Raw genomic sequence first — 72,089 nt, 5'->3', positions numbered from 1 at the left:
TGAGCTTTGTTACTGTACTACATCAGATGAGCTTTGTTACTGTACTACATCAGGTGAGTTTAGTTACTGTACTACATCAGGTGAGTTTAGTTACTGTACTACATCAGATGAGCTTTGTTACTGTACTACATTAGATGAGCTTTGTTACTGTACTACATCAGGTGAGTTTAGTTACTGTACTACATCAGATGAGCTTAGTTACTGTACTACATCAGATGAGCTTTGTTACTGTACTACATCAGGTGAGTTTAGTTACTGTACTACATCAGATGAGTTTAGTTACTGTACTACATCAGATGAGCTTTGTTACTGTACTTCATCAGATGAGCTTTGTTACTGTACTACATCAGATGAGCTTTGTTACTGTACTACATCAGGTGAGTTTAGTTACTGTACTACATCAGATGAGCTAAGTTACTGTACTACATCAGATGAGCTTTGTTACTGTACTACATCAGATGAGCTCAGTTACTGTACTACATCAGATGAGCTTTGTTACTGTACTACATCAGGTGAGTTTAGTTACTGTACTACATCAGATGAACTTTGTTACTGTACTACATGAGATGAGCTTAGTTACTGTACTACATCAGATGAGCTCAGTTACTGTACTACATCAGATGAACTTTGTTACTGTACTACATCAGGTGAGTTTAGTTACTGTACTACATCAGATGAGCTTTGTTACTGTACTACATTAGATGAGCTTAGTTACTGTACCACATCAGATGAGCTCAGTTACTGTACTACATCAGATGAGCTTAGTTACTATACAACATCAGATGAGCTTTGTTACTGTACTTCATCAGATGAGCTCAGTTACTGTACTACATCAGATGAGCTTAGTTACTGTACAACATCAGATGAGCTTAGTTACTGTACTACATCAGATGAGCTTTGTTACTGTACTTCATCAGATGAGCTCAGTTACTGTACTACATCAGATGAGCTTTGTTACTGTACTACATCAGGTGAGTTTAGTTACTGTACTACATCATATGAGCTTGGTTACTGAACTACATCATATGAGCTTGGTTACTGTACTACATCAGATGAGCTCAGTTACTGTACTACATCAGGTGAGCTCAGTTACTGTACTACATCAGATGAGCTCAGTTACTGTACTACATCAGGTGAGCTCAGTTACTGTACTACATCAGATGAGCTCAGTTACTGTACTACATCAGATGAGCTTTGTTACTGTACTACATCAGGTGAGCTCAGTTACGGTACTACATTAGATGAGCTCAGTTACTGTAATACATCAGATGAGCTCAGTTACTGTACTACATCAGATGAGCTTAGTTACTGTACTACATCAGGTGAGCTCAGTTACTGTACTACATCAGATGAGCTCAGTTACTGTACTACATCATACGAGCTTGGTTACTGTACTACATCAGATGAGCTTAGTTACTGTACAACATCAGATGAACTTAGTTACTGTACTACATCAGATGAGCTTAGTTACTGTACAACATCAGATGAACTCAGTTACTGTACTACATCAGATGAGTTTAGTTACTGTACTACATCAGATGAGCTTTGTTACTGTACTACATCAGGTGAGTTTAGTTACTGTACTACATCAGATGAGCTTAGTTACTGTACTACATCAGATGAGCTCAGTTACTGTACTACATCAGATGAGCTCAGTTACTGTACTACATCAGATGAGCTTTGTTACTGTACTACATTAGATGAGCTTTGTTAGCTGAGAGTTTAGTTACTGTACTACATCAGATGAGCTTAGTTACTGTACAACATCAGATGAGCTTTGTTACTGTACTACATCAGATGAGCTTAGTTACTGTACTACATCAGATGAGCTCAGTTACTGTACTACATCAGATGAGCTTAGTTACTGTACTACATCAGATGAGCTTTGTTACTGTACTTCATCAGATGAGCTTTGTTACTGTACTTCATCAGATGAGCTTTGTTACTGTACTACATCAGATGAACTCAGTTACTGTACTACATCAGGTGAGTTTAGTTACATTATATCTATGATTTGGTGAAGTATAAGGTCTGTGTCAATATCTTCACTTACTCTTATGTGTTTATTATGCATGACCACAGTATGATGTATACCAGTAAGTTATATTTATAGATATATCATTGTGGAAAACCCCATTACACGAAAACAGAAACACACACATATATATACATAACATACTTACACTTGATCACACATCTGAGCCAAAGAAACAGCTGATATTAATACCATATATATACATACCTAGTAATGGTTGAACAGGTAATGACAGTATTTCCATAAACCTGTGTTTGTACAGGCACTGATGATGTAATTTTCTGATGTTACATCAATATCATTCTTCAGTGATCTCCAAAGTTACAAAATTCTTCAACTATTTAATTCTCTTTTGTATTACACATTTAATCCAATACTTTGTTATTAGGTTAGATCTGTGATAAAAGGCCACAGTGAATAACTAAACTGGAGTCCTTTCTGGTGTGAGGTAATACACAGTGTGACAGTATACCTATAGATATCGTCCACATGTTAGGACGTCACAAGCTTTAGGCATTTTTTTTAAAAATACATACAAATAAGCATAAAATATTTTCTCTGATTTTGTTTATCATTAGGAAAAATTCTATATCTACAATATTACTGGTAAGATATACTTGCCTGAAACTTACAACATAGAAATAAGGAACAAAAGCATTAGATTTTGATTATCTGACATGCCCTGTAAAATCAAACATTTGAGAATTATCTTCAAAACGAAAGGTGTATATATACATGTAATGTTTATAAATTTGAGAGAATAAGAAAGAATGAACTAGATACTGTACCTTGTAATGAAAATCCTTAGCAAACTGCACAATATAAAATACTAGAATGTTTCAGTCATGTTAATGGTAAGCTTACAACACTTTAAGTAAATGTTGGCAGTCTTTGTTTAAATCTAGATCCTTTACTCCTAACCTCTGCTGTATGCTGTGACAGAAGAGTGGCAGTGTGCCGACTGACAATCAGTGTCACTGTCTCGCAAACAGAACCCACTCAACAGTGGCAAACTATTTACTGCTGGCTTAGCAATACTAGTGAGTAGATAGCGGTGTCGTGGTACCAACTCAGCGATCCATTGGCCTTGGTAGATGCATATCCAGTAGGTAAATGTATGTTTGTCACCTATAGGCTCAGTGGGTAGATGTATCCCTATCAACCAAAGACCACAAGGGTAGATTTCTCCCTATGGCCTAGTGGCCTGGGTAGATGTATGCTAACACAGAGTGGTGCATATGCAGATTTTACTGACGATGTCCACAAACTCTGCCAATGTGGATGTACAACTGTACTACAGAATAATACATACTGAAACACTAATACCACAAATACAAAGGCACTATCATAAAACTGACAATATTTCTATACAGCCACCAAAACACTGTCATAAAGTTGGCACAGCCACCAAAACACTGTCATAAAGGTGGCATCATTTATGTACAGGCACCCAACACTATCATAAAGCTGGCATCATTTATGTACAAGAACCCAACACTATCACAAAGCTAGCATCATTTAAGTATAGGCACCCAACACTATAATAAAGCTGGCATCGTTTGTATACAGGTACCCAAATGTTATCTACAATGCATCACCATATTAACCAAGTACCATAAAACCCTGTTTCTATACAGGTTCCCATCAGACAAGAAGCTATCCGAGACTCTTTCAATAATGACTTTTCATCATTCGCATTGAAGAATGCTCACATGTACACATGCATCATAACTAACGATCCATGAGCTGTATTTTTGTGTTCATTAGGCCCAGGCTAGCTTCCCAGTGACCCTCATTTGTGTCTGCCATATATATTTCATGATAATGAGTGTCATGGCGTTTTTTTGAGCTGATGAGGAGAGTCAATTGTAAAGTCAAATATATCAGACAAGTATTTGTCCAGACTTGTTCAAACAAGGAGTGTGTAAGTAATAGGAACACATTAAGAAAAGGATTAATGCTTCCACTGGGGATAACACCAATGACCCTAGACTTTAGTCTATAATCAAGATAAAGGGGCATTCCCTCTCACTCTATACTATATATGGTCACTTTGATATTATATAAAATTTTCAGCCAATCTGATCCTTTAATTTTAAGTGAAGAACATTTTCTCAAGTAATTCTAACCAATAAGTTTTCATATTACAAAAATTAACATCATAAGTGTACAATGTACATGTCTTTATGTAATGCCACTATCAAAATTAATTCCAGGAGCTGACAGTTAGTTTCTCTAAGGAAGACAACTCAGGACATTTTTACACAAATTGTTGACTTTGCGATCAATGAAAAAAAAATCGTTATAAAAGAACATTAAATTCTTCAAATGATTGCTATAAATGGCAATCTATCAGAAATACTGCTGTAAGTTAAAGTCCATTACTGGTGATAATTTTTTCTGGATCAAGATTTTATTACCTGTGTATAATATCTATTAAAACATTAATTACACATCTTAACATTAACAATAAATATACTTATGTGTCATCTAATGTACAAGTATTTCCAAAATTATTGATGAGAAGTGATTTCACTAAATTAACTTTCTTTCAAACAAGTTTGTGATGAGCTGAATAACCTTGGTACAGGTATGTGCAGTAAAAAATCTCTCATGCACACTTTATACATACCTCCTATTCAAGGTTAATTTGGTACTTATCATTATAACACTGATGACATCAGTGTTCATCCTTAGACCATACAGTCTGACTACAACATCTGTATGGTATTTGTTAGCTATGTAACCTGACTTTATTTTAAGAATATACCAACCATCAAAAACAAATGAATGTTTGGCTGTGCTAATGAAAGCAAACTGTAATGCCAAGGAAGTCTGAATCAATTTTAAACCTAGCAAATCAGATGAAACCAGGGGCCTTAGAATGAAAATAAATATTCAACTGGAGGTAGGCCCTCACAGCAATAGCTAGTCTGCATGTACTTGTAGTGCATTAAGTGTTTAAGAGTTGCTATACAAAGGACATTTTCTTATGAATAAAACAAGTTGATTCAAAAAGTTCTGCTGATTTTTTTTTTTTTGACTAGACATAAGTGCATTAAGGTATAGATTTCTTCCTTTAATCTGGAAATCTGCACCTCTATAACACATGCAGCTGATAACATCATGATATATGCACATAGATTGGTATATATATGTAGCAAACTATACTGTGTCAACTTTATCTGTACAACATCAAATATACCTAGGTTTAAATATGTATCCCACTGCCATCCAAGGTCTTGTTTTTGGACACAATAAAACAAATTTTTAAAGTGTCAAATATCCTGCTGGTAAAATGTGATAACTCAATATCTTCATAACCCCCACTTTAACATTTTTGAGGGAAAAAAACTATTTATTTTACAATGATTATAAAACAGAAAAAATTGATATTGTCTCTCTTCATACATGCCTACTGGGATCTTTCTAAGGAACCTGTGAGGAACTAGACCAAGTACCTTGAAAAATCACACAGTTGGAAATGACCTATACCCTTTCAACTCCGAGGAATTGAACCCGCAGGTTGCCATGGTGAAAGACTGGTTTGGACTGATGTTTGGAAGCTAGGTTTATCATCATTTCATCTGATCTGTTGACCCATTAATTAAAACTTAATAATATAGCTGGGATATTCCAGTGATAAAATGAGGTACTAATATCATACATAATTTAACAATTTCTATTGAACAAGACAATAATATATGAACTGTGTATAAACATTACCCAGTAAATTATGAAAGTATTGATTAATTCAAAATTCAAACCGTTATGGGAGTATGTTCAGCATATTGTATGTCAATATAAGTCAAATTCACTCAACGTCCTGTAGGATTTGACATCTATCAGCTATAGGGCGTATTCAGGTCAAACAACACAAATTAATTAGGTAATGGAACGTCAGAGGGATAATCATTCAACAGTCTTCATTACAAAACATGTATAACATTAATTGACAAGGGAAATCAAAGGGGCCTGCATGTTCACATCATTATCATTAGCTTAATTACAAGTTGAATATTGGTATTGTTTTATCTGTCAACAAAAGAAGAAGTGTTAATAACTTTGATATTTTTTTAACTTACATTATTAAAATAACAGATAATTTGTAAGTCCGTGTAATTGAAAGCATGAGTGAATTTTCAATATTTGAAATGTTCATGGTGCAATTACCTTGAGAATATAACTATAGTTTAGATAACATACAAACATACCATAACATTCAGATGCTCAAATTTGAATTTTTTATCTATTTAAAGTCTGTGTACATATATATATATGTACTGTATTATCATTTCATTTATTATTTTAGAAAATAAAATGAAAATGTTACCGCAACTAATTCTCAAAGTCCCATGATACAATTTATTGTAAAACAACTGTTTGTTATATGTCCCTGTTTGGTTGCATATGATAGTGATAAGAGCTGATCAGCTGCCTTGCATTTTATCTAGATAAAAAAAGAAACTTGCTCTGACAACCCCAATGAAGAGACAGACTACATTTCGTAAAAGTGTTAAGAATGAAAATATACTCAATCATAAGGCTATCTTAAGCTTGATCATAAAATATTTTCCAAATAATTATGTAACAATCCAGAGTTTTTTCAAAATGTGTAGTACAGTTAATTAAATGAGATTTTGTATGTTTATAGATCACTACATACCATTACTACTGACAGCATGGAGAGAGACGCCTGTATGTAGACACTGACAGTTAAGTAAAGTCTCAGCATTTTTTTTAATATATAAATGATAATTAGGTTACAAAATTGACTTTCATCTCTCTGAATAACTTCTAGGGACAGACAAAGAATGTCAATGATACCTTTCATATTATCCAATAGCTACACAAGTCAACCAGCCCGCCAGGTATGGGGACTTTTTACCTACAGGTAAAAGGTGTGTCACTGAGGACATCTCAACCAGAAAGTACATTTAGATAATAAAGTAATCATTCACACATCTATCACAATTACATTTTTCTATTGTTTAAGTTGCCTTCAACTTGTTTGATGAGTCAGCCAAGTACTTCCATGAAAAACATTGAATTTTTTTCTTGTTTTTTTTTTGCTAGGATTTAAATGACAATAGCAAAGAGGTATTTTATACTAACGTATATTGTGACACTGTGATTATAAAAAGAAAAAAAGGATATTAAAAAAAAGTTTGATTGAAGTTTCCTGTTATTTCACTATAGCATCATTCTCACTTTCTTCATCATCACCAGTACCTCTATATCATAAGCCCATTGAGCCATTAAAAAGTCTTACTCAAAGTAAGGGAGTACTTCTGCTGGATTTATTGTAAAACAATAAGATAGCAATTGTTTGTTATCCTTCAAAACATCAACTAATAAGGGTGGACTTATTTCCAGGCATGGAGCTCAATAGAACAATAATTTCTTAGCTACACAGCTTAAAATCAAGTCTTATGTTAGTCATATAGCCAGGAAATTGATTTCAATCTTACTGGCAGACAGACTAATAGAACTGTAATGAAAACAAAATCACCTCCCTCCTCATCATTTCAACAAGATACACCTGTGTCTATTAATCTATAGATTTATTGCTGTTTACGACACACACAATATCCGGTCATATCCGGTTATGTCATATCTGGCAGCTTAGGACCTGGTGGCTATAACAATCAATATTTGGACAAAAATTGTGTGACAAGGGAAAACAATCGTAATATTTCTGCGTACATTTTATGTTTTAGGGCACAAATATTATACCTGTTATGTGCAGGGTAGAGGAACCACATATACCTGAATAATGCCACCCAATTATATAATACACTTTTTGACGAAACATTAAATTTTAGGTGATGGGAGCAAAGGTACGTATGTTTCTCAATCCATGTTGATTCCAAAACTTACCTTTGCAGAGATCTCTGTTAGCTATAGTTTTTCTTCATACTAAGCCAAATTACACAATGAAAACTGTGATAAAACAGCATTTAAAATCCATCAATGATCACTTCCCTCATCTTACAACAATAATACCAAAGTACTGTGTACAACCCATGTATAAGGCTTTAGCTGGTGCATGTTACACTTACCAACAACCTGAATATGTCAAAGGTCTTGATCTAAAGTAAGAAGTTACTTCAAAATACATAATTATTATACCTTTCCAGAACTGATTCCCACAACCATTTGGAATGATGTACATGTTCAGACACTCAGTCTCCCAGGGAATTAATTTATCCACCTATAACTTCACAGTACACATATGAATGTTTTACCTTTCCTGTTTTACATATATACATACCATATGTGATCTGTGTGATAACACATCCCAGATGAGGTTCTACCTAAAATACTTTCTCATCTTTTAGATCTTTAAACATAAGCAGAATGAATTTATTCACAGATCTTGTAATCTCAGTATGTACAAACGCATTTTGCCTCTATCTCTTTAGAGACTAATTTTAGAATAAACATACCGCAACTGATTCAATTTTGGTTGCTTAATTCATAAATACGCTTTGAACAAATACTCAAAACAAAATGAAAAAAAAAATTATAGAAACAAAAAACAAGAAAACCAAACAAAAAAACAAAATCTTTATGCAATCAACAATCAGACAATCGCCATCATCATCTATATAGATAATATATACTATCTACATTAACAAGATAATATATACTATCTACATTAACAAGATAACTAAGACCAGAAGCTAAACTTGTCAACATGTGATCTTCGTGTTCACCACGAAAGATATTGACAGACAGACAGCCATTCCTGATTTCGAAGCAACATTTTAAAAGGTCTATATTTAGATTGGATAAATAATGACCAAATTATTCAACCAAATATTGGCAAGCTAAATAAGAATACAAATTGAAAATTTCGGATATTGATTTGATAAAATGAGAACTAATAAAAAAAAACATGTGACTTTGGATCAAGAGAGGTTTGCATGGATGAAACCTGTCAAGAGAATTTGCTTTCTATAATCAGTGTCTCAACAGTCCAGAAGCATTAGCAATTAAAGTAGCAATCTGAATTATGCTAAAAAAACCCAGATCATTTCCAAAAGTTAATGCTATTACAAGATGAATAATTAGTTTGTCCAAAATCTGAAGGAACTTACTGAAAAGACCAAACAACATTCATCTTATGTATAACATTTCAAAACGGCCTTAAAAGTCATCACTTCTGAAAAAAAACATTTTCCAGCAAACTCAATTCATAGTTCAGGTTTTTTAATTACTGACCCAGAGTCTAAGGACTCATTAATTTTACTACATGCTAAAAAGATATACAGCCAATATGAATTTCATACAGCAAAAATATACCACAATGCTATTATTTGTAACAATTTAAGTGAAAATCTGTGAGGAATGTACTATAATCGGCACCTGAGTATTAGCTGCAGGGCTGGTTTTTAGCAATTTTTTTTATCTACATATAAGACGCATAAAGATATATGCCGAACCCTTTCTTACGCTGTGGTAACCGTTACGTTGACCAAAGTCGTAATGAAGAAACCATGAACACTTGTCTGATTTTGTATAGGCGAAAGTTAGCTTTGACTTATTAGTATGTGGAGTCTGCATTTGATTGTATGAATACAGATTTATTATTTATTAAAATCAGCCTCATTTCTGTTTATGAAGCATATCTGTGAGACTTAAAATGATATCATTACTTATTCATCATAATAACAATAGTTTCTATGCAATTATACTATCAAAATCTGTAATGAAAGACTGTCACTCTTTGACAAAGTACACTTGACTACAATCCATGCTCTCATACCAATTGCTTGCAAAACACAGTTGGGGCCTCAGTTTGTGCGCGCACGATGCGACAACAGGACATAAAAGAAAACTTCACTCAGAGATCGCAATGACCTGGTTTGTGCATACTATTGTGTGAGGCCTCAACCTATCGATCCCAAGGTGCAATACTCTACTGGACACATCCACTATACTTTCTTGCATGTACTGTTGTAAAGAAACAACGTAAATCAAAAACATATCACTGTTTCATATCAATAGGTACTATTAATTAAATCCACTGGAATGTTATTCGATTGCAAGCTTCAAATCATTTAGTATACGATTGCAATTGGTTCTACATGATTTGTTTCAGTCACAAACAGGTGGTACCCTTAATTACCAGTTATAACATCTTAAACTGGTACTACATTTTTTCCCAATTCTGTGGATTGTTTTGGTTTCGTCCACATATAATACGAACTGACATATAAGGCGCACGCCCGTCAATAACTCAACCAATTCTACGAATATCATCATAAAACTCAGTACAAGGATGTATTATAATCATATTGACAATACATATTTTCACATCAATGACTTCTCTGAGTATTTTAGGCAATAAAGTCTGAAGATGCATTATGATTTCCCATGGTATTTGTATAAAACATACTCGTGAAAATTGTCATAACTTGGTCATTTTCATGTAGGAAAATGAAACTTTGTATATTAATGTATTATAATCATATGAAGTTCATATCTTTTCATGTCTCTTACTTTATCTAGTATTCTAAAGATGTCACTTACTTAATTTAGTATCTCAAAATATACAATTGAAAATGCTACCCTCAAGTGAGATACATAATGCATAGTGCTGCCAGCAATCAAGGAAAATTTAACTCTCCATTTCTCCATTACTCAATCAGTTTCAAAAATATCAATATGAAACTTAATAAAAATTAAGAAATTCTGATGATATCTATGATGTTGCTTACTATATTTATTATTTTATAATAAATTTTCTGAAGAGTCTTTATGACTCTGTCTTAGACCAGTAAGAATAGGTCTTCTCTATACTACTCAGTAAAACAACAGACACCACTGTATGTTTGCATGACTAGTGTGTTGCGTGCAGTCGAAATTACAAAAAAATATGTGTGACTGCGACCAAAACGCGCTAGAAAAGTGACGCCTCAGCTGGCAAACCCGAACTCATACATGCAAATACATGTGCCAACTCTCCGATTGGCTGAACAAAACACTACCCGTAATTTCACCCCCAACTTATATGTACCGACAAGACAAACAATTCCCACTATAACTATGAAACGAGGGAATGTTTTAATATCAATGATCTCATAATTTTGTGCATTCCGCAATATTGTGTAACCTTGGAGAATCCTCTGCGAACAAGACCAATGCTAGGTCATGATTGAGGAAATCCCTATCATTTTCACGAACACCTAGTCGGTCAATTTTGTTAAGTCTTCAGGAAGTTTCACAACAATGAAGCTAAAGCAGCTACCTTTACAATAGCAGAAACATTCATCTATACCACAAAGGTAATATAAGTATCAATTTCAGTGAAAAGTAGTGGTCAATTATTGAGAGAAACCTTGGACTTCAAACAAGTACAAATCAAATCACCACTATGTCAGGTATATAAGTGACATTGGAAGAGATCAATCAAGCTGAAGTGTACAAGAGAGGGAGATGAACACAAGTATACAAGGATGATGAGGGTAATTGTACAAGGGAGATGAGGGCAATAGTACAAGGGAGATGAGGGCAAGTATAAAAGGGAGAGATCAGGGCAAGAGTACAAGGAAGATGAGGACAAATGTATGTGGAAATTGATCAATGAAGATAAGTGTGCAAAGGAGATGAGAGCAAGTGTACAAGGTGACATGTACATAAACAACAACAAAACAAAAGAAAGCTGGAAAGAGAGGTGTAAACAGAAAGATTTGGTGAAACATGTAAAGATTCAATAAAGAGACCCATGAATCTACAGAGGTTATCAGGCCTTATTGTCATTGAACATATCCAGAAAATACATGAGCATAGAAACCTCACCAATTAGAGAGGGAGCCATTACAATCAGTGCCATCTTCAATCATGTTAAACAGGTCCTCACTTAGAAATACACAAATAAAACCAGGAAGAGTGCTATAGCAACTTCTTGTATTTTAAAGGGATATTCCACCCAAGTTGCAAAGATGTTTTTTAGCTCCATTCATTTTTGATATATTTCTTTTGACTATTCAATTTATTGTATGATATATTTCTTATGACTAATCAATTTATTTTAAGTGTTAAAATATCCTTCCTATGGTCATATCAGACAGGCAAAGTTGGTGGAAACACACCCTGACCAACTTAAAATTAAAATGTGTAAATAAAGCGTGTTTATCATGTGATCATTTTGAAAGCGAGGCTACAAAAACAAATATATCAGTTGTCCAACAACATCTGCACTGCATCTTCGTTCCTTTTACACTGGCTGTTCACTTCCATAAACTGCTGCCACCTTTTGTACAGTTAACCAATTGTGATGCATGGTTTTTGTCTTGCCAATTTCAATGTTCTCCTCTTTTTTCTCTGACGTAGAAACCGTTTTCTTTCACCCTAAATGTGTCTCAGTGGGAGTCGCCATTTTCATTTGTTTACAGTGTATAACACAGATGCAAACCTGTTGTGACGTCATCAGGGCAGCCTGAACATTTCTAAACAGATCTAGCTAGACCTAAATGGAATTTCCCCAAATAAATAGCGAAAGTTGATTTTTTGGGGAAATTGAGTCTTGCGATTTCTATGAGAATATAAGTAAATGCTTTTGTAAAATTTTCCAAAAAGGCATCTTATGAAATCCTTACTTGGATGGAATATCCCTTTAACAACTATTTCAAAATAGTTTGAATTACAAGAAATGTTGTAATAAGTTTCTATTCAAAAGTAAGCATTTCCACCATTTTCTTTGTAAATGATAGACAGTTTCACATTATCAGTACTTTCAAACGATAAATACTCTGCCTTTAGGTTATTTAAAGTTTAATATGCAAGTAGAGGCCAATTTGTTTCACAACAATTTTTCAATTCAGATGCCACTGTGTCTAAGCATTGCATATCTTGACCTCAATGTCATATTTATTGTAAACCTTAAGGATTTTGACAGCATGATATAGAGACTTTTACGACTTTTAAAATGTCTTGCTACACAGTCATGTTACTGTTGTCTTGTCAGTAATTTACTATCTTCTAATATAGATGAAAGTCTTAAAGAACATCAAAGTAAATGAAAATTGAAAGAGTACACACTTGGTTTTCTTTCTAATGCAAACAGCATTTTTAACCCCATTACCCTTGCATTCAATATTCAATTTTATTTGTGTACACTGTATGTTGTATAGTAACACTGGACTTTTGGATATGTACATATGTATGAGGTAGTCAAGCATAAAAGATGCAATTTTGAGTAATGATTCAGACAAATAGCTTGAAGGAAATGGAAGATTACTAAATTTGATAAAACTGCCCAAAGGCTTAAGAAATGTGTATCTTATTTTTAAAATAAAAAGATAAAAAAGAAAAAGAAATATTTGTGTTTCCAAAAATTCTATCTAACCACAAAGCTATCATGCATACTGAAACAAACTAATGCTGTTAATTTGTAATGAAATTTCCCTAATATGGCACTTTCACTTTGCTATGCCCAATACCACAAAATTGGTGTCCAGTTTTGGTACATGTATATATTGTAAGTATGTAGTGCATGAAGTCACCAATTCATTGTGTAGATAATTTTTTTTTTTTTTTTTTAAATAACTTTAAGCATGATTCTGGCTGAATATAGATAATGACATTACTTCTTCTGAGATTCTTCAGAGATGAAGCCCAAGTGGGCGAACTGGTCGGCGAACACCTAATAAGATTGAAGACCACACACCCTGAGACTGTTGTGATTGATATATTTAATTTGGTATTTTCTGAGACTGATGTTTTTGTACACAATTTAAGTGTATGTGCTCAGTGATAATGAAAAAGAAAACACTATACAGACTTTTTCCTTCTTTTTAAAAAAAATTGTTTCAGTTACGTCAAATTTCAAATCCAATTATTGATATACATTTTTGTCAGGTATCACTAGAGTGCAGAAACTGGTTAATCATTAGATTCATGTATTAAGTACCTGATATGACCAACCTTCCTGCTGAAAAAAAAACCAACAACACTATTGCAATGTCTTTGCATTGGGACTAAGAACAAAGAGATAAAGCAAGCAGGACATTGTTCCTACCATTAGTTAACATTCCACTGACTCTGAGGAATATTCCACATTCTAAAGGTCATGCACAGTAATTTTGACAGCCAATCATGGCTTTCAGATATAAAGTATGAATCATTCTTGTCTAAACACTCTGTTTTTTAGGGTTTTCTTCAACTTAAAATAATAAATGCCAAAACAATATGTGTCAGGTAAAGACAGGCTCATACAGGACATGGGGTCAGTGTATGAATATCAGTCTGCCCATGCAAGACCAGAACAACTGAAATCCACAATGTCTTATCATATACGTGTTGGATACCTATTTCACATACTGCAGTCCTTTCTAAGTCACTTAGTTATCACTATTGATATCACTATAAACCCCATCCCCCCCAATTTCCTGAAAATGAAAAGTCTATAGGTATACTGGATAATTGTTTTGCTACAGCAAGAAGTTATGCTAATGCAAATACTGTTCACTGGCACACCATCTTTGCTGGAGAAAAAATAAATTGGTATTCTGTCATGCTTGTGAAAAATGTTTGATATTCAATGGAAATAACTAATTTTTCTCAAGATAATACAACTTTTTCAGCGTTGACCAATCACAACTTTGTATTCATTGCATTAAGATTCTAAGATTTGAAAGGGACATCACAATAAAACAATTAATTTGTTATTGATTGTGTTTTATACATTTCTGTTTATGTTTCTATGTTATCTCCATATTCACAGTTCATTTCCAATGTCAAATTTGTAAACACGAAAACATGATGGCGGCTTTAAATGACAGCCATAGTAGTGACACAGTAAGTAAAATTCTGTTTTTCAGCACAGGATTTTGCTAAATTTTGGTAAATTTCATTTGATAAGTCTTAATTCAATTCAGAATTACAAAATAAGTGACATTTATTGCCAACACTGCTGCAACTGATTTAGGCTGAAAGCCATTTTTTTTTATTTACAGATGACAGTGTTTTATGAGCATACATTATCATATATGATGCAAAAATTAACATATCCAGGCTGTTGATCAACAGATAAGGATTTCCTTTTAATACTTATTAATCAACCTCTTTATCTACTTATTCCAGCAAAAACACTTGATCTATATATGCAATAGTTAATAAAAGAAATAAGAAACAAATGTTTTACCATAATGTCACTTTACCATCTTAAGACAAACAAAACAAAGGTTAAATAAGCAGCTTTTCTACAATGTATTTTGCTGTGTACATTCCATATTTTCTTCAAATGATCAGTTTCATTAGCAAATCTTATCAGAAAAAAAACCTGATAGAATACTTGTCAAGCATATCGCCACTAAGCCTATCTAACATCAAAGAACATGCTAAGTATTTATTTTATTTGGTTATTTGGATGTACTTTTAGCTATTTTTCTTTCTTTAAAAATGTAACAAGTAATGTCCCATTCAATATCCTAAGACATCACCTGTATGACAGAATATACATGTAACAACATTTAATTGTCAAACTCATGAAATATATATCACATTCAATAGAAAGCCATTAAATCTCCTATACTTATTTTACAGCAATCACGATAGGAACAAGTCTTATCACATGATTGCCTTGTTATTCAAAGAATATTCTTATGTTATGTTATACATGTGTGTAAAGCATAGCAGTGATATCAAGTTTAGATGACGAAACAAAGTTACACACAGATTGCATTAAGACATATCCATTGAAACAATAGATATATAGAATCAAAATGACTTCAAGTTTGAGATGGAAAAGTAAGTTTTCTGTAATTTTTTCCTGAATAATTGATCATATGATAAAAATAATCTTCAATCTTTTTTTGATATGTAAACTATAAAACTCACTACAATTTTCTTTTTTGAATTTTCGCTCACTAAAAGGTTGTTCAAATTTAAATCTGAAATTTAAAATTCTTACATTCTTTCCATCAAAAAACATTAAATGGAAACTCATGAAAGGTCCGGAATACATTATTATCAAATTAGATTAATTGATTCTGTTGGCCTGGATGAAAATTTGTATAAAGTTTGGGCCTTAGTCTTCATGAGGAAAATAGGGCATCAAGAGAAAACTGATAGGTCAGGCAAGTAACTTTTCATTTTTCACATCTAATCATGGAATCGAAACCTGGTCTCCGTGTTGAGAGACCAATGTGGTTTCCTCAGTGCCACTTGATTGTGGCAATCCAGACAAAGCATGTATACTATCAAGATTTCCTTGGTTGGCCAAGAGAAAATAAAGTGAAAACTGCCTGAATGTACAGTTACTATCTTGTTTTTTAATTAGTGATTTGTTTCAATCATCAATTTTTTTTTCAATTAAGCTTTTCTCTCCTTTTTTCACAACCTGTCATGTATACAGTACTGTACCTTTGATTCATTTTCCCACGAAGCAATGTGGAAAGACAATCCTTCCACTGTCGATTTCAATACTGCAATATCAGTTGCGTATTGCACCACGGCAAAACAAATACAAATTAAAACAAAACTTCCAAGTTTCGTTTTACAGCTTACCTTCATCCTACGGATTATATCATTATTGGCATCTGTTCATGACAACAGCTAATGACAGTTAACGATTTCTCAACAAAGTCAGTACGATGAGATATTCGCCATTCATAAAGTGAATAATTCTGCACCTTATTATCATATTGAGCGCTTTAGTTTCTCATCATCAGATCATCACCTAAGGAATAGTTCACGTCAATACACAACATAATTATTCTAATCATAGACCACTTACCACATGGCTGTCTTTTCTTTCTCTTGACAATTCAACGTTTTCAGCGTCAGCGATCCGTCCCAGAATTACTTGAACAGCTGAGATCGGTTAAATGGTCCAAGTGTTCACACTGAACTAAATCTACATACATTGGTGTGGGGAATACACAATCACCTGTTTTGACTGGATCACTCCTTGGTTTGGAGAGTTTTCATTGGATGAATTATTTTGTTTACATATTAAACACACATGGATAATTTAGTAGATTTCAATTGTTTTATACCTTTTTATTTTAGATCGAATCCTTGATTATTAACATTGATATTTATCGCTTTTATAAAATTGATTTTTCACGGAAGTTTACATTTTTATTCACTCCGTACTTTAAAGCTTCCGGTCTGCAAGCAGACGAAATTTCTTGGTGGATAACAAATCGACTAGGATCTTTATTCTATCTGTTGAAGAAACGATGAGGCATTTATTCAGACTTGTAATGTGTGAGTCATGAGTTTTTTGGTTAGTTTGCCAGGTTGTTGTCTAACTGCAAATTCTTTCATAGCTTTCTCGTAAAACACACCCTTTATATAATGCTTGCAATGGTGACCTCTTTTTTTGAGGTCACAAGCGTGTGTAATAATAAGTTCATATTTGAATATATTTTTAACTGAAGTGGAGTCACCATATCAAAGCAACACATTTCACAAGCTCATCATGTTGTTCAAATGAATATTAAGAAGATATACTGAATCAATGACAGCAAAGTATGCATTATTGCATAAGCATTATACTCACGGTTCTCTCGAGGCAAACTGATCTCGCTCGTGTATACGTGATCATTGTCATATAGTAACATTTTTATTCTACACTTTGGGCAGTGATGTTTTACAGTCTAACCATTTGTTCGTATAACTTACAATATGGACCAGAATACATATTATCCATGTAGACAAGGGCTACGAATTATCCAAGCTGACTACGTCCATGGATTAGTGGGAGAGGTTGCTTAATTTTCAACTACACTATCGGATACAATATATCACTTATGATTTGCTGATTCCAGCTTCTATGAGCTCACGGGTTACAGGAATGCACAACTTTCTGCTGTTTGTGCTATGAATATGTTTTCCAAATCTGATAATATCTGGCCTTTTGGTACACTGCATTGAGTTATCTACATTTTAAAACATTAGTGCATTTAAAGAAGAAAAGGCAAATAACAGGACATTCTCTATATGTAGCATATCAAATTTACCAATTCTGATATGATAATTTTGAAAAGTATGTGTCATTCGTCTCTTATTAAATGATAATCTGTGATAACAATTTTTTAAAATTTACATAAAAAATTACTCATCACTTAACTCCCATGGAATAAAAAATCTGATGAAATATACCGATATATATAAACCTGAATTTCTGTGTATATCATTTCATTTATTATGGGTCTCAGATTGACATAGTAGAAATATCTTTTTGAATCAGAGAAATCATGATTCCATTTTCCATGAATGATTTTTTTTCAGACTTATATTATTGCTTTTTTAAAGTATTTACAGACACAGTACTGAAGCTGTTGTGTGCTTTTCAATGTTCTTAGTGTTTAACACTGTATTATAATGCATTGAAAATAAGTATGAAAGAAAATGGAAAATACATTCTTTCTCGAGTGCCCCGACCAGGAATCGAACCCAGGTCTCTGGTGTGAAAATCAACTGAGCCAAAGAAGCATGCTCCATCAGCTGTGTGACAGAGACCTTATTTAACACTATATACAAGCCACACCAACCTGCTCCTATTACGCTACTCCCCTATTTTTCTTGAGATTTCCTAAATCTCAACCAGAGACTCCACATACCACAACTTGTGCGATTTTGTTGGGCGACAATGTGGAAGAACAGGGAAAATACACATTCCTGACAAGTACCCTGACCAGGAATCCAACCCGTGTTTCTGATGTGATAAGCACCGTCTCAGCCAACTGAACCAAAAAAGCATGCTGTGTCAGCTGAGTGACTGATACCGTATTTAGCATTATACACAAGCCACACCAACCTGCTCCTATTACAAAGTATCTGTATTTACATGTATATTCATAAAGTTGTATATGGATGATCATATCTTGTCTTTCTATTGTTTAAAAAACTATATTTGTGTGTGATATTAGGAATATTTATTAAATGATTCAGAGACACTGTATCTATCTCTCTAATTAAGCTACAGTATATAAATTTGAGAGAAGTTGCTATGTTTAAATACCATTTTTCTTTAGGTGACCATAACACATTTTTTAATATAAACAGTAGAAGCAAGCTATGTAATATAAAAAATGAACATGCTAAATTTTGTGATTAATCTTTTGTAAGAATTTTTGATGTTCTCAAAATGTTTTAATTATTTATGTTGTATACCACTTTCTGCTTGAAATATGAAGAAAACTGATTTTCAATAAATAACATCAAAAAGCTAAGTAATTTTCCATTTGACACATAATTTTTATGAGAAATCATTTTGATTTATTTATAGCATTTTTGTAACAAAAAAGAGGGTCACTATTCACTGACTGACAAAAATGGCTCAGGTCAGATCAGTCAGTGCTAAGTCAATAAATATTAAACTTAGCTTAAAGTGAACAAGGCGAAGGAAAAATCAGATTCATAAACAAAGTGTTAAGAAATGGGCTTTGATGACCTCAATGATCATTGAACAAAAGCTGATGTCAGATGTTTGTTATCTTTGCCATATTTACAGTCACTGCATTATACATCCCTGGTGATAGTGTATTGATTAAATATTGATCACTTTGTGTAGTTTGTCTTTTTAGAATTTTCATGGTTGATTGTTCAAATTGCCCTTTGTCAATGGTTATGACCTTAATTAATTCTTGATATCCCATTTTCTTAAGAACAACTAGTTCTGGATCATTTTCAAACTTTGTATGTAGATTCCCTTTTGAAGGAGGGTGACTGCCTTTGACACTTACAGTCTTTTATCACTATTCATTGACAAATACTGGATCATGACCATCCAAAATTTCATCAATAGAATCCCTTTGGTTTCTTATTGTGCATTATTGATTTTGGACTTTTTGGAGAAAACAAAATGGCCAATGGGACCTCTTGTTTAAGATTAATCACAGGATAGTACATAGACTATTGAGCAATATTTGTTAATTTTATTTTGTTACAGAAGTTGACTGTTGACCCTATTTGGTATCATCATGTCGTTGCCATTGGTTTGTCGCATAAGTGTCCGTGGAATCAGTACACAGGCCAAATCTGCAAGGACACGAGCACTGGTGGACAAAATTATAAGAATTGATCATGCTGGAGAGCTAGGAGCAGACCGAATTTATGCTGGGCAACATGCTGTTCTGGGCAACACAGCCTCTGGCCCTGTCATCAAGGTAGCATTCAAAAGAAAATCAAAGCAACTACATGTATGATAAAACTCTCAAAAATTTTCTGTGACTTCATTCAATTCAGTCAAATAGAATATTAGATCTAAGTGATTTATCAGACCAAATCACTTTTTCTTTGTCTGTCATAAAACATTCATTCTTCCATTATATTAATATGGTCATGGTTATTGTGAAAGCTTGCATGGATGATTAACTATCAGGTTAGTTGCATTAAACTATTGACCTTATAATATTTAGTGCTTTACAGTTAAAACAAATCCTTTAGAATATACTATTTCACCAAAGATAAATTGATTAAAAAAAAAAAAAAAAAACAGTGTTAGATACCTAATGATTATACCCATTCTAGAAAATGTGGGACGAAGAAAAGGAACACCTCGAGACGTTTGAGAAATTGATTGTACAACACAGAGCCAGGCCAACAGTACTGCTACCTATCTGGAATGTAGCTGGATTTGTACTGGGTATGTATAATAATACTGTTTGTTTCTCAACCTATACAGTTATCGTTGGTTACAGGAAATGCCCATTTCTTAGACTGAACATCAGAGGAATTTTTGAGTAATTTTGGCAGCACATAACTTTAAAATGATGAGTTTAAAACTGGTACAAAAACATAACAAAATAGTTTGCAGGGTTTATCACCCTGTGAACAGCCAGGTGCATTTTGAGCTGGGGTCTTTTTGTAATAGCTGGTGGCTTACTGAACAACATATGGGAGCCCCATCAGATACTGTCAAGAGCAATTAGGGTAAAGTGTCATGCCCAAAGACACAACCAGGTCAGCACAGACTTGCTTGTTCCTCAACGTTCTGAGAAACAAAAACCATCATTAGTAAGGAGTATCAAACCATGAACCTTGGATCATTACTTGAGGTTCTGTTGGCCAACTCTGTAAATGACCAAAAACATTGATAAAACAACTAACAATTATTAAATACATAGCAGGACATGTTGTTGTCCAGAAATTTCTGAAACAATTCTGAATGATTCTTTTCCCTTTAAAATGCTCATAGATTTAAAATGGATTAGTTACTAGTGGTGAGTTTGTTTAAATTAATCTCTTTAAATAGCTTTGATTATTTCATCCTACTTGAAGTTAGTTGGGAGTTAAGGGGTTAAATGAACACAAGATGGAAACACATAACATAACAATAATTGTAAAATTCTTAGGAGACATTTGACTTTCAAAGTGAAAACAGGGTTCATTTATAAACTGTAATAGTTACTTTTCGTAGACTGATGTCTTCCAGCTAGCCACTGCCTTATAATCATTGTTGACGTTTGAATAATTGTGTTAACAATTCTTACTAGCATCATATCTTGCCACTTTTCTCCATTTGATTGTTCATCAAATGTTGTTTTTTCCAAAGCACTTGCATATGAACTTATTGTTTGTTTTTAAACGAGGTCACCTAGTAGAATATTTCACTTTAACGAGAAGATCTACTATTTTCACCCTCTCAGGATGGGTGGTTAGTCTGTGCCCTGTTACATCTATGTAAGATCAGATACTTCAACACTTGTGGTAAAGCACTTCATGTCCAGATCCTGATTCATGAAAATTTTGCTTTATTGGCGACATTTACATTTTTTTAAAGTAAATGCATTTTGGTAGTGAGTGAACTTGCACTCTTATGGACAAAACTATATTTTAACAGATATATCTGTTGACTATTATTTTAGGAGCAGGGACTGCATTGATTGGTAAGGAAGGTGCCATGGCCTGTACTGTGGCTGTGGAAACTGTGATAGGAGAACATTACAATAGGTAGGTGCACAGACTGGAAATAAACAGCAGTTCATGTTTTTTGAACAAAATCCTCAGTATTTGAATGACAGAACAGCAGAAGTGCAAGGTATATATTTTATTGCCTAATTGATATATCAATCAAGCGAACTCAAGTGAGATATCATATTCCTCATTCCATGATTTTTTACAAGCACACTTGATCATTTGATTTCATTGCTTTCCAAAAATCTTAATAAAGATATATTAATTTCAGGTGAGTCCAGGTAGATGATAAGTTTTACTTAGTCAAGAGTTACTTCCCTTTGTAAGGTATTCTGCTTTACATGTAATTTTTAAATGATGGATCACAACATTGATTAAGATAGGAATGCTAGAGGAAGGAGTGCTGGAGGAAGGAATGAGATTTCAGACATCTGTCAGCTTTTGCTTATACCTACATCACCAGAGGCATTTTAAAGGGAATAGTAACACGTAATGCAAAAGCAGCAATTTAATGGTAGTTATACCTTTAGGATTTACCTCCTTTTGATAGATTGACATAATGTTCATGTTTATTTCAGCCAGCTTCGTGACCTTATAGAAGATGACTCGGAACAACATAAGGAGTTAATACAGGTAGGGACCAATTATTGTTATCAGATAAAAAAAACAACTTATCTATCGGTGCAATGTGACCCAGTTGTATTGTGCAAGAATGGTTTTATGACATTGGAAATTTTCAATTTTGTTACTTAAACCCTAATTCAGCAATGTCTTGGTCAATAGATTATCTCAATCTAAATATCATTTCAGACAGGGTTTAAAGGATTTTTATTGTCTTTTTACAGATCATTAAAAAATTTCGAGATGATGAACTCCACCACCATGACACTGGATTGGAACATGATGCAGAAAAGGTATAAATAGCTATATACAGACTCATCCACTATCTGCCAGTAATAATGTCAAACTATTGAGGACTGCACCATTATCCTACACCAGACACTTATTAGTAAAGCAATTGTTAATCAATACAATCAGTACTAAATTTGGAACAGTTTGTAAGTAGCACTGAAAAATATTGTTAACCTTGACCCACTCTTTAAGGTCACATGTATCAAATATGAAAAAACCTTTAAAAGTCTCAGTAACCAAAAGCCCAGGGCATGATATAGGGTCTGGAGTGTCTAGGATGAAGGGCTACCAGTTCGTATAAATGAATGACCTTGACCCACTTTCAAGGTCACAGAGACCAAATGTATTAAAATCTTTTAACAACTTCTTTTCAATAATCTGAAGGCCCAAGGTGCTGATATTGAGCCTATAGTATGCTGGCATGAAGGGCTACCAAGTTTGTTAATATTGTTGACCTTGACCCACTTATCAAGTATGTCAAAATCTTTAAATAAGATCTTCTCAGTAACCAAAAGGACCAGGTTGCAGATAATGGGCCAGTAGTATGCGATGATGAAGGTTTATCAAATATGCTTAACTATAACAAAAGAGAGTGTTATCAGTTCCGTTTGAAAATTAAGACTTTAGAAATTAGCAACAACAAAAACTTTGTAAGTATGCATGTATAAGTTCTGTTCTGTTTTGTGTACCAAAATGCTGGGACTTTTGGACAGGTTCTAAACTGTCAAAACACCAGAAGACCTTAAGTGAAAAAGTTTCAGGGTGACCTATTGCAATCCCCTTTCATTCATTCTAAATTTAACATTTTTGACTTCTTGAAAACTCCAGAACTGATTTCAATGAAATTTTACAAAAACATTCATGGCTAAAGGCACACTAAAATTGTAAATTGATACATGGTCCCAAACCTTCAAAGGCCTGAGGGATGGGGTCAAAAATGGTCAAAAAGTTTAAAAAAGTTAAAAAAATGTTCTACTGTTTCTGGATGAAAGATATCATATAGGAAAATTCAAATCTTGAATGTAATTTCTTTTCATTCAAACTTGGTTAGTAGCCTTAGCATGGGACAGCAGTTAATGTATACACAAATAACATTTGCATTATGTGTACAATATAGTTAAAATTATGCTATTTTTTTAACAAAATATATTTCTATGACATGTTACACGAAGCATTGTGACTCAGGTGACCATTAAGGCTGTTGGGCCTCTTGTTTGTTTTTTATTCTTATAACTGTTTGTTTACTTAAAAGATATGGTGTAAAATTGTAAAAATAAAAATTATTTATTACTTATTTATTATTGTTAAGCCATGCTATGAGACATGTATCTGGTAAACAACCGATAAAAATAAAGTCAATCTTTTGATGCAAAGTGTCTCCGTTCATAGAAATATGGCTAAATCGAACCATCTGATAAGTGCAATATTTCATTTGATCCTGTTAACTTTGACTTATACATGTTTTACTGTATATATGTATGTACAAGACATTTAAAAAGCATTCAAAGCATCGTGGTCAATTGACATCTTTAAGGAAATGAAAGGGATTTGTTCAGTAAAATATGTTTTAAACAGAAGGAATTTTGCATGTCAAATAGTTACACTAACAGAATCGTGTATATTTATGTTTTTCAGGCCCCTTTTTACGATGCCATGTCATCAGTGATAAAGCTTGGATGTAAAGGTGCAATATGGTTGTCGGAGCGAATCTAGTAGATTGCAGACTGGGAATGAAATGGCAAATGACTTAGATTTTGTAAATTTAAATTCAGATGTCATCATGCTCTTTAAGATCACATATTCACCAGTGTTTAATGAAGCTCGATGGGATAGATTTCCTTAGAACTATGTCCACATTTTTGTAGATCTGGTAGTTTTGATGATTTATGTACAAACACTATTTGCATGTCCAAGCAGTAACTTTGTTCATTTGAAAAGAATTATGCAAGTAATTGATATGTGAAAATATTCCTTGTCTTTTTGATGTTACTGCTAAACATGCAAAATATATATATTAAACAAAAAGAATGTGAAAAAAGTATCAGACTTTGTTGTTTTCTCTCCTGCCCAGAAGACAAACAAACATGAAATGGGATTAATAGAATCTTCCCCTACCCTGAGGGTGTGATAGAGAAATCTCCAACCCGAGGGGTGATTTTTGTTGTTGTGTAATGACATAAAAAAAAAAAATCCCACGGTACAAGTGTCCGAATGGCGTATGAGTATCACCATTCACGTTTCCAAAATTCTTCATTCTTCCGCGAGAGCAAAATGACAAACTACAAACGCAATATGAATAACCATTAGAATTATTTATTTTTTGGAAATTAAATATTTTAATTAGCGATAGATATATGGAAAATGGAAATACTTGTATTGAACAACATTTAACTCCGTATCATTTATTAAGGTAGGGTAGGCTTGCCGCGATGTCGTGGACAAAAAGGGGATTTCCCAGTTTATAATGACGTCAATTGTTTATGCGCGCGAAATATTGCAATGGTGTGAGTGTCACGTGCGTGTTCCTACGACATTTATTTGTGTTCACTGGACAAGGATTGTTATTGTTAATGTTAACTGTGACGTTACAGTCGCGCATTACGGAACCTGCAAACAAAGCATCCACTCGTTGGTTTGAGCAGAGACGCATATAACATATGTGATATATACGTCTCTGGTTTGAGTCAGTTATGATAGCCAACTGAGGTCACCGAGTGCAGTCATGTGGGATAGATTTTTCTCCCACCTCTGTCCATGTAGGATAGACATGTCCCATGTGGAACACCCATGGAGGATTAATAGAATCTTCCCCTACCCTGAGGGTGTGATAGAGAAATCTCCAACCCGAGGGGTGATTTTTGTTACAAAAATACATCATCCTGAGGGTTGGAGGTTTCTCTGTCACATCCTCTGAGGGTAGGGGTTGATTATTTTTCTCCCATCCCATTATTTCCGCCACGACGTAAAAAAAAATCCCACAGGCAGAGCCTCGGGTTAGACAACAACAAAAATCACCCCTTGGGTTGGAGATTTCTCTATCACACCCTCAGGGTAGGGGAAGATTCTATTAATCCTCCATGGGTGTTCTACATGTCTATCCTACATGGGCAGAGGTGGGAGAAAAAGAGATATTAAGTTTCTTAAATCAGTGACTTCAACCTACATTCAAGAATCCAAAAGGTCAAAGTTGTTAAAACTTTTAAACTTACTCTGACTGGAAAGCCAAGGTCTGAATGTATCGACTTCATTTCTTTAAGGACAATCTCATGATAACTGAGGTGAGGGAGCAATTCTTTTACTTGTACAAGAATCTATGAATAATATGAACAAAAATAACAGAAAAAGTTCAATTTCTTTATTCATACACTCTTGAATAATTTACATGCACCCCTTGATAAAAATCTGAATCGACAAATAGGAACATAAACAAAGGCCTACTGGGGTAAGTAGTTCTACCATGTCAAAACACAACACTTTAATTGACAGCAAAAGCAATGAATATGAAATAGAAACCCCACAGAGCTTAAAAACATGTTTATAAAAGTCAAACTAATATAATACAAGACATGGTTTCCTTGTAACACAATATAAAGCATTGATTTGTCAGTGGGGTAAAATGTTAAATAACAGGATACTATCTAGGGAAAGCAAATCAATTCTAAATATACAATAACAGGAGAAGTTCCTTCTGTTCTTTTTTTCAGTACATATGTTTTTTAAAACCTCACATAATCCATGAAATATAACAAAGAATAAAGTATATCTGTTACAAAGTTGTTATTACTGGCGAAATCTTGCACTTGTGTGATTAATAATTAGTAAGTTACAAGAAATGAGAGCTCACTCAACACTCTTCACAAAATTTTTAGATAAATTCGCCTTAGTAACGGAACATGTATATGTCTACTCTTTTCCTCCTTTCTGAGATAACTTGAATATTTTAAACCTGATGACATGTGAGCCTTACAGTTTGAATCAATAATTTTGTCACAATTAGAGCTTAGGTGTTAAATTTACTTTAGTAAGTACTAATTCTCGCACATGAAATCAACAGGAATGAAGGCAACTCTATATTTTTATTGACTTAGTCCAGAGATTATGATTATGCTTGTCTTACTATGTCCCATCACAGATGGAATGTTAATACAAAACATAGTTAATGGAAACAACAATACCAACAAGAACAGTCTACACAGTCTACATTACACAGTAATGATTTAAAACAAAAAACATCTACAGTAATACATAAACCATAAGGCCAAAATACTAGCATACTATTTCCATTAAAAGTTCCCTTGCTCTAAATGTCGAGTGCAATACCAAACCCATTATTCAGCAATAAAATTACTAACTAGAAAATGTCTTAGTGTCCCCCTTCCATGCAAACCAGAATCTGATCAGAGGTAGAATTGATGTTTCGATAATATAGGGTTAACATCTACCAAATCTGTTGTGAGGTTCTCTATGTTAATGATATTGATTTCGGAACAGGAGAGGACTTGACAGGAGGAACAGATACGGTAAAATTATGTCCCACTCGAATGTCAATAGCAAAGTTATTTCCACATCATTAAAGACATGCTATAAATAGACCATACTTTGTAAAGGTCTACAATCCACTATGTTCTGAAAAAGTAACAAAATATATAGTAAACGTATCCAAATACAACTGAACTGATGAAATATACACTAAAGGATTTAACAGCCAGTTTCACTTCATGTTCTTATGATTGATGTAACTGAAACAAGACTGTTTAATGGTATATGTGAACAAAGAAAAATACAGCAGGGTATTGAAATGAAAAAGTTTATAACAAATAGATGTAGCTGCCCAATGCAGACCAGTAAACTTGTTTGGCCACTGTCCAAGATGGCCAACATATACGTAGTTCATCTGAACTCATCTGAAGAGACACTGCCACGTCACTCCTCTGCTTTGCATCCAAAAGGTCAAATTCTTGGTTTTGTTGATGTCATGGTATCTAAGTCAGGGGTCAAAAAAGTGCTGATATTGTTTATTTCTCACTAACATTATTCTTTGTCAGAGCCTCCATTATCAAAAGTTCTTTCTCAGACTTCTTCTTGTTTCTCATTTGGTACTGGAGCCTGAAAAGGAACCATTCACTGAATTAGCAGTTTAAATCCCTCAGCACCATCATAATGTTATTGTACATTACAAATTACGAATAAGCTGAATGTCCATTTTATGAATATTGAAAGGTATGATTCTCCTAGAATATCACAAATATTACACCAATTTAGAATACTAAAATAGAAAATCAATGTATATATCTAATACAAAGTGAAATAATAAAAATAAAAAAACAAGATCCCAGAGGGATAATGGCTCCCACCATCGTTCGATATTTATTTGCTCTTTGAAAGTTCTTTTCCCTTTGTTTCTCTCTTCTCTGTTTTTGATCTTGATGATAAGAAATTTGAACATTCCTATGCAGAAATAGCAATAATAATCTTTTACTGCCAAATCCAACATGACTGCCTGTCGGCCATTTTGTTTTCCTTATCAGTCCCAAAATCAAATTGGCACAATGAGGGACCTAGAGAAACCTTCTCATTGAATTTGAGAAAGACATATACAGTAGTTCTCAAGAAATAGGAATAACAAACTTTCAAATTCAAAATCCAAGATTGTCACCTGTTGACCTTTTTTCTGATTTGTTCCAAAATCAAACAAGTATGTACACCTAGGGACCAAGGGGGACCTACATGTGAAATCTGAGAAAGATCAACAAAAATCTTCTCAAAATACAGCGAAAACAAAAATTGTTTTACAGACAGACGGGGAACACTGACGTCAGGCGATTTGACTAGCCCACCATCTGATGATGGTAGGGTGAACAAAAGTTGTATGCCAGACAGTCTGATTTTGCGGACTTTAGGTATAAAACTATATCTACATGTGTTATCATCAAAGGACCAGGTGAAAGATGAAATTCCACATGAGATGGTAAAAAAATACACAAGTTGTATGATAAGTATTATTGAAGGAGTTGAACACCAGAAAAAACATATCAGAAAACAAAGAGGTGATAAATTGTTTCCTATGGCAAAATATTAGAAAACACAAATCAGTTTGGATGATTAGAGGATGATGAAAGAAAAATATGAAATGATATTCGGAACAACCAACCAGTGAAGTTTGTGGTGTGGAAATCAATTTCATTCATAGCTTCCTTTGTTAGAAAAGATAACTGAAGGATTCAAAATTTATTAAGTTCCAAAGCTGACAACTGAAGACCTGATCACATGACAAGGGGAAAAAAACCAACAATATAATCAATGCAATGTTATCTCCCTTGGAAAAGATCCATCCTATAAATCATAGAAAAGAATCCACACCTAGAACAGAGCTTCCAATATCTTCAATTCTTTCTCTGACTTTTTCTTGTTCCTTATTTGGTATTCTAGCCTGTAATGAGAAAACAGGGAGGGACTAGGATATATGTTGAAGAAGATGCACAGCTTGGTGCAGAAATGAAAATTGTGGACAGACATGCATAGCAATGCACAAAGTGAACCATTAAAACCACTTTCTAGATGAGCAAAGCATGCACAACATCGCAAGACACAGACTTGATAGAAGCATAATGAAAAATGGTTTTCCATGACAATCAGCTTTATACTATTGTTCAATGGTGACAGTCAGAGATTTGTTCAATGATGTCAATCACAGATAAGTTCAATAGTGTTAAACACGTTCGTTCACTGGTGACAGCCACAGATTTGTTCAATGGTGACAACCACAAATCTGTTCTAATGTAACATCCACAAGTATATTCAATGGCGACAGCCACAGATTCGTTCAATGGTGACAGCCACAAATCTGTTCTAATGTAACATCCACAAGTATATTCAATGGCGACAGCCACAGATTCATTCAATGGTGACAGCCACAAATCTGTTCTAATGTAACATCCACAAGTATATTTAAAGGTGACAGCCACAGGTTTGTGCAATAGTGACACCCACAAGTATGTGGCGACATCTGCAGATCTGTTTGATAGTGGCAGTCACAGCTTTTTTTTTTTTTTTTTCCTTTCATAACTCATTTTGTTCTATTGTGATGTCCACAGATTTCTTTGTGGTAATATCTAGATTGGTTCAATAAAGATATCCACTACTTTGTTCACTGGTGTCAGCCACAGATCTGTTCAATGGTGACAACCACCGATTTATTCAATGCTGACAGCCATTTATTTTTCAATGTTTTCGGTGCTGAAAAATATAATTTCTGATGATGAAAATATCTTTTTCTTTTTGAAACCCATTCAACCATATCATTTTTGGAGAAAGCATGCAATGCAAAAGTTTTTCAATATAAATTTCGATTGTGAAAAAACTTTTCAAGTTCAATGGTTACAACTATCCACTAATGTATATTGCCCAGAAAGTTTTGGTCCTTTCATAAAACTTTTTTGATCCATGTTAAATTTGCCCTGAACACAAAAAAAATGTTTCAAATTTGACTTAAATCTTTCGTCATTTTTCATTTTCACCCTAATCAGACTATTAATAAAATGTTGAAATATTCCCAGTAATGATCGCATTTTTTTTGGAAGGCAACATTCATTAGAATTATTTGGAAAGCATGCAGCTATACAATCATCTATGGTGTAAAATGTGTCATTTAAACAGAATATTAATGGTTAAATCCGAGAGTATCTTCCTACCACCTGCTTCATCATTATGGCACCAAAAGTACTATTACATCCTTGTTGAGGAAAGCATGCATCAAAACAGATATTCAATCAAGACAAAAACACAAATTTAGTGTTTAACAAGACTTAATATTGTTATATAAGCAGACAAAATTGGTTTAAAAAAGCATTATGTAAATAAAAGCAGGCACTATCATAGCACAAATCCGATTACAATATATACACAGGGCTGTTACAGAGCATTATTAATAACTAACATTATGAATCTGATGTATTTGACTTCAACAGATCAGAAACAGGGCTGTTACAGAGCATTATTAATAACTAACATTATGAATCTGATGTATTTGACTTCAACAGATCAGAAACAAATTGAATTGTTTGTGGATAAAGGAAAAAGTCCCCAGTTCTGGAGAACTCTACCATTTGTAAAAAGGACTGAATTCTTCAAGGAGAAACATACTTCTGGCAACGTTGGATAGCCAGAAGAATGGCAAACATTACCTTAAAAAGAAATAATTGATTATTTTGACCAGAATGCTATATTTCCTTCCATCATCATAATAATAACCATATTTGCTTTTCATCTGCACTGTATACTCATCTATGGAATTTTAACAACAGATGTTTAATTTGACTTTGAAACTATAACCCTTACTGTGCCCCAGTTGGCCCATATCAGATGAATAATATTCTTGTCATGCATTTCTACTGCTGTGAAAGTTCTTAAAACTATGGTCCCACTAAACACCAGTTATGTAACACACTCACACATACAAAATGTTGTTGCAGTGGGGACTTACCTGTGGGCAATGATGCGCTCAATTATCATACGGGTAGTCAGCTCATTTTTACTGTCCAGGGTCTTAAATTTACCAAGCTTTGTAGGAACCTAATCATAGAAAAGGCATTTATCAGAATAACATATTCCATGTTTCTAGAAGTGCTGGTACGAGTTTACCCATGAATTTTTTCAGTTCAAACAACACATTTAAACACGTAGATGCCATATCTGGTTTTTAAAGATAACAAAGATGGCTTCTGAAAGGCCTATACTTACAGCATAGGGGTCAGACCCATCTTCAGCTGGCATCACCGGCGTCATTCCATGACAGACAATGTCGACCTACAGCACAAATGAGTTGGATATACTTTATCACTTAAACATCACAGGTAGTATGGAAAATATGGGTTTGTAAATAATTCTGCATATCTAAAGCATTAATTTAGACTACATGTTAAAACATCTTTGTTGTTATACCTAACAGTATCTCACAACAACAAGAATCCTTGGAAGTGGATGTCGCCTGCCCAGCAAGGTTTGTGGAGATCAGTTTTGTGGAACAATAGACATAAAAATTCATTGTATTCATTGCATTTATAGTAATTGTCCATTTGTCTGAGATGTGTAACCTTGCAGATTTGATGTATAGTGTCGAAGGAAACTGAGTCCTGAGGATAGATCTGTATATCACAATTACATGCAGAATTAGAATTTTGAAAATAAATACTGATTTAGTCTAAATACAGCAGGAACAGGAACAACCCACCTGAAAAGTAATCTCAAGCTATTTGGTTAAGAAGCATTGTATGGAGTTTGAGCCTAATAATCCAAAGAAACCTCAAGTAATCATACAAAACCAATTTTCTTTTTACAGCTACAATGACCTTGACCTTTGACCTAAATAGCAATCCCAAGCAAGTACCTTTGGTACAAATTTATTGTAACAGTGACCTTGAATTTGGCCTTCAGACCTGAAAAGAAATCCCAATCAAGCACAGTTGGTAAGGAAGCACTGCATGAAGTTTGAGTGTAATTGTCAAAAGAAAACTCAAGTTATTGCATGAAAACAAATCTCCAATATATGGTAACATTGTCCTTGACCTTTGATCTTCAAAACTCAAGAAACAATGTATAGAGTTTGAAGTTGATCAGACAAAGGGAAGTGAAGTTATTGCGAAAAACCTAATTTTCAATTGACAGTAACAATGACCTTGACCTTGAGATCTGAAAAGCAATCTAAAGCAAGCACTTTGGTAAATAAGCACTGTATGAAGTTTGAGCTTGATTAGCCATAGTTAACTCAAGTTATCGCGAAAAGACCTTTGTTCGAATGACACTGACAGGGACGACATAGTAATACCTATATGTTGCCTTTGGCAGGCAAGCAACACAAAAATCATGGAGGCAGGACATGCCTGTTAATGCATAAGAAAATTTTTTTTTTTCAGTTTTTTTTTTTCAGTTTTTTTGGGGGAAAAAAAGGGAAGTTTGCCTCATATCTGTTACTTAATAGATAATATAATGTATTTGCATTCATCAGATATTATTCAAGCTGGACTATATTAAAACTACAAACCAAGGTATTACATAACAGATTCTCTAGTTTCAAGAAGAATGGGGAAAACTAAAAATAAGTTAAACCTCTCTATAAAGGTAACCAATGGCATTTATAGACAGGTATCTGTTATTTACAGGTGGCCTTTAAGGCAGCTTTGACTGTTGTCAAATTAAAAAAATCACTGTCATTCCATTACAAACTACTAAACCTCATGAAAGATCAGTCCAAGTTCCAACGAGATCTTAAGATAGATAACACCACAATATAATACATGTGTATTTGAGCTGACTGTAAGAGCACAAAGTGTTACAAGCATTTCATGATCACATTCTCAACGAGATGATGAATAAAATGAAATAAGAATAAAAATCTGTTGATTTTTTTAATGCGATAGTCACCAAATACAATCCCATGAAATAATAATTAATCCTGTAAATCATTTTCTGTCAATGAATTTTCATACCTGGTACCTACATTTAATCAATCTTTTTGCTTTCATAATAAGACTTACCTTGAAGTGGTCCATAAGATCCTGAGTGACATCGTAGGGAGCTCCAATCACAACCTCCGACACATACTGCAAGATATTTACAATATAGTTACCCAATCACAACCTCTGACACATACTGCAAGATATATAGTTACCCAATCACAGCCACTGACACTGACTAAGTAATTAAATAAATAAACAGCACTGAAAAACAAAAATGCATTGATGTGAAATATTGTTCCAGAGATTCACTATCAAGGAGATATCAGACATTTTAAATCTTAAGCAGTAGTTGTAACATGGAGTACACATTTGAAAGCAGGTGTTACGCTAACTACTAAATTGATGAGAACTGAAAATGTAATAATATCATAAAGAGGTGCTACCTACCTTGCATGCCAAAACACTCAGAACTCTCTCATTAAGGTTCATTATTGGATAGTTAGCTCCCTTGTATCGGTTCACCACCTAAAATTTAAAGCTCTCATGTAAAGAATTAGGTACGAGGTACACAAGTGTTTGCTTGCCCCAAGTATCTTGAGAGAGCCACCTTACGTACACAATGAATATGGGAATGGTTATGTAAATCAACATACAGAGAGAAATCAATTCAGTTTCTTTTATAAAAATAAAGATTTCTACTACATTTATGTTTTTGTCACATTAGTGGCTTTTTTTCTATTGATAATGTAACTTTTGCAGTTGTAGTATAATGCATATAATTTATGTAATAACTTGTCAACAGCACATAAAATCTGATGTTGTAATTATTGTGAAATAGGGAAATAATCAGCTGTCATCTTCTTGACATATTTAACATAAAACACAAAATGTGAAGCATGTAATAGAATGTCTGGGGAAAATCTGTCTTCCTCATACAGAGACCTGACAGTGGGTTAGAAACCTTCATCATCAACTGTTTTCTGAACAGAAACTACAATCTTTACCATGTTGAATAAACTAAAATAGGTCTAACTCAAAATGTTTTACATTTAATATTTAATTTTATCAGTGATAAGGGATTACACTAGGGATTTAAAGATAAGACAAACAAGACCTGAACATAACTCATATTCACTAATAGAAATTCAGTATCATTTGTAGAATTGTTGAGTAGATTATAATTTTGTATCTATATTCCTTGTGAACTCTGCCACGGAGAACCTGATATCACTCACAGGGTCAGTGTGGAGTCCTACAATGACAAAGTCACCCTCCTTTGAAGCTTTCTCCAGGAAGTCCAGGTGTCCAACATCTGGGACAGTTAAGGACAAACATATTGTCACTGTATGATTAATGATTAATCAGTTTTGTCTACAACAAACTCAAAAATATACATTCTAAATCCAACAGTACCTACCAACATAAGCAGTGCTCTGTTTATAGTCGAAGCACTAAGTTCTATCAAATTTCATCTGATGTCTAGGTTTCATTCTCCAATGAAAATTTATATCAGGATCGCTTAAAACATATATTCCTTCTAAGAAAATAATAGAATGGCAAAAATTAATTGCTAGCCCCTAGCAGTAAATATCTTGATTAGGCGTAAATATTATGTGCATAAAGTATTGAAAAAGAGGGAAACCAACCCTACAATGAGGAAACAGGCAGACAGATGGACAGACAACCTGACCAAAGTACAAATTGCAGCTATACTCTTTCTTACTTTGCTTTCAGAAATATTGCTCTGAAGTGAAAAATTATTCCTGAGCCACATTTAACTCAAAAAATTTTGCGTAATTAAGTGGATTGATATCAAACAAATGGTGAAATAAAAGAAATGTTTATCAATAAGGATCTTGGTTGATGAAATGAAACAAAGTGGTTTATATTGATGGTAGCTTGTGACCACGATAGTTAAGACTTTTGAGCAACCTCAAATGAAGTTCCGAGGCATGTGGTTTAATAATCCCTACTTGTGCTGCTGCAGTTCTTTCTTTTGGCAAGACACTAACCCCTATTACTTGGGACAACATGCAGTGGGCCTCCTGCATGTTGTTCTGTGAGGTAGACACCAGCTGCTATTAGATACCCAGCTTTCAAAAGACTAAGGTTAATCATAGGGCCGTAAACCAACAAACAAAATCAAATTTCTTCTATCATTAATATCTGTCTGTGTATATTTCACTTTTAACACAAAACTATTGAAGTTTAAATAATACTGTGATAATTAGAAGATATACATGTATTTGTTTTAAGTCTCTGTATTACAAAGACATTATTCATTAACAGCTATATTAAAAGGATACTGAAGAGATCGAATGCACCAGCTACATAAACAATGCGGTCTGTTTGTTTGGGTTCCTTTCCCTCAGAAAACTGGATGATTTTGTTGGAAGTCTGTAGGAACTGGGAAACTCCAGTGTAGGGACTGTGGCCGCAACTAGACTGTAAACAAACAAATCAGGTTTCTGGTATAATATGCATCAGTAATAAGTAATCTCCTATTTAAACTGCTCAAAATAGATTTCATGCAGGGTTTTCTGACTGTATTTTCAGGACGATTGTGGCTATGAGAAGCTGAAATCCTCTTACACTATAGTTGGTACTAAGGGACAGTTCACATGCACTTTTATTCTTAAAATGTCATCACTCACATTAAAATTGTGCAATTAGGTTATGTAACATAACCATGTCAAATCAAATATTCAACAAGAAGAAAGTGGGATGAGATAACAGGCAACCATCTGTGTGTGATGTAAACAGAAGTAACCCTCTCAGGATGATGTAATTACTGCACAGCTCTTAGCTTTTAAAATAATACCCCCGGGTAGAGATATCACTCTTCATCATACAGAAGTGAAAGGCATTATCAGTAGCCAAATATAAAATTAACTTGTATCCTCTCATAACACAACTACCATTTCAACTTTAAATCTCATTCCAGCACTTGAAAAATCATTGGAAATGAGCGATTTTTCAATTGTTGAAATCAAAGGACTTTAACCCTAGGAATTGAATATGAATGTGAACTACAACTTCTCATCATACAACCACAGTTCAGGTTTTAGTCAGATAACTCCATTATAGTGCTATGTCAACGAATGGAAACCAAATTTTGACCAAATTTTGATGGGATAAATGACAGATGGAATGACGGCCATAGGCAGCTTTTTATGTCTGGTCAAAATAGCAAAATAATCAATGAGCATATAATGCTGCATAAAGCTGATTTTAATTATGACTTTACACTACTTTTTGTCTCATTCCAGTATCAAAATGCATCCTGGGTAATTAAAATTCTTATAATGATATGTATAGAGAATTGTATCAAGAACTGTATTTGTATCAAATATGATCTTTGAAAATAGTACCACGGTAAATGGCACAGTGGTAGTGTACTCTCCTTTCACCTAGATGATTTTCTGATACTTCCGTCTCCTTTCACTGTAAGGCTCCTTATGCTCTCCCATATGAGCCAACAAAGAGTGATCATTGAAAGCTTGTTTCTTAATTGTTAATTGATAAATAAAGTTTAAATAAACAGATCTTACTTAATTCAAGAATCAATCTTCTGAATAAATGAAAAACAGGCATTGTGTTATTACTGTTCAGAATTCTACCAGGAGGCAGAATGACAATGTGCTTTTTGCAGAAAAAAATTTATACAAACATTCCACTCATCTGCATGTTTGTTTTACCCAATTAGATCAACTGGCAAACTATGGTTTGGTGAAAACATTATTATATACTAAAGAAATTTTTATGGCTCTAGTAGTTACACTGACTCTGAAAAACTGATCTCAATACAAAAACTAAACAAACCAAAGTAAAAAATGTGTTGTTTTCTGTTGGCAAAGTTGCTTATTATGATGAATATATTGATAAATATGAATTGCAATGCAAAAATGAATTAATAAATCCTCAAGCTTAAAGCAGATGCATATGTGACACATACACAAGAAGAATGTGTTATTTTAAATATGTATTTGTGGTGATAGTGAGGAATTTAAATATTAATTTGTGAAGCTGGCCTTATCGTATCTTCCATTGTGACACTCACTCTTCTCACTTTGCATTATTATTAGTCAAATAATGTTCAGGTTTTATGAGAAAGAATTCAGGGAAATAGCAGTAGTTTAGTGATAAACTTTAGTGGGTAACAGCCTATTTATAACTCTCAATCAAGTACTTATATTCAAAATCGTTTTTTTTTTTTTTTTTAACTTTTATTCACTGAAGTAGACTCAACCCTACATAATACACAAGTAATGTTTGCCATATTTTGGTGATGTAACTCCCTATTTATGTACGGGGCATTTTACAATAGGGGGTATATCTCGGGCTGCACAAAAGAGAACTCTTCTGTATTCAGAGAATTTTAAGTACACCACAATGTCAACATTGGTGAGAAGAAATAGGACAATTTACTTTTTTGAAAGTGTCTGTAACGAAAGTAGTAGATTTCATGACCATTTGTATTCCAAGCCAACCAGGTCAGGTGACATAAAAGATATTGATGCATGGTCAGACCGTATTGATTAGAATGAGGTGGGACGGGATGACAGTACCCCTATTGGATTCTTGGGAGACAACATAATTTTAAATAAATGCGTATGTATATATATCATTGTACTGTTATACAAGAGGCCCAAGGGGCCTTAACGATCACCTGAGGAATATATGTCAATAATCTTGGGATTTTAAAATGTTGCAAAAATGTAACAACACTTGTGCAGGACCATGTGTAAAACATCTGTACCAAGTTTGAACATGACCCATCCAATGGTTCTTGAGAGGAAGTCCATAATGTCTTAGCCAAACAGAGGCCAGGGTGGCCATCTTGGATTTTGAATCGCCCCAAAAAGTTAAAACACTTGCCAGGACCTTGTGTAGAACATTCCTATCAAGTTTCCCCTTTTTTCCCCTCCTGGGGCCCCTATTGTGGCCACGCCCTTTTTCTTCGCAAACTTGAAGCGGCTTCCCATGGGGATGCTTTGTGCCAAGTTTGGTCAAAATCCATCTACTGGTACTTGAGAAGTAGTCATTTAAAGAAGGTTTTTACATATGGCCCCTTTTACACCCCTTATGGGCCCCAAAGGGAACATAATCACTTTTTTCAACATAATTTCATATGTCCTTCACTAAGGGATGCTTTCTACCAAATTTGGTTGAAATCGGTCAAAGTGCCCCCTAGTGGGGCCGTTTTTGACCCAATTTTTTTTTCATTCGCAAACTTTGTAGACCATGCCATAAGGACCCTAAATATCAAATATGAACTTAATCTGACTGTTGGTTCATGAGAAGAAGATTTTTAAAGATTTACCTAATTTTACACTCTTTTTCCTCCTCTTGGAGCCTCTATTGGGGCCATGCCATTTTTCTTCGCATGGGGATGCTTTGTGCCAAGTTTGGTCAAAATCTATGCAGTAGTTCTTGAGAAGAAGTCGAATATGTGAAAAGTTAACGACGCACGATGCACGACGCACGACACACGGCGCACGACGACAGACAAATCATGATGGCAATAGGTCACCATGAGCCTTTGGCTCAGGCGACCTAAAAAGGGAGACAACCTACCCCAGGAACAATTCTATATGTAAATATACAAATGTAGGAAAAAAGTATTTCTATAATGTTTTGTTCCAACATTTTACTTTGTGAGTTTTAAAGCAATATGGCATGTTAGTATTTTAAGTATAAACATTGAAATCTATCTACTAAACACAAATATAATCCCCTTCATAAATATTGTTTTGTATATATTTTCTCTCTTCAGTTTCAGTTTCTTTATGATTTTCAAGAACTTTACAAGGAGAAGAACTTTGGAGAAAGTTTTTTGGCATTTTTCACCAAAAAAATAAGAAGTCATTGGATTTTCAGAAAATCATTTTCACATGGAATCATGATCATTATGTAAAAGTTTCAAGAAAAATATGGCAGTACTTGTGAAGGGTCAAGCCTCCTTAAAAACCAAAATATCACAAGTTCCAAACTCAAATCACTATCCTCTAATCCAGAGATTAATATTAAATCTAACAATCTTAAAAATGAAGTAAAATAGCTGCCTCTCTAGTTGATCCAAAAAGGAAATTTTCTCTTATTTTAGTCATAACAATTATAGAAGTTTTCTATTTTGTTAGCGCTAGGCATTTCCGTCCTGTGGAATCCATAGTTTGAAGTGATCATGAAATTGATCCAGATATGGTGAACTCAAAAAGTAGCTATTGTATAAGTTATAGTCTATCTTGATGCATTTATAAGTTAGTAATATTGCTTTTGTGACAGTAGAATATTTCACAACTATTTGAAAGAATGGCAACAGCCTACTGGCATTGTCAAACCAAAGCTTGCCAACAAATTTTCAGTATAGTAAAAATCTGTGTAATATGCTTAAGTACTTTTTGGGAATGAAAATATAAAAAAAAGAAATGCTTCTGTTTGCATAATGTGTGCACACTAAAGTTCTATCACAATTGATCCCTGTAAGCCAAGCATTGATCTCAGAATGTTCCGGTAATTGGAAAAATTGGAAGTACATGTACCAATTCTCTTCAAAATTTTCATCTCATTTACTGACTTTTAATTACAAAGTATGACAAAAGAAAGGAATCAAACACTTTTCACTTTAAAGGAAAATCATGCTAAATGGATACCATGGCAACCTGTTTAGAATCCATTACAATCAAATAAAACATCTTTTCTTACATATGCCACTTAAAATTTTCAATATATGAATTTTGCCTATATCTGGTTTCATTATGTCTCACTCCTACTGAATGAGAGCTGAACCATCATGACCTGAAATGAGCAGAGTATATCCTGAAAAAAAGTGCAATTTGTTGTGCTGAAATGGCGGTCTGTGTGGTTCTAGGTACAGTGCACCTGTTACTATAACTATGTGCTACATTCAGTAGCAATAACGTACTGAAAGTTTCTAGTTCACTAGAGGCATAAAGAAATCTTATTGTTGAAGAAAATGTAATACAATAACGTCTTAAGTGTCATGTTCTACGTTCAATGAATTCCTCACACAATAATAAAACATTTGACAATTTAATATGAATATTCAGAGAAATATTAAAACATATACAGTTCTTATTATATAACATTGTAGTGTACATTTCTGATGTATTCTATATATCAATGTTGTTATAGTTTTGTGAGTCATCAAATTAGTCATGTAAAATATATCGGAAACAGACATTTTTTATTGCTTTTTTTTTGTTTGTTACAACAATATTTCTCAATCAATAACATGAAAAACTTTTCTATGATTTCCAAATCAAAGCAATCAACCAGCTCCTATGAAACACCTAATATTAGTTCATTCCCATATAAAAAATAAAGTAAAACTGATTATTTTGAATATATGCCCCTTTGACATTTTGTAGAATAACATTTAGAAGGAAGAAATAACAGTTAAAAAGGCAGCCAACTTCACTGGCTGAGGAACAATAAGTCAGTAATAACTAGAAAAAAACAGAGTGTGCAAAACTATTTCATATATTCAAAGTGTTAATCTCCCTTTTTTCTTATACAAAAGAAATTTTCAACATTTTTTTTGTTGGTTAGATTAAAACTGATTTTTCAAACATTTGGTTGGTATGTATAGTTTGGCACACACTTTTCATGAATATTTCTGACAAGACAAACAATGTGAAATTTGAATACTAGTGTACTTTAAAATAAACTGTCTCTAATATCTAAGACGGTAAATTCCTGTTTATATTGTGTCAGACTTAGGACATTACAATATAGTGTACATAGTTCACTTAGTCTTATACATAAATACTAGTGTGTGGATACTTTACCATGGAAAATCCCTGAAATAAACAAACATTGCTGAAGTGATTTGTGAACTCACTTGCACATGCTCTAGAAGCTAGCTGACTTGTTTTGTTAATTTGGTAATTAATGAGCGCAAACGACACAAATCTGGGCAGCATTTAAGAAGGACAACACTGTATTAGTATGTTGGTGGCTAGTGTTATTTGTAGTCATGACAAGTTCAGTTTATATCCATATACAAAACGCAAACTTTTCTTCTATTCTTTTGGAAATAATTAGAGTATTACACCAGCAAACTGTATTGCATAACTGATAAAAAATAGTGATAATGAATGGTATGTTTTTGTCATTATTTCCTTATCCTTACCTAGAGAGAGATGCTGTTAAGTGACTAATCACTCTTTACACTTTGACAACTTCCCACTGTATATACCTGAGAAGTGACAATATTTTGTGACCCATGACATCATTCCAGTGAAATTATCTGTAAAGTGACAGTATTTTTAGATTCGTGACACCACTCACTAATGTATGACATTGTTCCACTGACCTTACAGACATTCTCTAAATTAATTGTAATTGGTGACCTTGACACTGTTCTACTGACCTCATCTCTTAGTAATTGTATGTGGTGACCTATTACACTGTTTTACTGACCTTATCTGAAAAGTAATTGTATTAGGTGACCTTAGACACTGTTTAATTGACCTTGTCTGTAAAAGAATGAATTTGTACTTGGTGACATATCATACTGTTTCATTTACCCTACCTCTGAAGTAGTATGTGTTGATTTTCAGCACTGTTTCTTACCTTTCAATACTATTCCTTACCTATGAAGTAATTGTACTTGGTGACATATGACACAGTTTTATTTACCTTACAAGTAGAGCAATTAGTGAAATTGTACTTGGTGACCTTTGGCAATATTCCTTACCTCTAAAGTAAATAATCTTGGTGACCTTCAACACCATTCCTTACCTATAATGTAACTGTACTTGGTAACCTTCAACACCATTCCTTACCTATAATGTAACTGTACTTGGTGACATATGACTCTGTTCCATTGACCTTACCTAGTGATATTAGGCATTGTTCCTTACCTGTAAATTAATTGCACTTGGTGACTTTTGACACTTTTCCAATAACCTTACCTCTCCTATATTGGACACATCAGACTTTTCTACGCTTTCCTCGTCTGGTTTGTGATGATTCTTAGTGACCAGCAACATTCTGTAGATACAACAGAAATGTGTAAGTCATCATATATAAATTTCTCACCTACTCATGAAATTTCCTACAAATAATGATGTCTCTACATACACATTACAAAGAAAGTGAGAACAGTTGAAAACATATTTACACAACCAGCGCCAATGGTTACACCATACAAAATTACATGATCTGCTATTCAAATTCTAATAAGTCATGTTTTAAGTGCAGATCTCTATTCTTAATCACTAAAACTAATGTGATGTGTTTGCCTGTATGCAACTAATTAAATTTGGAGAATTACAACAAATTCTTACAAATACACATACCTCCCAACAAGATCTGTTGTTGACACACCAGCTGTTCTTTTACACTCCCTACAGTAAACAGACCAAAATAACTGAAATTTACCATCATTCTTTTAATGACTTTACAAAAGATATTTCCATTTCTTTGGCAACAGTTTCCATCTTGGAACATCAAATCTTAGATCAGATATTGCATGAAATTGCAGGTAGCTTAATCTACAAGAATTTATTTACCCTGCATTCATAAAATTTCTTAATTTATTGAAAAAAAACACATATCTACATAACAGTTTCTTTAACAATCATGTGAAATGGTAGTCTTGTTTAGTAAGGTGTTTTGGTTACATGGACCATTCCTTTCAGACACATGGCTAAAACAAGCTAAAAGTGATGACCTGAACATTGCACCAGGAGTCTTAGTCTTGACCTCAAGGAAGGTATTAAAAATTAAAATCTTGTGAATACAGTTAAAGACACAATGTTAAGTAATGAGAGTAAATATAGTTAAGGGCACCTTGTCCAGCGACAAAGTATTTACATTGATATCTTTCCCATAAATGAAGAAGTAAATTGCATCATTCTGAGATTAATAGAATATGTAAATGTAATCAAATTATCGCCCTGAAGAATGATACAAGATTCTGGCAATACTTACTTATAGCGCCCTGCACCTTTCACTATGTGGTAGGAATCTGTACCATCGGCAGTGGTTGTAATGTCATCTGTTTAAAGAAAAAATACATTATACATTGCCAGGTAAAGGTACAATTATTTATAACCGAAAGTGGTAACTGTTTCAGTAAAAAGACATAATTCTGTCATCAAAGTCGGCACTTACTTAAACATTTCAGTCAGAGTAGCTTCAACAAAACCTTTGATGGTTTCTATGAAAATTTTACAATTGTCAATTAAATTATAGTTATATAAAGTTACTGTCCCTTATACAAACCTCCATGTACACAGAAATCACAGTTGTATTTGTCTAATGTCTCCAGTGTGGTAACATAGGGTGCTGACTCCACCACCTAAAACACACAGAGAGTAGGTACTAGAAACAATCTCATGGATTTTTAAAGTCATATATCTTAATGGTTTAATATCAATAATATTTAAACTGATGCTATAGCATTGTACTGTTAAAATTCCATCCCCTTTCTGTGAGTAAGAGGCATTATTGAAGGGTATGAGGGGATATCACAAACATCCCAGCCTTATACATTTTAAAATGCACCACACCTAATAAACATCCTTATCTTAGCCTCTGATTTCCCACAGGATTATACTGCCGACTGCCATTGTTTACTCACAACACAGAGACATACCAAAAGTGAGCTGATGAAAAAGACAAAACCTAGCGTAGAGCAGTGATAAAGTTTCTAGTCCTGGTAGGTCAATCTGACAAACAGGTTGAAAAGTGAGTGGCTACCATATATGGCATCTGGGAGATTTGAGGATGAAGATGAAGAGAGCACTGCTGTGGAAAGCTGGTTATAGGAGAAAGATGTTGAGTTCTAATTTGAGCATAAATGACTGGCTAACTAGATGAAACATGTGTGTGGTGTTGGAAGGGGACCATCAGGTAAAATAAAACAGTATAAATTCAATATCTTGCTCTTTCTGTATGAGGCCCAATACTTATTGTCATTCTGTCATACAAAAATTCTCACAAGAATGCCCAAATTATTTAAGTAATGAATAATTACATTAGATTTTGGAAACATTTAAAAATCAAGGCCTGAAACTATGGCATCAGTTTTTTTTCTGTGTGATGCTTTTATTTGATAAAAAAGATCTATGATTAGAGTATTTAATTACCTCATCCACCCATTTGATGGCCCTGACCATTTTGTATCGCTCCTCTTGTTTAAATACAGGTGGCCCTTTGTGCTTGGCTATCTCCTCTGATAACAAAAAAACATCATATCAAAAAAGAGTTATCATCTATAAAAGTACACTTGATCACTCTTTTTGTTTAATGTAAGATATCTCATCTCCAATGACGAAATATGTTTACCTAAATAGCAGATAAACTTGATAAAGTACATACACCTAAATATAGGATGAAGTTCAAGTATGAAGTTATCACTTACCATACTTTTATCTTACATAGCTTAATCAGTCAGTGACCTTTGCACATAGTTGTAGTCTAATGTCATTGAAAATATGTACAACACTGATTACTGTAAATTATGTATCAGATTCAAAGTCACTTCATGTCATTTGTGTGTACACAACATGGCTCTAGATCTCCATTCAAAACATTTTGGTGAGGCGTCTTGCCCAGGGACAAACCATTACACCAAAGCTTCCAGATAATGACAAAACACCCCAAATTTGGTCTGTCAAAGCACTCACCTCAAATCTTCACCCAAGACTTACAAATCCCATCCTCTACATACTGAGCTATTGGTATGAAATATTTACATTTACAATAACATACACAACATACGTACCATCTGAATGTACTCCCACAACTAGGTAGTCTCCCATTTTTTTGGCCTGTAATTAATTAATAAACAGATAATGAATATTACAAGCATGAAGTTTAATGTTATCAATAGGTATCTAAGCAGTTCACATTCCACCATTTCAAGACTGAGAGGAAAAATTAACAAGGGCCATAACCATGTATACATTACTGAAATGTGACTATGTCATAGATGTTATAGCAAGAGATACCAGCATATAAAATAAACATCGTATATATAGGAGTCCAAGACCAGATATTAGTAGTGTTGCTATTTGAGGATTGTACATGTGACACAGTATTCTACATATTACTTAACTGAATGGAATCTTTCAAACGTAAACTTCACTAAAATCAAGTTTACAATATTTAACTAAATAAGGCCCAAGGATATGCAAATGATAAAATGAGCGCCATTACTTAAGACTAATTTCATCGTCAAACATATCACACATTTTGACACAAAGTAGTGAAATTGTCTTAATCCCAATAGTAAATTAAACTAATGAATTCTCCCAGTTATAATTAGAATTACGAGAGGCTCCACCACAATGATCCAGAGAAGTTTTGTATCAGCTGATTTTCTTGTTTGATGACATAATGTTGACAGAACTGAGAACAATACAAAGTTGTGGATATCTTGAAATAAAATCTTGAAATTCATATAAGACTTAAATGTAATATCTTTTATAAACTCATCCCAGTATCCAGATTCCATTATCACATATTTAGTTACATAATGTATATGGTTGTAAAGCTTAAAGCTAAAACATGAATCTATTCTAAAGCATACATGAATGTATGAAAATAAAATTTATCAACTTACCTGTCGTATGGCATTTGCATGGCCAAAGTGTACCATGTCAAAACTGGAACGAAACAGAAAATTTACCAATCATCTTTAAAGCCATCAATGATTTATTAATTAGTATTTGCCCATCATATTACAATAAGACTAAATACCCACTGTAACAATGAGATTATAACTGCATCTGACACATATCAGCTTTCAGGCAGGGTTAAAAAATGTGTGCTCCCTCTAATCCTGGAACTGAATCCAAAGGTGTTTCCTACCATTTTATTTGAATTTTTAAAACTATAGCATCCTTTGAAATTGATCGATCAAATAGAAAGGCATTGTACATCGTTATGTCATATCATGTCTTGTAATGTATTTGTATACATGTATTGAATTTTGTTGAACTTTAAACAATATCAAATCATCCATAAAGTTTAAATTTTACACTCTTTTATAGTCCTTATCAACTTTTCTCTCTTGACATTCATATATATCAGAATTTTGTTTCTGTCCACTCTATCCATTACAGGTAATGATAATTTTGTAAATTACTGTAAAAATGTCACAAAAATATCATATGTGATACAACAGTTATTGACCTGTTTTCTGGTGAATATTACAATTTAATGATTCTCAAACATGATATTTACTTCAGAATGTAGCTTGGGAAATTAAATACCATGTCAATAAATCGATGTATCCACCTGAAAACTGTTTGTTAAGTGTACAGAATTATTGATATAAATCATTTAAGGATATAATTTAAATTATGATATCAATATAATGAATTATTGATATCATGAATTTGAATAAGTGACTTAACTAAATGAATTATTGAAATACAAAGGATCAATCCTAAGTATATGGTTTACGCAGTTCAGCATTTGCACTGACAACATATAGCCACGCCCATTTTTCCAAGGGACATGTCTTAACGTAGGACAGACTACTGACGAATACAGACATGCATTATTGCCTACACTAAAACTGATTTCAAATATTTTTTAATACAGTAGACATTGAGAAAAATGTAGCAAAAGATGCAAGCGTAATCCTAACTATTTCACCAGATTCTATCTGTAGGCCATTACTTCCAGATCTACTGAACTGTTCAGTAGCATTTGACAGTGTTAACGAGCTAAGCTTAGCAGCCAAGTTACTATCAAATGAGCTAAAATGTTAACAATTAATTCTATATGTAGTTTCAGTGACCTAATACGTGCAAATAATGTTCTGCTTATTTTTTTTATGGGACCACGTCGGCAACGTGTCATGGTGACAATCGTCAACATCAGTAGCCCATTTTCAATCTCAAGAACTGTCACCAATTGCCAGTGGAATGTTGTCACGGTGATGACTTCATCTAACGAAAATACAATCGGCGATCTGGAAATAACTATAGTCTTATTTGGCAGATAAATCACACTTACCAGCCATCGACCCACACTCGCACCTGCTTCCTCTTCTTGTCTGAAGCCATTTCTGCTGATACATCCGTATCACCTGACCTTTTTAACGCCATGGTTCGATGTTGACCTCAAATTAGAGTAGTCTCCCTTCTGTGATCTGAACATGCGATCGATCGACAGTTAACTATGGCCTTGCGTCTCCATTGATGGCATGCAAGGAAATTAATGAAAACGTGCAGAAATGTTCATTAGGCTAAACAAAAACTGAGAAATCATTATTAAATTATGTGCATGTGGTCGTCTATATTTTATGTTCAATATTTAATTCCTCATAACCTGAATAATTCTTCACTTATTGTATTCTTCGAGTGAATAGTGTGGTATCTTTAGCGTTTAAGTCAGCTCAACATGGGGGACCGGCTAAAGCAGTTGAAAGAGCGGTCTCTTAAAAGAAAACAAGTTCTGGCACAAGCGGTAAGAATATTCCTAGCAAAGTCGTTTGTGGCGGTATATGCTTGATAATGATAAGATAGTAGTTCGTCAGTATTTGAACGTGACCAGAGAATTGTTCTCTGGGGAAAAAATGACACTAAACATAACTGACGCTTTCGCTTTGAAACTAACACTTTGTATGACTATTGCGCTCTATATCTAGCTTTTAAAAACAAATGTGTCGTAGTTGGGAAATAGTTTATGCTGTTGGATAGAGGTTTTTTTCCGAGCTCACGTGCAATTCAAATAAATTGATCAGCTGTTGAGTGAATATAAATAACTTAAAAGTGGAATATACAGTAGGGGTGTAACGAAAATTAGCACGAGTCAATGCATAATGCGATGCAGTGTCAGGGTTTTCAGTTCGATATTTTAGTTAACAGAAAAATATTTATTTAGAGATGACTTGTGTTAATATGGAGACAATGTGAACTGCACACTGTAGCGTCATGTAACAAAATGTGGTTGTGTTTTTGTATCACAATTTGGACAATCACTGATGCTGTTTTCTAATCGGATATGTAGTTAAGTAGCTGTTCCCGTTATTAAATGAGATATCCATTGGGGAAAAGGCAAAACTTAGTTCTCACAGCCTTTACTCTTAGAGATTCCATAAAATAGAACATTAGGAAGCAGTAAGGGCCGTTCAAAATTGTTCCCAATCGCAAGGTGCAATGGTCTTGTTTCAAAATTTCAAGGCTCTTGAGTAGATCTGAGATGTTGTGGTTAGACACTTCTTACCCTATGTGGTTTGTTTCACCGGATGCTGTGAAACAAACCAAATTGTGCTATCATGGTTGTGTCCTCAGGAAAGACACTTTCATAGATGTCGGTTATCCCCAATTCTTCTGGGTAGCCCTAGAAAATCAAACTTTAGTGATTTTTCCCAATTTGGTACATCTCCTAAATTGGGCTCAAATCTACAGTGTCTTCCCACTTGGCCAACATATCCTATTTTAGTATAGACCACAGGTAATGTTCTGACAGGGGAAGATCAATGGGTACTAATTACAGGTAAGGCGATGGTCTGTTTTAGGAAAGTGACCGCTTCTCAGGTAACGACTTACCTGTGGAATCATTTTGATTATATCAATATATATATAATGATTATCATATTAAATGTGTATCCAAAGGTGATTGTTTATGATTGTCACAGGGATGTTGTTCAATGTGGTCACTGTTGGTGGACACTTGCGATCTACACATCTCAAATAACATCTATCATTACATCTAGTCTTAACTGAGTACTTGAATCCGTCCTGAACCAAATAATGTCCACCCCTGCCATTTTCCAGAAAATCTACTTTTACTTGCGCATTAACCATATCAAATAGATAATGGTATACAGTTCAAAAGTCAAATATTTTATAACTTCATAAAAGTAGTAGTAAAAAAAACCCAAAAATATATGAAAAAACAACTTATGAAAGTTTGTTTATGTTGAAAGTACAGAATGAAGAGAAGTGATACTATGTTATTATGATTATTGTTTCTGTTATATAAACATCTAGTTCTCTTCATGTCTTCATACATACGGTAAATATATATCTGTCTCTAAAAATATTTATTTGAACATTTTTTTATTTCCTTGTCTTTACTTTTCCTTTTTTACAACTTTCTAATAGCAAGCTTATAGTTGACCAGGTGATTTATGTTTGTAAGTATTGAAATAGACTATACTTATTTTTGTCCAGGTAAATACAGGTAACTACAGGTAATTTTTTTTTAAGATGTTGGCTGAGTGGGAATTAACCAAATTTACCCTGTATTTCAGTAACCACTCCCGATTTCATCCTGTAGAATCACAACTACCCTGGAGCATGACCATTTGTCTTCAAGTTATGGTGTGTCCAATTCCGATGCAGTGTTTATGTGTGAATTCAATGAGTAAGCCCATTGTTTGAGGTTCTAGTTTGCCACGCTTGATTTCACGGGCCTCAGTCAAGTTATTCACACGTATACATAATGATAGCCATCACTCAGACAAAAAATTCTAAAATCATGGAAAGAACTGTTTACTTGGTGTTTTCATTTGTGTATTCAGCTCTTGACTGTGTAATGAAAATCAGTATGCATGATTGAGTGACACAACTTTTGAATGTGTCTGATAGATATATGACAACAAAATTTTTACATGTTTATCCAAATGGAAATTGCATGTTTTCCAAAGGTGAGCAGTTGTCATTTTTTTCAAATAAAACTATGTGAGTTCATGTATTCTGCCTCTTGTTCTTTGTTAGTTTTTTTCTACCTCAGAGAAAGCATTCCCTTTAGGGACCTGCTGGCAACACAAAAAAAACCCTGATTTATCGTAGTTGGAAATGATTGCATGATGCCCTTAAAGAGGAATTCAGGGAATAGGGTTACTAGCTCTGTCCACATAATGATGTTAAGTAGCCATTTCAGACTTTCAGTCCCTTTCCAAATCTGAGCAAACTGACCGTAGCATGTCTAGTGATGCCTGTCAGCAATGCTGACTCTTAAGACATTATTTTCCATATTAAAAAAAAGTGCAAGCTCAGTTTTGTTCAGAACTTAGACTTGATATGTTCAATATTATATACGTCACAAAACATGATGACAAAATGCACTGACTGCCCTTTTTCTGAGGATGTTTTGGCTGCTTTGGAGAGCAAAGGCTCTTTGAACAAAGCAGAGTATACATAGTTTTATAAATAATTCATCAAAACATTTTAGTTTAACTACGCAACCATGACTAGATTACATAATATAAAAGACCAAGTTGTATCACTGTTTCTATTTATTATCCTAACACCAAACTGGATGACAATTTTTTTCTATGAAGAAAAAATATGCCATGAAAATTGTCACACTTGTTATTTGAGATGTGAAATCAGGGAGATCTCTCTGATTGAAGGTTTCAGTGGTTGACACCTATGCACTTTACCTTAATATCTCTGGATGGTATGTAACAGCCTACCCATATCCTGTCCAATGAAGTGTTACCAGCTACTACAAGGAGTTACTACATAACAATGACCTTGGCAGTTAATTGGGCAATAATCACAACAAACAAATTATAAAATTAATGCAGATCTCGGTTTATCTTTGTGATTCAAGATGTATACATTTGAATTGAAATAATGAGAAATATAATGACTTTTTTTTTTGATAGCTTATACAGGTCATGATCACAGAAGGAAACATCTCGATACTATTAAAAATGTACTGATATGTTTATTTTTCCAGTTTGGTGTTGGAAGCCCAGATGGTCTGAAAACAGCTTTGAGAAGTAAAGATGACATAGAAGATGAAAAGAAAGCTACCATTCCAAGGTTTAATGTTTTTGCTGACATGCATTAATTGATGAACTCATTTTCCAAGTTTGCCCCCATCCTGTAGTATTCTGTCCTGAATCCCTAATCACTCTAGCATTTTCAAAGGGATTAAAATAAAACTTTATACGAAGGTTAGCTACCATATTATCTTGGATGATTTAGTCTCACAGGACCTTGGATGAGGTTCTTAATACTTGATGTATGGATTAATACTGGTGAGGCATTGCATTTTGCATCAAAAGTAGGTCAATGACCCATATTTTGACCTTAAACCTACATCAAAGAAAAAGTTTGTCTTGACTGTATCTCCTTCATTCCTTGTTACTAGAATTCCATGCTTGGTGTGTAGGTTCACCTTGGTGAAGGGGTTTGTAAGCAAGGGACTGTAATTCATTGAATTGTGTTATTTTTCTTTCTCTTCTTCTTCTTTTTTTTTATTCATCTTTTAAATTGAAAGGCTAGATGTGTTATAAATCTGTTTTTAAGAAAGTAAGAGGAATCTCAGATATATTATAGTGATGATATTTAGCAGGCAGCATATGAGGATAGTTTATCTAAATGAATGGTATTCACTTTCGTCATTTGGTAGTCGAAAATATTACATTGATTCTTTTGGTAAACATTACCTTAATCTTGTTATAGATAAGCTTTGATCTGATCCTCCTTTTTGTCAATGCTGCTTAGTTATATATCTACATATTCTTAAGGCTTGGGTGGACTTGTCATATGTATTATCTATGTTTATATAGTGAAACAGAGAAAACTGCAGAAAATCAGAAAGTGATTAAGCTATCAGAAGAACAACAACAGCCCGATGAACAGAAAGATAAAGCCAAGGTAGGTACAGACAACCTAAAATCTTGAAAGCATGGGACCTCAGATACAAACCTGTACTGAAAATAAACCTGTAGTTTCTCATACAGAAAAAAATGCATTTGCTTACTAATAAGGAAAATCAGCGGCATCATATTTTTGGAGATTTCAGGATAACAGATACAGGGTACAGTAGTTTTAAACATTTTTCGCAAAACAACACACTTTTAAGAAACATCCTGTTTTATGTGTAAAGCAGGAAAAAAAATACTGACTGTTGATTATATTTAAGGATACATATAGATTGACACATTGGATGCAGGGTAGGTAGATATGATACATCAGATACAGGATATGGAAGGTAGATATGATACATCAGACACAGGATATGGAAGGTAGATATGATACATCAGACACAGGATATGGAAGGTAGATATGATACATCAGATACAGGATATGGAAGGTAGATATGATACATCAGGTACATAGTATGGAAGGTAGGTATGATACATCAGATACAGGGTAGGTAGATATAATACATCAGATACAGGATATGGAAGGTAGATATGATACATCAGATGGAAGGTAGATATGATACATCACATACAGGGTAGGTAAAATTGATATATCACACACAAGGTAGGTACCAAGGTAGATATAATACATATTTCTGAATTTTCAGTTATTTGGAAATATGCCAAGATTCAGTTGTATATAATGGTACCTGAAGTAATTGTGATTAACAATACAGGATATTAACATGTTTTTGATGTTTCAGAATGATGCTGAACTTGATGATGAAGATGAGTTTTACACAGATTCTAGTACATTCTTGAAGGTAAAATACTAAATTACATTTTGATTTCATTGATATGATTGTCAGGTATGTTTAAGTTTGATTGAATTTTATTTCATAACTTTTCAGTAAATCTGGCATATTTATTTATATCAAGAATATAGAGCAAAATTATGAATATCCTATAGTACAAATACTGTCAGATTTTATTATCACAAACTCCAATAACTCAAAGACCCCAATTAACAAGAAGTGTTTTGTCAAGTCTTCTTTATCTTCATTAGGATTAACTGGACTGCTAGGAAAAGTGCAAAGTTTTTCACAATCCTATCTAATTTGATGTCTTGAAATTTGATTATGTACATTTGAAGATGTATTTGGCCCTGGTATTCTAATTATTATAGGTATGATGATTCATTGTTAAAATCCATTTGGTTTATAGGGAACACAGAGTGCCAACCCCCACAATGACTATTGTCAACACTTTGTAGACACTGGTGAAAGACCACAGAACAAGATTAGAGATGTTGGTAAGTTGCCTGTCAAGTGTTTGTATTCTTTTAGAAATACAAGTCTTGAAAATATATGTAATATGAATAAGGTTACAAACTGTAGTACATTTGACTGTCCAAATTCATTGTTCACAGAAAAATAAAAGAGGATACAGCTTGATGTTGCATGTAGGAATCATGTACTATAATGTATGACATCAATATCCAAAGAAATTACTTCAGTTCAAGTTTATCTATTGGTTTTAATTAATTTTGGTAAAGTTTATGATAAGGTTTTCTAGAAACAGCCACAATTTGAGTAAATTTAGGTAAGAGTTCAGAAGACTTACGATACTGTCCTGCAACTTTAGAAAGGTTGATAATACATGAAAATTGTCACACAGAAGAAATCATTTGAATTGTCATCAAGACTACATCCATCTGAAACTTTAGGACCAATGACTATCCATCGAAACTTCATGTCAGTGTTGAATAAATCAACAAAAGATTGATATTTTTTTACCTTCATGATATATTCATATTGGAACTTACACAATTTTCTTTCAGATATAGAAAATGGTTATTAAGAACTTTACAGAAATCTTTCACAAGCTGAACAAATAATTTGTGATGAGTTTAAGAGATATTGAATGAAATAAAATCTGGTTAAAGATCTTTTTTATCACATGATCAGTTTGTTTTTTGTCTTGCAAAAGCATTTAAGTTTTCGACAAAGAGCAAATTTTATTTAAGGTATCACTCCATCTCTCCCTTGAACATATACAATGAATCAAACCTATCTTGCGTCCTTGCCATAGTGTTTTCATTCCCATGCTCCTTCATGTTTTGGCCTAAAAGGTGAGAAAGCACCTTCATTCCCTAACCACTGCTTCCTCTCTTATTTGCTTGTAGATTGAGGGAAAAAAAGGGTCAATAATTGAACTTTGGTCCACACAGAACACTTTAAAACAAGATATTACATGTCTAGAGCAGATACCATTAATTATTTTTTGTTTCAGGACTTGCAAACCGATTCGAGGAGTATCCAAAACTTAGAGAGCTGATTCGCTTGAAGGATGAGTTGATCTCTTCAACTAATACACCCCCAATGTAAGTTAGTGATCACATAGTGTCTATCAATCCTTAAAATGCAGGGAACCCTTTAGTAATTTGATTTTGAAAAATGTTTTCCATTAATATAGGCTTCATGGGCAGTCAGATATCACATGTTTATGTAACAGCTGAGTAATTCACTCAACACTTATGAGAAAAGAAGACATAATTTGTCACCACATACACAACAAAGAACAAAATGACCAGACAGAGGTCACTGAGTCTTTATCTTAATGGATTGTTTCATTTTTAAGTAACTTTCTGTTTCCTGTGCAATACAAGAAATATCACCAATGAATAAATTACTGAAAGCTCCCGTTTGGATGTGAACAATTTTGTAAATGGAGAACAGTGACGCGAATGTAGACAAATATTCCTGATCTGTTTTAATGCTGCTTAGGTACCTACAGTGTGACCTTGATCACTTTGACCTCGGTAGTCTTGGATGTAAGTTTGATGTGATACTGGTAGAACCACCACTTGAGGAGTACCAGAGATCCAATGGTGCAGTGTATGACAGGTTCTGGAGTTGGGACGAGGTAAGTGACTTTAAGACGTTCAAACAATATATAAGTATATGGAGCTACGATTAGGTTAATCTTTACATATTATTTAAGTTCTGGTGTACTTTCCCAAATCACTCGTTGTTTTTGACTGTTATAGATTGAGAGACTGGATGTCCCAGCAGTTGCATCACAGAGGTCATTTGTTTGGATCTGGTGTGGGAATGCTGATGGACTGGAACGAGGCAGACTTGTATGTTACATTACATTTAAGTATTTGTTATATACAAGCTTTTAAAAGCAGTTCAGCAGAATCAGTTCTCCTTTAAAGATGAAGAAGTAGTTATATGACATCTTTTCAGTCTTTCTTAACAAAATTGTGAGATGTCAGGTAGTTCTGATAAGTTTTGAGGAGCTATGAAGAAATCCATAAGAGGATTATTTTGTGTTTGCCATGTGTGACCTTCCCAGTTCATTTTGAGTAACCTATGAATTGCATGATTTACATATTTCACCAAAAAAAAACCATGCAATTTGTACTGCAGAATCAGTTTTATCATCAAAACGAATATTTTACCAATAGGCACCAATATCTCTCATAGTGAGAATATGAATGAATTCAGGCGAAGATTATTTTTAAAGGGGGTCTTAAAAAAAACACATATTCACACAAAGTTTTATTTTATGAAATAAATTGATAGAAAACTTATATTAAAGCAGTTTGGAAGGATGGACAACACCATAACATCAAAATTAAGACTTGAACAAAATGGGTGAGGAATAATTATATACACTTCTTGGATGTTTTAATTTTCATAATGATTACAATGATTTGTGGATTTTCATTTCCAGTGTTTGAAGAGATGGGGATATCGGAGATGTGAGGATATTTGTTGGATTAAAACAAATATCAAAAACCCATCAAAAAGTAAAAGTCTGGAACCAAATTCTATTCTTCAGAGAACAAAGGTATTTTTTATTGCTCCACGACATTAGAAACTCCACATCAATTTATCAAAATGTGAATTTTTACATCATAATAGAAATAGCAAGAAACAGTATAAATTTGTTTCCCTTTTCTTTGAAATCTGCATAAAATGGCAGGTCTAATTTCAGGTTATTTTGGTCTTAGAAATTTCAAAAGATGTCTTCTTACTTGGGTAAATAAAATCATGCTAAGACTGATAGAAATCATTTTGTACACTGGCATATTTTTTATTCTAAACTCACTGAAGTCACTTGCATAGAACCTTCTTTCACCAAATCATGTGAAGTTCTCTCTTTTTCATAATATCAGGAGCATTGTCTTATGGGAATCAAAGGGACTGTCAAACGCAGTACTGATGGTGACTTCATTCATGCAAATGTGGATATAGACTTAATCATTGATGAGGAACAGGAGTATGGGAGCAAGGAGAAATCTGTAGAAATATTCCACATTATTGAACACTTCTGTCTTGGAAGACGCAGACTGCATTTGTTTGGACGTGACAGTACCATCAGACCAGGCTGGCTCTCTTTAGGGTCAGAGATCACAAGCAGTAATTTTGATCCTGAAGTCTACTCAAATTTTTTCGAGCAGGAAGCCAATGGACATGTGATGAAGTGTACAGAGGAAATTGAAAGACTGCGGCCAAAATCTCCAACACCAAAAAATAAGCAACAATTCTCAGACAGAGGTCGTGGGGGTTACCAAAGAGGGGCACAGGGTCGTGGAGGCCAGGGTGGCAGGGGTTCTAATCTTGGAGCCAAAGGGGGCCCAATGGGGCGTGGCTCAAGTGCAGGGAGACAGTTTTCCAGGTCTGGGTTTGGGGGTCGAGGACGTTCAAGAGGCTTTAAACCAAGAGGTCCAAGATAGAAAATTAAGACAGTGCAAATCGTGCCACATCTACTCAATTTCATTATTTACATGATTGACATTGTCAACAAATTGGCTGATGAATGTTGAAATTCATATCATTTACACAAATCAAATTCTCAAAGCACATTTCAATAAATCAATACATACTTCAGTTGAATTGGTTTGTCTTTGTTGATATTCCATCTGAAAAACTTAAATGTTTACTTGCCTTGTCAAATGAGGATTTGTTCATTGGCAAAATACTGCCAAACGGATAAGATTATAAAATGTCTAGTATTACTCCATTTTCTCTAACAATGCATTTGGAAAAGAAGGAAATCATTACTCTGAAAGAGGTCCAATTAATCATATTTTAAGATAGCATGCAAGTCTGTGTTATTAGAGGCAAAGAGCATACTCAGGATGTCCATGGAGTGGTCTCGTACACATTCATTGGCTGAAACAGTAACAAGATCGAATGCCTATAAATTTAACAACATAGTTACTGAACAGCCTAAATGATTAAAGTGTCTCCAGACTTTCTTTCAATATAATTTCCTAAAATTTTATCCACATATGGTATAAGTGTATTCATAGCACGTCTTAGCTACTCAAAATTCTGGACTGTTCCTGTACTCCAGGTTTTGTTTAGGAGTATTACCCATTACATTCATTTACTTTCATGAAATAGGCAGGAAACTGAACTAGGGATAAAACACTGATATTGGAATCCTGGTGTCAGGTGGATGCTTCACTGGAATAAGTGTGAGATTTAACTGAAGTATGTAAATTAAGTGTTTATAGCCCACCTCATTGATTCTTTCTTTGAAGACTTTCGAACAAAAACAATTTTAGAGATTTTACCTGAACTGTGTCTATAGAGTGTATAGAGCCATACTCATCAACTTTTTCTAGTCCTACTCTGGTGTGGAAATATAGTATCATACAGGCAATGTATTGTGTCATCAATAAATTGGTATTTTTTTAATGTAGTTAGTACATCTTGGACCAGTTTTTTCAGACATTCCTAACAAAATAAATACAAATGATTTTCTGATGGTCCTGACCTCATTTTAGTCAATGGCAGACACAAATCGTTAATTTGTGGAAATATTTTGGAACTTCTTTTCATCTATCATGTCATATGGTCCTCATAGATTCTAATCAAAATTCTTGCAAAATGTTCACCAGTCAGAAAACATTTCCCGCAGTGTTGAGTACTGATAACCTGGTTACGGATTTGGATATAAGGAAACAAACTTCAACAAGACCAGCTGCTAACACGTAATAAATACATTCTTTATTTCGATTTTTTTATCAGTTTTTTGTTTTTTTACAACAATTTTCATAAATGTCCATTCAAACACTATTTTCAATGCACTTCATTAAAGGATATGTTGCATAAATGTCCTGCAACATATCATAGTCCCCAAATAGAAGTGAACCAAAACAATGCACGCCAAGGAATCAGGAGAGTACATCCTCTGACTGTCTACATCAGATCTACCAAGCGTGGCATCCAGCTGAGGTTTCCTCTGCTAGCCAGGGTTGGTTTTCCATTGATAGTCTTCTTGGCAACCTAAGTAATAAATCATGTAAGTGAGAATATATATAAGCTAAAGATAAAATGTTTGTAAAAATACCCCATGTATGATAAAATAAATAGGATCATCAAATCACTTTTACATTTAATTCACATCGTCATTTTAGAAACTTTTGCCCTCAATTAAAAGAAGGACTTTTTTCTGCAAAAATGTAAATGTACATATGTTAAACCTGTTTAAATCCAAATGATACCCATAAATCAAGTACAAAATGAAACAGGTAAAATATCACAGGAGCTGGGTTTTTCTTCCGATACAATCTAACCTAGACATGATGTACCGCATTTGTGATAATAAGCAACATAGCAATGTATTTCTTGCAATTGTTCTATAAAGATGTCATGTCAACACTGGTATCCCTATACAGGCTCTTACTGTCATCAGTATATTATGTAGCTCTTCATTTTAATTGAAAACTGGTTTCAAAGATCCAATTTCAGTACTTTGACTTTTCTAAATCAGAGAATTTTAAATACAGTAAATATGTTGCATGATTTAAGAAGGAAATACAATAGCTGATTGATAAGATTTGAGCCTTGTATTGGGGAAGTTAAGCAGGGATATCCTTTTTAAGTTCTACTGTTCCTCAACTTTTTAAGGCTGTGTACTCGAAGACTGATGTCATTAAAGAGGTAACACTCTAAAGTAAACAAGGCAAGTGACTTTTTAAAATGGACAAAATTGCTGAAAGAGCAGTGATTGAATACTTGCAAAAGAAAGGTCTAGCACCTAAGAATATCCATACTGATATGGTTGTAACACTAGAGAATGGTACCCCTTCATGTGCTACAATGAAAAGGTGGGTGAGTGGCGGAATTTAAGCATGGCAGGCAGAGCCATGGGGATGGCACCCATCCTGGAAGGCCAGTCACTGTTGCAACCCCAGAAACGTTCAATTAAATCCATTATATTGTTATGGTTGACAGGCAAGTTACAGGAAAAAGTGCATTCTGTTCTCACAGAAGACCGTGCAATCAGAAAGCTCTCGGCCCGTTGGGTACCAAGACTTATGACAGTTGAATAGAAACATACAGAGTGGACTTTGTTGCTTGCTAATCTGAACTTTTTAGAGGCAGATCCTGCTAACTTTCTCATGTTCCACAAGGAAAATGCCCCAGTGCACAAGTCTGGGGTTGCCTCAGCTGCCATTAACGATTGTGGCTTAGAATTGATTTAGCATCCACCTTATTAGCCTGATCTTGCTCCATCACACTCTCATCTGGCAAAAGTAGAGATACTGAAGGGGAATTATGTTGAAAAATAATGCAATATGTCCACTGAAAGTCAAACCCTTAAATATGAGGCTTACAACTAATCAATCAGCCCTCGTACATCAATAATACCTGCTACAATTTCCAATATCATGTGAGAAATGTGCTACCAGCATTTGCTATAAATCTACTTTCTGAAACCTATAAAAAGTGAGAAACACTAATATCATCAACATCTGCTGCTGATATTCTGTCCACACTCTTATTTGAGAAAGAGGTATGATATGCTGTCTTATTATCTTCAATAAGGAAAAAATACTTGCATTAACTACATCTGCTGTTGACACGCTGTCCACAATCTGTGATAATGCGGCGACTTCTGTTACATTTCCTGTAGTCAAAGATTCTACAGCCATGCTGTTTATTAAGTTGGCTGTATCATCATACTCCATATGTAAGGCTGATTTGAGTCGATTCCTAAAATATATAAAAAGCATTTTGGCTTCAATAAATTTCCTACACATTATCAAAAATCTAATATTAACTACAAGATAACACAACTAATTGAAACAGTTCTGTTTTTCACATTATACTTCAAGGCATACATGTATTATTTTATCATGTTTACCACATGTAACTTGCGTCTTTTGCTGGAATACCAAGTTTTGCTGCTGAAGAGCTCAAGAGAAAAGTGTATACTGGTATAATGTAACTCTTTATCTATTAAAATTTATTATCAAGTACATACTCACTCCTCAATCTACAGTGAATATACAGAATCGTGAAGCTATCAATCATTTAACTGGAACATCAGTCATGTGCATCAGATCTACCAGTACATTATTTCACCTGAATGTCGCACAGGAAATCTACTCAGCTTGAATGTCAGCATTTTGTGATTACTGATCACTTCATAGACTACTAGCTACAAACAACCCCTCTGTATGGATGAGGTTTTATGATATTGTAAAATAGCACCAATCTTTTTACTATGTCAAACAACCCCTCTGCATGGATGAGGTTTTATGATATTGTAAAATAGCACCAATCTTTTTACTATGTCAAACAACCCCTCTGTATGGATGAGGTTTTATGATATTGTAAAATAGCACCAATCTTTTTACTATGTCAAACAACCCCTCTGCACGGATGAGGTTTTATGATATTGTAAAATAGCACCAATCCTTTTACTATGTCAAACAACCTCTCTGCACGGATGAGGTTTTATGATATTGTAAAATAGCACCAATCTTTTTACTATGTCAAACAACCCCTCTGTATGGATGTGTTTTATGAAATGACTGTCCTACTGAAATCACTATTGCCATCCCATTATACCACTTAAATTTGATCAGTAGTTGTGTGACATGGCACTAGTGCTTACATATGAATAGGTATGCATCTATCTATTGATTCAAAATGGACATTATTCAATGACAGGAAAATATATGTAAGACATGAATGTTCCCACTCCAACATAAACCAAAATATGATCAGGTGTAGAACTTGACGTTATGATAATATGGTATAAATACATGGTTTCTTAAGATATGATATGATTCGGAAAAGGGATGACACATATCCTCTGGATGGACATAGGTAAGACTATATGCCCCCCCAACAACCTAATATGGTAGTGACATGTAAAATACAATTTTATTTGAAATTCTGTGGACACTATCTATACAAAAGTTCATCAGCTTTCTACTTACTTGGCATTATTGACAGCCTCATCAGATATAGCACCAGCCTTTGTTACAGATGCAAATTCTGCTGCTGCTGCTTTCACAATCTATACAAAAATAACCAGAAAAAATATTACTACACTTATCATCATATATCATCATAATTGCTTTTTTTATCAATAGTCAATGCAATTATCACATCAAATCAACTCTTAAACAGTATTACTTTTAATTCCTTTGGTACAAAAGTAAATGTTAACATTTATGGATTGTGAAAGCAAATCAAAAGTCAATGATAACATTGAACACCTATTACGAGAATTTATTTCATCTTTGTATTAATTGACATGTGATGGTATCATATCATTCCAAGGTGACTGTACTACTTTTTTAACTCCATGGTAATACTGAAAATAAACTTACTGTTCCAATATCTGAAGCATTGCCAGTCACTGAGAATCCAAACAAGCCAGTGTCAGAGTATGGCAGATTTACAGCAGATACCTGTGTACAATCAATGTAGTCATATAGTCAAAGAAACTCAACAAATCAAAACATCATCATTCTGTGGATGTAAATTTACACACAAACCGTTAATGTCAGTTCATGAAATAAACAAGACAATCTGGTGAATCCCAGTCCCCTACCAACACTCCCCCTCACCTTGGTGAATCCATACACTAAGTATGAAATTCCAGTGAAAAGTAGTGCAAGAGATAGAACTTGGAAAATCTTTTTATTTGATGTAGGTCAAAATGTAGGTCAGTGACCTATTTTTGATACAAGAAAGACCGCTATACCAATATGAATCCGTACCCTTAACATGAAGTTTCAGTGACAAGTAGGAGATAAAGCCTGGGCAATTATTTTTCTTTGATGTAGGTCTGAGAGATCTAAGGAACACAGCCTCACCAAGGTAAACTTATACCCAAAGTATGAACTTCTAGTGACCAGTAGTGTAGGAGATAAGGGCTTGGAAAAGATAGCAGAAAGATGGATGGACAGAAGGATGTACAAAATACAAAAACTATAATATAGTTCCCTCCATCCCAAGTTCCCAGCGGAAGGCTACTCTGCGGAAAATGCACCATATTTTGCATCTAGCTTTGAGTAAAATCTTCAAAATTTAACCATAACAAGATAATGCAAAGCGTGACATTATCCCCCATGCCCAATTTTTAAAATATACACAATTGTATATATATGTAAACTCCACTCCACCACTATTACTGTAGATGATCTTTTACTGTTTGGGATTATTCCCAAATAAAAACTTTACTTTGTGATTTAGCCTATCAGTTTCCATGATAAAAGAAATAGTATTTAAATGAAAAATTTCCCCATAGCAAATTGCATTACTTACAGTACTAGCTTATCAACTATACAAAATTTTCAGCAATATCTTGAACAAATTCATAGTGCTGGCCAAGAAAGCTGAACTTTTTAATTTGGTCTATCTATTTCCATGGTACCAGAAAAAGTACTTTAACAGAGAACTTCTCCAAAGCCAAAGGCACCATTACGTTACTAGTTTGATAACTGTGCAAAGTTTCGAATGGTGTCAGAGCACTGGTCTGAAAAATTACCTTGCACGTACGGATAAGATGACAACTATGTATGCTCCCTAAAATGTTTTCGAGGAGCTTAAAAATTGCTATAATAAAAACTCACCGCAAAATTATCATTTCCCACGGCAGTGTTCACAGCTTTTCCAAGTCTACTGACAATGCCTGGACTGTACTTGACAACAGATCCCATACCCATAACATACTGTAGCACTGCTGCAGCTGCTGCGTCTTTGCTCGTCATGCTGAATTGATCAATGAATTGAACTTTCATTAATGGAGTGTTATTTTTGTTGATACTTAGGTCCTTCTGTATATATAAAGGTGCTCAATCAGGATGAAATTTAGTTATCATACACAAAAAGGACTTCAAAACATTGGAAAAATACTATGTGACCTTTTCCCATTATATCATTTGCGTCAGTAAAATATAATAAAGGAAATTATTTCAATATTGCATTTTTGATGGGCTTAATTTTTGTGGGTTTTTCTTCAAAAAATAAAATTTCATGGATACTCGATTTCATTGATTTAAAGAGCTCAATAAATCTACTTACACTAATTCAACAGTTACCATATATGACCTTTTTAGGGTACGTGCCTCAATAAGGGCCTCCGCGCCTTTTTTCATGAAAATTTCTTGGCCGAGTGTCCAGTTGCATTCAGAAATGATACTTTACTAAAATTACTATACCTACCAAATTATTCAGCCTATGCTGAGGATTACTATGTCTGCACTGTGGACATTGAAAGCAGACCTGATTTCAATGTCCAAGGCTAGTGCAGTGGTAGTAATCATCAGCATTGTCCATATCGCTGTCCGAGTCACTAGCACTACTCTTGGAAAGTTCAATGTTCGCATTGTGTACATCTGCACTTGTATTATCGAGAACAGACTGGGCTAGACTTGGTCTATAGATAACATGAAACCATTTTGCAGGAATTCAGCAATAGTCTGTTTCAAGTTTCTACTTACTCTCAACTGGAAGCTGTCTGCTACATACATATCAACTATAGTCTGTTTCATAAAACTTCTGAATTTTAAGTCTTATTAAGGGCGCCCTCACCTTCAATTGCCTGCACTCTGTGCCCTTATTAGGTCATATACAGTAACTTTGTTGTGTTGTTTACAAGTAATAAAATTTACGTCATAATGCAGTTAAAAGTTATCTATTTTAACCACACTGATTACTCATCCTTTGAGGGGACATATTAGATATCAAATTTTGAACTTGCTTGCTACTTCTGTCTTTAATATCTTTCTTCTTAAACCTAAAATGTTAGTCAAGGTAAATTTATTTTCTGATAGCATTTGTCTCTGTAAAGCTGCCAAAGAGCTAAGGAATTCAAAGTTATGTAATGTTAGTTAATTACAAAAAAGGTTTAAACAACATCTCAGTTTAATATACCATTTTCTTGTAATTGTTAAACCCTTAACCTTCTATGATCAGAAGTTGTTACTGTAGATGACAAATGATGGACAGGATTGTATCTTTACCTTGGTCCTTCTGTCACTAGAAAGGCATATGCCAGATCACCACCAGTTTGTACTCTGCTTTCTCCTGCAAACAAACATATTTTGAAAATGGCAACAAAGAATTGACACAGGAAGAAACTAGTTGGTGAACAAGCTTACTTAATACAGTGTAATTTCCTAAAACCGATCCTTCTCAAAACCGATCACCTCTTGGAACCGTACAAAATGGCAATGTACAGAATTATGTCCTCTTTATGATAGTATAGAATCTCACAGTTTCGCTTGAAAGTCGTAAGTAATTGATTTTACGTTATTTTAACACATACAAGATGGAAATATTTATAAAATGTTGTTTAAGAAGATAAGTTTTTAAAATGATCAACAAAGAGACTTATTCATCCAAAGATATCTGTTGACAACACTTTCGGATAAGCAGACCATCCGACCAGATCTATGTTGGGCTGCATGTAATGTTACATTTCTCCAAGATCACCGGGTTTCTTAGAGACTAAAGCCACTTATAGAATACTATTATCACTGAATCACTTTACCAAAATAGTATTACTCTACTTTTTTTCTCTGTATTCATTTGAACATGTGTGGTGTAAATGCTGAAAACCCTCCCTAAACTGGTCAAATATTCATGTCCCATGCATGGTCGGTTTGGAGAAGTTCCACTGTACAAATACAAGCAGCAGTTTTTATCTGATATACATAGGCAGCTGATAGACAGAACAAAAGAAGATTGATATAAAATAACAGGTGTGTAGTAAATTTTAAATACAATGTACTTATTGAATGCATTCACATAGTTGTTTTCAAGTAATTGCTGTCTGATCTTTGGAAGGAGGAGTATCGTAAATAATCATTCTACTTCATGCACTTACTTTTAAATTGTCACAAACATACTAGTTCAGTAAAACCAAAGATTTGGCAATAGAGCAATTGGGAGAGATGATCCATACAGATAGGACTAAACTAGTGAGGATTATAATTAATTACAAACCTCAACATATTCATTTCTGAAACAGTGACAATTTGAGTACTTACCGCCAACATATTTAGAAGGAATTTCTTTTGGTGTTCCTAATAAACCCAGACTAGCAGGATACTGCTTCGCTCTTTCAACTAAGAAATCAGAATTGACTCCCAGCCCTACAAAGGCCATCCTTGGCTCCTTGAAGAGAGACAGTCTGTATGCATGCATCTGTCAAATGAAAAAGTAAACAAGAAATAAGAAAAAGGCCACACTAACAAAATGTCAATAACAGGGTGGAGATGTTAGTCATCATAATAGAGAGTTTAAAGAAAAAAATCCCTTCTTATATCTCAGAGGTGTTTTGATATTCTGGGTAATTCACACAGGCCTGACTGTGTAATACAATATATTTCAAGTAAATTTAAAGAAAGGACACTAGCTGAGCTTTAGATATAAGCTATAAATAATTTTAAAACAAATGAAGTAACACAAGGATTTATTTCTAAGATGTACCTCTCCCTTTTTTTGGGGTGTTTGTTTTCATTTTCAATAACAAAAATCTATAGTTTAGTGCACTTACCATGTCTGCATTGATGTTTGAAATCTGGTGTTGTGGACAATAAATGGAATTTGCCATACCACCTGTGAATGCTGTAGCATGCAGGTCTTCCATTACCACTGAAACAAAAATAATTCTCATGATATATATTTGATTTCTAGTGATGAACCAAATTATCAAAATTTGTTTTATCATAAAAAGGCAAAAAATCAAATTATTCAAGAGTAATCATTTATTAAAGCTTAAATATGATTGGATTTTATGATTGGTCAATCCATTTCTTTTAATATACTTACTGGCTTCAGGTGATAAACTTTGAACATCTAAATTCACAAGGTTAGCTACTCCAGCAATCTCGTGCTTATAGTATAAAGGCTCAGATAAAACTGTTGTCATCATGTCGACACCCCTTTCTCTGAAAAAGAAAAGCAGTAACACATTGAAATTAAGACTACAAATATCACTTGACAACAAAACCTCCATCTTGTACCAAATGGATGTGAAATTAGAAGATCTAAATACCATGTACAATTGTAAATTCAAAAGGGTGCAACATAAGTTGCCAAGATTCCTGGAACTCTTCACGATTAAAACCTGAGCTTCAGCTATTACTATTTTTATTCAGGTTGTTCATTATCGGAGTACTCACATTGTGTCTCTTGTGCCTTCAACTTGATAAAATATGTATTCTCTGTTTGAAGTACAACTGAAAATCAAGAGTATTCCACAATTAATATTCATAGTTAATCATATTTTGTATAAGACACAGGAAATTTATTTATAGGAACAACAATAGCTTGCGTTCCTTGTAAGCTTTATGTATATTTGGAGAGGATGTCTTTAAACAATGGTTTAAATTCCAGAGACCAAATAATACTTTGTAGAATATGTTTCCTTTTTCTGTTGTGGCTGTTTTGCAGGAGCCATAAAGCTTCCATAAATACATAAATTTTGTGACATGTATCATACACTTTGTATCCAATTTCATCAAACATTAAATAGAGTACAGAAACACTATATATATGCAGTCATTTGGACCTGCTGTTATGTTAAGTTTATTTATGAATGCAGAAAAAAAATTCATTCATACTTTTGCAAATTATCAAGTTTGTGCTTTCCATGCTACAAATGATTTCTAATCTGTCATTTATAAGTTATATATGAAATAATTTCATTATGCTTAATAACTCACTCTCAAAACTTTTGCTTTCACACAACAGTGATTTCAGCTCTAGATTTACCAAGTAGTTTATTCAATTGTGCATGCTAATTGCCTTTCAAATCTATGCAAAGAAAGGCTTTGTTCTGTTGTTTATAAATAAAGGAAAAGGAAACTTTCTTTTTGTTAAAGATGAATTGATACATAAATATACGGCAAATTGTCTTGTATTGATTATATAAAAATGAAATGAAAATTTGTCTGAATATATACATTACAAAATCAATGCAATAATTAAACATTTCTAAAAACGTCCTAACCATGCTGATAAAATTCAAAAACTCTTTATCCAGGTTTATCATCTCCTTTTTCATGTCTTTTACTACTTATTCAATAAGGCAGTCACAAAAATTCAGTTGCCTGTTGGTTTTATCTGACAGATAGGATAGTGCCAATATTCATGTAATTAATCCACTGACAGCTAGCACGGATTTGTTTGCTTCTGAAGATTTTTAACCGTAATAGTGATAAAATCATTAAAAATTGACAGCGCAAACCTAACAGGTCTTGTGCCAGGTGGTTCGTATCTCTCTAGTGTAAATCATTTACTACAAGTCCCTCAATTAGTGTAATAAATTCTGATTTAATTGTTTAGCCAAAAATAGTGATGTAAGGAAAATGGCTGTCTTGGAGATTTACCTCCCATTGGTAGTACAAAAATCTGGGAGAATCCTGCAGTATCAGGGCAAGTTGAAAGGTATATAAAGGAAGATAGAATCACTGTGGGGGTTTGTATGAACACATATAAAATATCAGGTATTCCTGGTGTTTTTAGATCAGCCTTACTCTTAATCCTAGACTAAGGAATTCATTCAGCTTACAATAATCTTAAGAGCTGGACACTAACAAAGATAATATTTGAATAACTTCAAGACTGTCTGTTCTCTCTCTATCACCCCAATATTCAATTGGGTAAATTACTGTGTATGCTTTGCAAGATAAACCTTAAAGAATGGTTCTGAACAGATATATAAGATATATGGCTAAGTGCATATGTATACAATACCTCAGGTTGCAGCCATATTTCTGGAGCTCTCTGACAACCGATACACAATGTGTTGTAGCAGTCGTCTGCAAATTTATAAACAATAGTACAACAATTGTCATTGAATTCTACATATGAACAACTTTCAAAATGCAAAATTTTATGATTTTGGAATATACAAGAAGCATAGATGAATAAAATAAATCCTCCCATTGAGTTATATGTCCAGGTACTGTTTTGTAATTTTAAAGATTTATCAGTTCAGGAGAACTTGTGTTACTGTGCAGAACTCAAGTTATAGTAAATGGAAATTTGTGAACCTCCAACATACTGCCTAACCAAGAAGCGCCCATACCCCTTGTTTAAAGATTTTAACATATTTGACCCCTGTGACCTTTAAAGTGGGTCAAGGTCATTCATTTGAACAAACTTGGTAGCCCTTCATCCCAGCATGCCACAGGCACAATATCAGCAATCTGAGCCTTTTGGTTATTGAGAAGAAGTTGTTTAAAGATTTTAACACAAAAAGTTGGTTGAATAAGTCCTTTGTACAGACCTTGAAAGTGGGCCAAGGTCATTCATTTGACACAATGGGTGACTAACAAGCACCAAACTTTGTAGGGCTCCATGCCAGCATGCTATGGGCCAAGTATTAGCCCCCTAGGCCTTCTAGTATTTGAGAAGAAGTTATTTAAAGATTTTGAAAGACCTTGAAAGTTGTTCAAGGTCTTTAGCAGATAGAACCCTGACAGCACAAAGGTTGGACAGACACGACACAATGGGTGACTAACAAGCACAGTCATTTAAAAATGGTGTTTGAAGTGTGAATTTGATTGGTATAAGGGAACTTAGGTTACTAAGTGGAAAAAAAAACTCATTATTTTATTCACAGTAACTAAACAGTCGAAAGTGACCTTTATCTCTGACCTTTTCACACAAAATTCAATCCTTGCAAGCACTTGTTATGAAAGCAGTGTGTGGAGTTGATGAATATTTGAATGATATCTCTCTTTCTTCAGCAATGATAAATGAACATATGAATCCTGAGTCCTGTACTATGAGAATTTTGTTGGAACCCATAGAATTTCTGGAAATACTGATATTCTATATTGTGGAACCAATTGTTTTTTGCAATAAAACTGAAAAGGACACATCAAAAGAAATTGTTCATTGATCACTGCTGCAGAGGTCAGTTTCATGACGTAAACTTTTGTGGCAGTCTTAATTATTATCAATAATCATAATTCATTTGAAGAATGAGAAAACTTTATCATACTTTATACTGGGTCAGTATTTTTACTTACCACAGCAAGTGCATTCCTAAAGAAATGAGTGATGCCATTATAACCTGCATGTTCGAACCGTGCTCCTGCCTTCACAGCTATTCCCACTCTTGATATGAGTGAAGCATTTTCAATTGATGCAACAGTTAATTGGTTGTCAAGTTTTGTCACCTGATACAAAATGAAACATTAATAGTTAATGAAAAGAAGTAAACAAATTTGGTTTTAACCTTGATAAACAAGTGATGTAACAAAAATCAAACAAGAGGCCAAGCGGCCTTGACAGTCACACGAGATAAGCAATATTGAATATAAAGGTTAACGGAGTAAATTTCTTTCAAGTGTCATGAAAAAAAATTGCAAAATTGATGATAGTAAGCCAGTGCAAATACATGCATACTATCAAAACTGTCATTGTATATTAATTTTTACAAAGTGATTTCCGCTAGGAAATAAACAGCATTTTGCTCAAAAATCTAATTTTTCTATAAAAATTACAGTAAAGTTAACCTTCCAAGGAAGAAATGCAAGACACATATTGATAATTAAAGCACTTTAAGACGCTTCTATCCATGAAGAGTATTTAATTCTACCATACTTGGGTGTCAAGAAGAAGAATGTTGAAATTTAAGCCTTTGACCCTTTTTGCCCACCCATCAGCCCCGGAGGTCTGCCAAGATCATTATATGCATACCATCTACCTGTCACCCTAGTCTTATAATTCCAACCAAGTTTGAAATATTTCAAATGGAAATTAAACAAATTATGCTCAAAAACTTATTTTGTCTATATAAACTAAAGTAAACTTTACCCCCTTCCAACTGGGAAATGCGAGACCATGGAGCCATGAAATTGACATATACAATATATATGTAACAATTGAGTAAGAGTGATCTCCTTTTCATCTAAGGAAGAACAAATTTTCAGCTGCATCAATGATTAAGAAGACTTTGGAAAAGCTCCAAGGTTAGGGACTACACAGACGTATTCAAGATATATTTGTGTTATCTATCATTTGAAATGTCTTGAACATTTTCATAGAATGGCAGACAGCCAAAAACATGAATCAAAGAAATGTGATCGTTGAATCGCAGATAGACAAAAAAAAGAGCCATTCAAATATGATTCCTTAATTTGTGGAATTCTCCTTAAAAGACATTTCTGGTATTGATTCTGATAATTAATCATTTTATCACAAAGGACAAGGTCAATTTTATCTATATAATTGTTTATCGTAGTATATATAAATTTATACAACAAAGTCATAACCATCAGAAAGCCCCACGATATCTAATTTGAAGCATTGTGTTGCCATTGTCTGTAATATATGGTCACTTTCAAGACTATCATGTACAAGATATAAATGATGCAGTGTGAGCATACTGATGATTAACCCATACTATAAACATTTTGTAAAATTAGTATAACCTTGTCCAAATACTGATTTTAAGAAAATACAATTGAAGTCACTTTTCAAAAAGTCATTATGTAATATATAAGCTGCCAACCCATATCAATATATTGTTGGGACATGACACCAAAATCAATATTTGGTAAACTCCAGTACTTCAGTTGTGATATATAAAGTAACCAGTTTTCAGCTGCAAAATCAATTTACATTTACTTTCATATGTTTTTTTTTATATTTTCATAACATAATTAATCATATTTGTACAGGAACAGTGTCAACTTTACCTTTGGTGGTTCCTTTTCAAATTTAGTTGCATCCTGTGTTGAAACTTGTTCAGCAGCTTGTACAGAACTAAACAATCGTCCATGTCCCTTACCACACAAAAATAAAACAATTATAATGACATAACAAGTACACATAAAAATGTAATAAGTAAACAGAATTTAACAGTATACAATAATCACTCTAGAACGATACTAGAGCTCATTATAGGTTTAATTTGGTACTATAAGATAAAATCCATTACTATGGACAGGTCTAGTACTACAAGATAGCTGTACATATGTGTGTTGTTCCATAGACATGTAGTGCAGAAAGTACTTTCAGAGGTGTTACTTCAGCACACACCGACAACATAGATGGGTGATCAAAAAATATTGAAGTATTGTCTGAATTTGACTAGTTCTCTAACAAATGTAACCAAGACAAAAATGAAATCACTGAAGGATCAAGTCTGAACCTTTCAGACTATCACAGGTGATTCTAACTGTAAATTGAGAAATATGTATATCATAAAGAAAATAAGGATATCATTTTTTTTCTGTTCCAGTCATACTTTCGTAATTGGAATGAGTAATGAAAACTGCCCTGCCTCAGCCTCACTTGTTTGTCACTCTATCACTCTAAAGAGAAATTCACACTAGCCAAGGCTAGAAACATGACCTGTACTTTCATTTTCTACACTACTCCCTCGTTCACAAGGTCTTTTACCATGGTTCAATATATCAAACTAGGCATCTAAATCTCCTCTAGCTTAAATCAACACTTGGAGTGGTCAACGTCAACAAATCTGTAATAGGAAGGTATAATAAAAAATACCTTTCATCCGGTGGAGATCGAACTAGCGACCCTCTGGTCCCTAGCCAGTCATTCTACCGATAGACTAAAAGAAATGTCCACTAGCTGAATCTAGAAAGGTGACCTGTGCTCTCAACTTCCACGTCTGTACATTTATGGGACTATGACCTATCTGTACAACACGTCTGAGAATGCAGTCAGTTTATCCTTTGTAACGAAAAAGTGCATCAGAGTTCCAGTTCCTAGTTAATTCAAGGATCCTGCCAACCTGTTTATGTCTTAAATTCACGCCGTGCCTGACAACTTTACTAGAGTTGGATCATAGTAGGGAGGTCGGCGACGGTCATTTACAGGCTTATTACGTTCTGTTGGAGCAAAAAACCCCATTTTTTCGGGTTTTTCACACTAAAATTAAAATATCAAATAAG

At 33.9% G+C, this 72,089-nt stretch overlaps 4 protein-coding genes across 5 annotated transcripts; 2 read left to right on the top strand and 2 right to left on the bottom strand.

Moving 5' to 3' along the window:
* The first annotated feature begins 17,154 nt into the window (after positions 1-17,154).
* On the top strand, positions 17,155-24,864 carry LOC132558099 (5-demethoxyubiquinone hydroxylase, mitochondrial-like). Of its 2 annotated transcripts, none has more exons than XM_060222624.1 (7): positions 17,155-17,257; positions 19,947-20,163; positions 20,528-20,642; positions 21,865-21,949; positions 22,492-22,546; positions 22,759-22,827; positions 24,461-24,864. In XM_060222624.1, exons 2-7 carry the CDS (start codon positions 19,978-19,980, stop codon positions 24,536-24,538), a joined length of 588 nt encoding a protein of 195 aa, XP_060078607.1. In that variant the 5' UTR covers positions 17,155-17,257; positions 19,947-19,977; the 3' UTR covers positions 24,539-24,864. The 2 variants fall into 2 exon arrangements, with proteins under 2 accessions (XP_060078607.1, XP_060078608.1); XM_060222625.1 differs by having other exon boundaries at positions 17,167-17,276.
* A 1,301-nt stretch (positions 24,865-26,165) lies between these two features.
* Positions 26,166-47,379, bottom strand: LOC132558101 (ethanolamine-phosphate cytidylyltransferase-like). Its single transcript, XM_060222627.1, has 15 exons — positions 47,281-47,379; positions 45,878-45,920; positions 45,038-45,083; positions 44,400-44,485; positions 43,534-43,609; positions 43,240-43,306; positions 42,606-42,653; positions 42,219-42,297; positions 35,586-35,724; positions 34,515-34,591; positions 33,727-33,804; positions 33,358-33,423; positions 31,565-31,630; positions 31,308-31,396; positions 26,166-27,931 (listed from the first exon to the last, which is right to left on the bottom strand). The coding sequence occupies exons 1-15, from the start codon at positions 47,370-47,372 to the stop codon at positions 27,841-27,843; spliced, it is 1,143 nt and encodes a 380-aa protein (XP_060078610.1). The 5' UTR covers positions 47,373-47,379; the 3' UTR covers positions 26,166-27,840.
* Positions 47,380-47,667: 288 nt separating this feature from the next.
* Positions 47,668-56,766, top strand: LOC132558100 (N6-adenosine-methyltransferase non-catalytic subunit-like). Its single transcript, XM_060222626.1, has 10 exons — positions 47,668-47,733; positions 50,962-51,047; positions 51,800-51,887; positions 52,642-52,701; positions 53,102-53,189; positions 54,170-54,260; positions 54,664-54,802; positions 54,927-55,019; positions 55,619-55,735; positions 56,064-56,766. The coding sequence occupies exons 1-10, from the start codon at positions 47,668-47,670 to the stop codon at positions 56,622-56,624; spliced, it is 1,389 nt and encodes a 462-aa protein (XP_060078609.1). The 3' UTR covers positions 56,625-56,766.
* Positions 56,767-57,884: 1,118 nt separating this feature from the next.
* Positions 57,885-72,048, bottom strand: LOC132558098 (cytochrome b-c1 complex subunit 2, mitochondrial-like). The gene is made up of 14 exons (XM_060222623.1): positions 71,971-72,048; positions 70,869-70,955; positions 69,195-69,344; positions 67,912-67,976; positions 66,336-66,392; positions 65,983-66,101; positions 65,708-65,805; positions 65,199-65,355; positions 64,170-64,233; positions 62,778-62,916; positions 61,530-61,610; positions 61,134-61,213; positions 59,745-59,898; positions 57,885-58,185 (listed from the first exon to the last, which is right to left on the bottom strand). Exons 1-14 carry the CDS (start codon positions 72,046-72,048, stop codon positions 58,099-58,101), a joined length of 1,416 nt encoding a protein of 471 aa, XP_060078606.1. The 3' UTR covers positions 57,885-58,098.
* Positions 72,049-72,089: the final 41 nt, after the last annotated feature.

This window comes from Ylistrum balloti, unplaced genomic scaffold (assembly GCF_031769215.1).
Source record: "Ylistrum balloti isolate Yb309-2 unplaced genomic scaffold, AGI_CSIRO_Ybal_v1 Utg370756, whole genome shotgun sequence".
NCBI lineage: Eukaryota > Metazoa > Mollusca > Bivalvia > Pectinida > Pectinidae > Ylistrum > Ylistrum balloti.
Note: the sequence above shows the minus strand (reverse complement) of the source record. Positions and strands in the feature narration are given on the sequence as shown.

Coding starts and splice junctions, on each gene's coding strand:
- LOC132558099 (XM_060222624.1), top strand. CDS start 19,978: ATGTCGTTGCCATTGGTTTGTCGCATAAGTGTCCGTGGAATCAGTACA. Junction 20,164..20,527: donor CCTCTGGCCCTGTCATCAAG/GTAGCATTCAAA, acceptor TACCCATTCTAG/AAAATGTGGGACGAAGAAAA. Junction 22,547..22,758: donor AACATAAGGAGTTAATACAG/GTAGGGACCAAT, acceptor GTCTTTTTACAG/ATCATTAAAAAATTTCGAGA.
- LOC132558101 (XM_060222627.1), bottom strand. CDS start 47,372: ATGGCGTTAAAAAGGTCAGGTGATACGGATGTATCAGCAGAAATGGCT. Junction 35,725..42,218: donor ATGTGTCCAATATAGGAGAG/GTAAGGTTATTG, acceptor GTTTGTTTACAG/TCTAGTTGCGGCCACAGTCC. Junction 31,397..31,564: donor ATGGGTCTGACCCCTATGCT/GTAAGTATAGGC, acceptor TTCTATGATTAG/GTTCCTACAAAGCTTGGTAA.
- LOC132558100 (XM_060222626.1), top strand. CDS start 47,668: ATGGGGGACCGGCTAAAGCAGTTGAAAGAGCGGTCTCTTAAAAGAAAA. Junction 51,888..52,641: donor AACAGAAAGATAAAGCCAAG/GTAGGTACAGAC, acceptor TTGATGTTTCAG/AATGATGCTGAACTTGATGA. Junction 55,020..55,618: donor GACTGGAACGAGGCAGACTT/GTATGTTACATT, acceptor TTTCATTTCCAG/TGTTTGAAGAGATGGGGATA.
- LOC132558098 (XM_060222623.1), bottom strand. CDS start 72,048: ATGGGGTTTTTTGCTCCAACAGAACGTAATAAGCCTGTAAATGACCGT. Junction 69,345..70,868: donor TTGAAAAGGAACCACCAAAG/GTAAAGTTGACA, acceptor ATTTTGTATCAG/GTGACAAAACTTGACAACCA. Junction 66,393..67,911: donor AAATATGGCTGCAACCTGAG/GTATTGTATACA, acceptor CTTGATTTTCAG/TTGTACTTCAAACAGAGAAT.